Source organism: Saccopteryx leptura, chromosome 7, assembly GCF_036850995.1.
Source record: "Saccopteryx leptura isolate mSacLep1 chromosome 7, mSacLep1_pri_phased_curated, whole genome shotgun sequence".
In the NCBI taxonomy this organism is placed as follows: Eukaryota; Metazoa; Chordata; class Mammalia; order Chiroptera; family Emballonuridae; genus Saccopteryx; species Saccopteryx leptura.
The window spans coordinates 116,400,921-116,471,673 of NC_089509.1; the positions used below are offsets into that span (position 1 = coordinate 116,400,921).

The 70,753-nt window shown below is 54.2% G+C and overlaps 1 protein-coding gene across 1 annotated transcript; it reads right to left on the reverse strand.

Moving 5' to 3' along the window:
• Positions 1-24,000: 24,000 nt before the first annotated feature.
• LOC136379052 (uncharacterized) lies at positions 24,001-31,908 on the reverse strand. The gene is made up of 3 exons (XM_066346519.1): positions 31,887-31,908; positions 28,558-29,127; positions 24,001-24,194 (listed from the first exon to the last, which is right to left on the reverse strand). Exons 1-3 carry the CDS (start codon positions 31,906-31,908, stop codon positions 24,001-24,003), a joined length of 786 nt encoding a protein of 261 aa, XP_066202616.1.
• Positions 31,909-70,753: the final 38,845 nt, after the last annotated feature.

Genomic DNA, 70,753 nt, shown 5'->3' on the forward strand with positions numbered 1-70,753 from the left:
GGAGGTTCCACTTACCCTAGCCTGCATGGACCACAGCTGTCTGTCACTCAGGGCAGGCAGGTCCCACTTACCCTAGCCTGTGTGGACCACAGCTCTCTGTCACTCACAGCAGGGAGGTACCACTTACCCTAGCCTGCGTGGACCACAGCTGTCTGTCACTCACAGCAGGGAGGTACCACTTACCTTAGCCTGTGTGGACCACAGCTGTCTGTCACTCACGGCAGGCAGGTCCCACTTACCCTAGCCTGTGTGGACCACAGCTGTCTGTCACTCACATCAGGGAGGTACCACTTACCCTAGCCTGCGTGGACCACAGCTGTCTGTCACAGCAGGGAGGTCCCACTTACCCTAGCCTGCGTGGACCACAGCTGTCTGTCACTCACAGCAGGGAGGTACCACTTACCCTAGCCTGCGTGGACCACAGCTGTCTGTCACTCACATCAGGGAGGTGCCACTTACCCTAGCCTGCGTGGACCACAGCTGTCTGTCACTCACAGCAGGCAGGTCCCACTTACCCTAGCCTGCGTGGACCACAGCTGTCTGTCACTCACAGCAGGCAGGTCCCACTTACCCTAGCCTGCGTGGACCACAGCTGTCTGTCACTCACAGCAGGGAGGTACCACTTACCCTAGCCTGCGTGGACCACAGCTGTCTGTCACTCAGGGCAGGGAGGTTCCACTTACCCTACCCTGCATGGACCACAGCTGTCTGTCACTCACGGCAGGCAGGTCCCACTTACCCTAGCCTGCGTGGACCACAGCTGTCTGTCACTCACAGCACGGAGGTTCCACTTACCCTAGCCTGCATGGACCATAGCTGTCTGTCACTCACAGCAGGCAGGTCCCACTTACCCTAGCCTGCGTGGACCACAGCTGTCTGTCACTCACGGCAGGGAGGTCCCACTTACCCTAAAGTTCTCCTAACGGGGCTCCTGCCCAGTACTTCCCAGACCAGCACAGCAGCGTCAGCCTCACCGAGGAACTTGTGAGAAATGCAGATCTCAGCCCTGGCCAGGTAGCTCATTGGATAGAGTGTCTACAGTGTTGTCTTGATACGCTAAGGTAGCAGGTTTGATACCCAGTCGGGACATATGCAAGAACCAAGCACATAAATAAGTGGAACAACAAACCAATGTTTCTCTCTTTCTCGCCCCCCCCCCCCAATCAACTAAAAAAAAAGGAGAAAGAAAGACATGCAGATCACAAACTTCACCTAGACCTGCTGAATCAGGATCTGTATTTGAACAAAATCCTACCCTAAGCCCTGGTCAGGTAGCTTAGTTAGTAAGAGCATTGCCCCAATATTACAAGGTTGCAGGTTCAATCCCTGGTCAGGGCACAGACAAGAATCAACCAATGAATGCATAAATAAATGGAACAAGTCAAAGTCTCTCTCTCCCTCTCTCTCTCTCCCCCTTCTTCTCTCTCTGTAAAATCAATCAATAAAAAAAAAAAAACAACTATTTAAAAACTCTAATCCTAAGCTCTGAGATACACTGTCTCAGTACGAGTTGACTGACACACTCTAATTTACAATAGCTTTGCTCTACTTCAAGATGAGTTGATTACATCTAAGACAATCTAGGAATGATTCTTAAAGACAATCAAGGGTAATACATTAGCAAAAAAAAATCTAGGCCCTGGCTGGTTGGCTCAGTGGTAGAGTGTCGGCTTGGCGTGCAGGAGTCCCAGGTTCGATTCCTGGCGAGGGCACACAGGAGACGTGCCCATCTGCTTCTCCACCCCTCCCCTTCTCCTTCCTCTCTGTCTCTCTCTTCCCCTCCTGCAGCCAAGGCTCCACTGGAGCAAAGTTGGCCTGGGTGCTGGGGATGGCTCTGTGGCCTCTGCTTCAGGCGCTAGAATGGCCTTGGTTGCAACAGAGCAACGCCCCAGATGGGCAGAGCATCGCCCCCTGGTGGGCATGCTGGGTGGATTCCGGTCAGGCGCATGCGGGAGTCTGTCTGACTGCCTCCCCGTTTCCAATTTCAGAAAAATACAAAAAAAACAACAACTATAAAATAACCATTTTTATTTCCTCTGCTGGCTCTTCATGACGTGTTCAGAATTTTAGAGTCACCTGACCAGCCTCACCTGGTCGCCTCACCTGGCTCCACACAGAAGGCAATTCATGTGGCCGGGCAGGTGTCTCTTCTTTGGTTCTTTTCTTTTTTTTTTTAAATTTTTTTAATTTTTATTTATTTATTTTTAGATTTTATTTATTAATTTTAGAGAGAGGAGTCAGAGAGAGAAAGAGAGAGAGAGAAGGGAGGGAGGAGCAGAAAGCATCAACTCCCATATGTGCCTTGACCAGGGAAGCCCAGGGTTTTGAACCGGCAACCTCAGTGTTCCAAGTTGATGCTTTTACCCATTGAGCCACCACAGGTCAGGCTTCTTTGGTTCTTTGAAGAGTCCTGAGCTCAATTGCAAAGAAGCTGGGTCATGCAGCAAGGATATACAGTTATTACCAAGCCTAATTAAGGCAATTTCATGTAGTAATTCTGCCTAATTTCTAGACATTTTAAATATATAATTCCCTGCTTCTGGTATAATTAACACATGACCTTGTTTATTCATTCTCCCCAAGTCTCACTTCCTCATCGGAATGATTCATCTTGATCCTTCTTATTAAATCTCTAGAGAGAGAGAGAGAGGCATCAATTTTTGTAAAGGTCTTCTGGGCAATGTTCTTAGAGGCTTCTAGTTCCTTAATCTGACTGACCTCTATCACCCTGCTTAAATATCAGGTTCTCGTGATACTTCCTGTGATTTCAGTTGGTGTCAGAGATTTAATCATGGAAGAAAAAAGGAAGGAAGGAAGGAAGGGAGGGAGGGAGGGAGAAAGGAAGGAAGGAAAGAAGGAAGGAAGGAAGGAAGGAAGGAAGGAAGGAAGGAAGGAAGGAAGGAAGGAAGGAAGGAAGGAAGGAAGGAAGGAAGAGGAAGAAAGGAAAGGAAAGAGAAAGAGAGAACTGGTGGGGTTTTTTTCCCCACAAGAAACTTACCTCTCAAAAAGAAAAGTGCAGTGTCTGAGCGTGAGAAACCCACTTAGCGAAAGAGTTTACATAACTTCTCATTATCGCCTTTCTCCTAGTTAAGGAAGAAGCTGAGAAAACATTACCAGCCGGTGAGAATGATGGATATTGACCCAGGGATGCTAAAATTACCGCAGGGCTGGGTATTCTATCCAATTTGCCCTTTCAAATTGGATAATTTGTGGGCAGAGAATGCAGAATAAAGATAGCCCAAGGTGGGGGGGGAGCCTCCTCTTCCATAGTTACTGGGTTCTCGTAATACCACTGAGGAATCCAGGCCTGCCTCTGCCTGCAACCCTATGCTTCTTTTTAGGGAAAAGAGAGAATTTAATTGCCTAAATAAAATTAAAAAGAAGAAGAAGAAGAGGGTCTGCCTCAGCCGTCTTCCCTGGGGATCCCTCCACCCCAAGTGTGGTAGACTGCAAGTGGCAAAAGCCTTTGTAGATTCGAGGCTTCGCAAAAGGCTAAGTTCTCCCCTCCTCCCACACACACCTCCCTATTGGCTATGAAGCTGAGTATTTGCACCCACTTCACTTGCTTGCTTAAGTTGCTGGAAGCAATTTACATGCCCTTCCTCTCACTCTTTGTTTGTTCAGATGTTGGTTGATTTCACTTATGCATGGTGGGGGATTCCTGTTTATGCCTTGGGAGAGTTCCTGTTTTTCACCTCAGATGTGTAACTTTGTATCAAGGACTTCCTTGATTTGCATATGGCTATATAATAAAGCAAACTGGGGCTATGGGGCACTCGGATATTGCCATCAGCATTGAAGAGGCCTCCCCATCCCATGCTTTTTTTTTCTTAATGAGTCTGTTTTCTTAATTCCTCACCGTTCTGCTGTTGCACGGCACCCAAGCACCTTGATCTCACCTGACCCCAAGCAAGAATACTAATTAGAGCTGACGCGTCACAGATTTCAGACCCAGATAGGATTCAGAGCCCTCTGTCAGGTGAAGTGTTTGTACCTGAAGGGGAAGCTTGGAAACCAGCTGGGCAGATATTTGCAGGCGTGACTTCTGTGCAGCGAGGACCTCCTACCAAGTGCAGAGATTATTTAGACATTCATAGAGCATGACTCGCTTTAGCCACTTCAGCTGGAAACACACTGCTGGTATTTTTTTCCAAATTGATGCAGGGCTGCACATGCCCTCCTCAGCTGGAAATCAAGCCCTTTCCTGTTGAGTCCTTAGGGAGCAAACCCATTCCCGCATAAATTATCCAAATTTTCTCTGAGCTGGGGGAGTCTTTCTATCCCATTTTTAGACCACGCAAAACTAAATTTCCAATCAGACCCATAGTGCTGTCACTTCTGTTCCTGCCACAAGGGGCCGCTGTTGAGGACTGGCCCCGCATCCTCTGGTGCCTGCTGGTTCACTGCTTCAGGTTCCCTGGACAATAAACAGCAGGCAGGACTGGACGGCTGGCCTCTGGAGCAGACTGAGGTTACAGGCTTGGTTCTGCCCCTTGAGTTGTGAGCAGAAGGATGCGCGTGACCTCCAGGCCGTGCACTGAGTCTCTCGCGTGAGACCCCTCCCTCCCAGAGCCCTTTTCCCTTGGACACAGCTCCCAGACGCATCCGGGTGAGTTAGCCCGGGACCCGAGTCATGTCGACGTGTCCTGTGGGTGAGGAGTGGTCCTGGGCTGTGTTCTGCGGCTGAGCCTGTGGCCTGTTTGTCACAGAGGTATCACCGAGCCTGTCCTAACTGATGGCACGCCCAGAGCCCGAGACCGGGGCAGAGGGTTGGGGACTAGGTCCCGCAGAATGGGGGACGGGGGACAAGGGTTAGGGGTCAGGTGACAGCCCTCAGTCTAGGCTACCGGGATGAGGTGGCCATGGACGCACCCAGGAGGGTTGTTGGTTGCTCGTGTGCTGCGTAGAAGGGGCACAGAGAGACCCCGCGTCTCCAGCGGAGTGGCTCAGCCTCCGAGCCGCCGTGCAGGCCGCCCTGGCTCCATAGAGCCGCCCCTTCCTCAAAAGCGGACTCCTCCAGACAGCTGTGCCCCCCAGAGCCCTTCCAGGACCTGTGCGTTCAGAGTCACCCGACAGGTCACGCCTGAGGTTTACAGGGGACTGAAAGCAGACAGCAGTCCCAGGGCTCACCTACATGGTGCCACTCTACCTGTCCTCTTACCTCGTGGCACGCACCCCCCACTGCGGGCGGGACGGACGAGGGGTCACGGGAGGCAGCAGCGCTCGGTCCCCTGCTTCCCCCTGGCCCCGGAGTCTTCCCCTTTTTCCCTGTGACCCTGGTTTCCCATCCTCCAGGTCGCCAGGGTTCTCATTTTCTCCTCCTTTTCCCTCTCTCGGGGTCTGCCAGGCGCTGTGTAGCCTCTCCCAGCCTCACCCCACTCGAGGCAAAAGCCAGGCCCGCCCCGTGTCACCCGGTCCCGCCCCTTGTCACCCGGTCCCGCCCCCTGTCACCCGGTCCCGCTCCGTGTCACCCGGTCCCGCCCCCTGTTACCCGGTCCCGCCCCGTGTCACCCGGTCCCGCCCCCTGTTACCCGGTCCCGCCCCGTGTCACCCGGTCCCGCCCCCTGTCACCCGGTCCCACTCCGTGTCACCCGGTCCCGCCCCCTGTTACCAGGTCCCGCCCCGTGTCACCCGGTCCCGCCCCGTGTCACCCGGTCCCACTCCGTGTCACCCGGTCCCGCCCCGTGTCACCCGGTCCCGCCCCCTGTCACCCGGTCCCGCCCCGTGTCACCCGGTCCCCGGCAGCTGCGCTCTGAGAGGCTCCGGAACTCAGGAGATGTCTGACAGACGACCTGGGCGGCCTTCGGCCTCCCGAAGGAGATAGACTTTGTCCCCTGTGGATGTCACAGCCACAGCGGGCACCGTCTAGAAACTCATCCTCCTTCCTGTGACCGGTTCAGGGGGCTGAGACCCCAGTGTGAACCGCACCCTTTCAACAATTTGTTACAACCCAGCTCGAAGCCTACTGTTAATGCCTCGTCTAAGTGCCTTTCTCTCCCTCTACTCCTCCGCCCCCTGCCCCCCTTCCTGCCCCCTGCCCCCCTGCACCCCACCTGCACCCCCAGCCCCCACCAAGTAGCAGCTTAACTCTGCTTCTCCACGCAGAGAAGGGCCAGGAAGCCGGGCAGTGCCCAGGCCCACTGAAGCAAGTGGGAAGTTTCTCTTCCTAAGAAATGTCGTTCAGCCCTTTGTGTTTGTTATTCAGGAGTTTAAAACTCCTCCTCAGCCATCTCTTTTCATTACAGATACTCTCTTTCGAGTCAGAGACATTACAGCTCATTATCTCGCCTCATGTGCTTGCCTCCCGATTATATACCTAGTGAGACAAAACGTGAGAATCCTTCGTTCGCCGGCAAACGGTGGCTGGTCCGGAACGAACTGCCTTTATTTCCATCAGCAGCGTCATTCTGAGTTGTTGGCAGACACAAACAGGGAGCAAATCCATTCTGGACGACAGAGCTCTAGGTCTTCGCAGAGAGGGGTTGGGGCTGTCTTTTAACCCCTAAAATTCTCATTAGGGAGAAGGCATTTATACAAAGACAAAAGCCCTGTATTTAAAAATACCTTCTGGGCCCTGGCCGGCTGGCTCAGTGGTAGAGCGTCGGCCTGGCGTGCAGAAGTCCCGGGTTCAATTCCCGGCCAAGGCACACAGGAGAAGCAACCATCTGCTTCTCCACCCCTCCCCCTCTCCTTCCTCTCTGTCTCTCTCTTCCCCTCCTGCAGCCAAAGCTCCATTGGAGCAAAGATGGCCCGGGCGCTGGGGATGGCTCTGTGGCCTCTGCCTCAGCGCTAGAGTGGCTCTGGTCACAACATAGCGACCCCCCCCCATGGGCAGAGCATCGCCCCCTGGTGGGCGTGCCGGGTGGATCCCGGTCGGGCGCATGCGGGAGTCTGTCTGACTGTCTCTCCCTGTTTCCAGCTTCAGAAAAATACAAAAAAAAAAAAAAAAATAAATAAATAAATAAAATAAAAATACCTTCCGGCCGTTGATTGGAAATTCAGGTCCTTCTGTTGCAGGAAGGATTTTCTTGTCGGCGGCTTCCCTGTCCCCAGCCTTTTGGCTCTGAAAATTCTAGAATCTGACGGGTGAGGAGACGGTGTCTGCTTTGCGCTGGGGCACTCCACGGAGGAGTGGAGGGCTCAGAAGGTGGGTGGTCCCTCGGCAGGAAGACAAAAGAGAATGCCTGCCTTAGACCCCCACCCACCGGGTGGCCACGCAGAGTTTGGGAAGCCCCACCTTGGACCCACCCACCATCTCACCCACACGGGAAGCCCCACGCCGCCCCTCCCACCTTTCCCAGCTCGGGGACCCCAGGGCCCAGCCCTGACCTCCCGTCTACACAGCCTGACCTCACTTCCCTTTCCCATCGTCCCCCTGGCCTGTCTCAGCGGCCAGCCCCAGGCCATTCCAAACCTCCCTGCTCTCCCTACTCTCCCAGGGACAGTTTGAAATGAAACAGCCTGTCCCTGGGCCATGCCTGCCGACAGAGTCTAAGCTCCCTGTCCCCGACGGGTCCGCAGATTTTTGTTTCTCGTCTTTCTTCATCTCTTTTCTTTCATTCTCTACCCTATGTGTTCTGGATAGCCATCATATGAGGTGCTACGCAGGTGCATTTGTTTCGTAGGGCCCTCAGAATGAAGGCCGCCCCCTCCACCACTCTGTGGCTTAAACAATGGGAGGTGGTTCTCTCCCAGGACTGGAGGCCAGAGGTCCAAAGTCAGGGTGTCGGCGGGGATGTTCTCTCCGGGGCTCCGAGGGGGAGTCTGTCCCGTGCCCTTCTCCTCACTTCTGCAGACCGCGGCACCCCTGGGTGCTGCTTGGTCTGTGGGTCCGTCACTCCAGTCTCTGCCTCTGTGTCCACATGGACGTCTCTTCTTTACCATCCCAGTGTGTGAGCCTGAATGTCCCTCTTCTTACAGGAACACACTTACTGGGTGAGGGCCCTTCCTAGTTCAGTATGACCTCATCTTAACCGGATTCCATTTGCAAAGACTTCATTTCCCATAAAGGTGACAGTCACAGGGACCCGGAGTTAGGGCATGAATGTATCTGGTTTTTGGTGGATGGAGGGGGTTGTGGGCACAATTCCACCCACTATAATTGATGTCTGATATTTAGAAGGACTCAATAGATTTTAGCTTTTTTTTTTTTTAAGAAATTAGCCTTGGCAGATTGGCTCAGTGGTAGAGCATTGGCTCAACATATGGATGTCCTGGGTTTAATTTCCAGTCAGGGCACACAGGAGAAGCAACCATCTGCTTCTCCACACCTCCCTCACTCTCTCTTCCTGTCCCACAGCCATGGCTGGATTGGTTTGAGCGCATCAGCCCTGGGCACTGAGGATGGCTCCGTGGAGCCTCCACTTCAGGCACTAAAAATAGCTTAGTAGCAAGCATGGCCCCAGATGGGCAGAGCACCAGCACCAGACAGGGATTACAGCGTGGGGATGGATCCTGGTCAGGGCTCATGCGGGCACCTGTCTCTCCATCTCCCCTCTTCTCACTTGGAAAAGAAGGAAAAAAAAAATAAAGGAAGAAATCATTATCTAGCTCCTAGATCTTTTGCCTTTTCTTCCCTGAAGGACAGATCATTAAACATGTAATTCTCAGCTTCCCCTCCCTCGTCCACTCACCCGGAGGTCCCACTCCTGATTCCATCCACTCGCCCACAGCTCCCACTCCTGATTCCATCCACTCGCCCACGGGTCCCACTCCTGATTCCATCCACTCGCCCACGGGTCCCACTCCTGATTCCATCCACTCGCCCACGGGTCCCACTCCTGATTCCATCCACTCACCCACGGGTCCCACTCCTGATTCGCAGGAGCATCAGCTTCCCCTACCTCGTCCACTCGCCCACGGGTCCCACTCCTGATTCGCAGGAGCGTCCCCGCCTTTCCAGGGCTAACCCTCCATCTCTGACTCTCCTTTAGGGTCATTTCCTGACTCTGCTGAAAGCTGACGTGCCCAGTGCCTCAGGGACACAGCCCTCTTTGAGGGACTGCCACCGTCTTGTCCTCCTCAGTGAGCCAGCCTCCCACCCTACACGGAGAATGTCTCCCTTGGCTTTTCCAAGGCGTCTGGAACTTCCAGCATCTCTTGCCCACAAGACTCTTACAGGCAAAGATGGCTGTGAGAGTCCAGGGCCGTTTGCCCAGCCCTCAGGAACTGCGGGGAAAGGCCCCTCCTTCTTGGAGAAGCCCTACCTCCGGCCGATTTTCAGGGTTGTGAGTAGCATGCTGCACGTTTGACTATTTCTCTGGGAGCCATCCACTCACATACCCTTGGACGCCAAGTCTTTCCAGGCTTCTGACTGGGCTATCCCATCGTTCACAAGCGATTAGGCCACGATTCATGGGGATCTGTGTTAAGTGGGCAACTAGCTTGTGGGCTGTAAAGGCCACGAGAGTGTCCTATGAGCCAGGGAAAGGTGAGGTTTGCACTGATGGTCAGTGAACGGTGTTAGGTGGACCAGGGAGCAGGAGGCATCCGAGGCACTGCAGAGACCAGGGGCATAGGGGACCGCCAGTGAGGGACTGTCACTTTCGCTTCCCCCAAAGAGGTAAATAAAACGGGTCCTTGCACACGACGACTCAGTGATCTTGACGCTGATCCTAGAAACAGTCCTAGAACGTATTATGGAAGGTGTAGTGAATGAATCCCAAATAAGCCACCAGGGAGAAGTCATGCAAACACACTCCTTTCTTTCTGTGGTGAGGTTAGTGGGGTTTTAATATGGGGGAGGTGCGGTGGCCACGGACTGTCTGACTCTCGTGCTGGTGTGACCCCCGAATCCATCATTCCCAGAGCGCCACAGCGTCCCGCTGAGCACCTCGCGGACGGAAAACCCATTACCCCCCGAGGCAGGTCATTCCATCTTACAGCTGCTCAGATTGCCAGGAAATTCCTTTCGTGTCCCTTGTATTGAGCTGAAATTGGGCACCCCGAGGCTTCCATTTATCTCCAGCAGTTATTTTCAAGTTCATCCTGCAGACGCGTCACCAGCTGCCTTCCAACACGGAACCCAGCCTCCCGCCGGTTGGCTGCATTGGCCGCGTGCTTCTCCATGCCCCCACCCCCCCTACCGGGACTCCCTACCCGTGGAAACTCCAGCGTTTCTTCCCCGTGGGCATGGCTCAGCCACCGGCTCCTTGCCTTCCGTAGACGGTTGGATGTCCTGTTCAGCGCGGTGGAATCTGACATTATCTATGTTGGATTTCCTTACATTCCGCTATGTTCCGAGCTCTAGCTCAGGAGTTCTCTATTAAAATAATAGAGGACCGAATTATATGCAGAGCTTCCTCGAAATAGAGGTGTCTCATCCTAGCTTTAGACTGGCCGAGTCCATACACACGATCTGTGCCCACGGGGGAGATGAGCCACCTTCTCCACGTGGAAGACCACCCAGGAGCCCAGAACACGCACGGCAGCCTGAACAGAAGGCTGTGCCCCGAATACGGAAGGCCCCGGAACACAGGGAAGGGCGGGTCTGAGACAGACAAGTTTTCTTGCTGCGATGACAACCTGCTTGTCATTCTCAAGCTGCTGCGGTCCAGAAAACATGGGTTATTAAAATTGAGAGGCAGGTAAACACACCGAGGAACGATGTTTGAAATACTGGTGAAAGACAGCGGGCTAATATTTGAACACACTCTGAGTTCATAAACGTCAACGAGAAGAAACCGGGGAGATAAACACGCTAATGATGTATTAATAGGCCACTTACGAAGGAGGAGGGAGAAATGATGGATAAATATTGAAACAATGTCATCACCAGGATGCAGGCTCAGACAGCCCAGGGAGTGTGTCTCCAGCCGTTTCCCGTTGTCCACACTCCTTGGGGACAAGGCTCTGTGAAGCAAGCCAGCACTTAGAGAGAGTGGACCGGCCATAATTTCCACTTTGGGGGCAATCCATCCTAAACAAGAAAAACCAACATGCCAAAAGTATTTATGCCCCAAAGATTAATGCCAATATCATTGAATCGTCTTTCTGATGCTGGCAACACGGAAAGAATCTGAATGTCCAATGTGAGCTGAAGGGCCGCAGGAATGATGGTTACCTTCTGCAGGAAGTGATTTGAATTCCCACCTCCCCTGTGAGCAGTCGGGATTTCTTACTTGCTGGCAAGTGAAAAATCTATCTTAGAACCCACTCCAAGGGCACAGGTCAATCCCCCAGAGCTGGACCGTCCGCAGGACACTGGCCCACGCATGCGGGGCTGGGGGGAGAGGGGGCACCAGCAGAACCTCAGAGAACATTCTAGCTTGAGTGACTTACTCAGAAGTCAGAAAGTCGAGAAGGAAGCCACGCCGATGTCAGAGCACCTGTACGTGTGACTGTACAGTCTGCCGTGGTCTTGACTTTCATGACACGGGGGATGCAGGGCTCTCGACGTCACTATGTGGCCAGGTCAGAGAAGACCGTTCTGCAAGGTGAGTTCCCACCAGGGGCTTGGGGACGGCTGAGTGCTCCAATATGTTTCCAAGTTGTACCCAGGCCAGGATGGGGTAGCGGGCCACAGAATGGGTTGAATTAAGGCAGGTTGTCCTGTAAGCTGTTCAAGGTGCCCTGCGCACGGTTCTGCTGGGCTCTCCCCTGATGTCGTGCACTGCGGGGGGCTGACACTTGCCTGTGGAATTCCATCGTGCCAAACAGTCCGATGCAAGGTCAGGTCAGGAAGCGAAGGCTGCACGGGGCCAGCATGGCTGGGTAGCCATTGAACGTGAGGTCAGTTGTCCTGTTGGTGTGTCGTTGTAATTTACCCTTCATTTCTAGCTGAAGCCAATGAATGAGGACCCTGTGACAGGCTAGTGGTTTCCGGCCCCTGAGGGTGGGCAGCTGGGATATTTATCTTCCTAGCTGGGGACACGGATCAGGTGTCACCGAGCCAGGTGTCAGTTACAAAGATCTCCAAATGAATGATGACTACATTTAAAATGTTTTGCAAAAGCACAGTTGAGTTTGACAAAAATGTGACGAATGTTCCTGGAGTCTTTTTTCTTCCCCAACGCTGAGCGTTCTCAGCAGAGAGAGAGGGAGAATGCTGTTGGTTTCAGGCAAACAGAGAGAGAGAGAGAGAGAGAGAGAGAGAGCGAAGGACCGTTCCTAGAACCTGCCACACGCTTCCACGGGGCGTTGGGGGTCTGGGAGGGTGAGACACCATTTCACGTGTTTTCTGAACCTTGAGTATTGAGGTCCAGAGGCAAGGCCAGATTCAGGAGGGGTCATGAGAAGAGCCATTTCTCAAAAGTGTCTAGATCTTTCCTCGTGAGATCCTCCACCAGGAAGGGACAGGAATGGAAAGAAGTTTGAACAACCAGTAGTCTCTTTCTGAGAGGGTCAAACTTCAGTATATAAGTTGTCACTATCTGAAACCTCTTCCAGCCAAAAATCTACCATCTCCCCCTAACCACATAACCACACTCTCCATCCCTGTCCCCGCCCAGGCTGCAGGCAGCGGCATGGGATCCCGTGACCCTCTTACTGCTGGGCGTCAGGAACGCTGGGGGACGCCCCCAACACCCGTGGACAGCTCAGAGCTGTAGCAGTGCAGCCCTCGTCTGGTCTCTGCGTGTCCCGCTGTCCGCTGGGGGTCTCCCCGTCCGTCTCCAGCGTGAGATTCCAGCCCGCTGACCCCATGGTACATCCAATTTAGGTTACAAATAGTTAGGACAGCCGATTGTCTTTTATGAGAGCTTCTGTCCCACTAGAATTTTCCTAAAGACATTTTAAAAGTTATTGCAAGAAAGTAAATAAGTAAACAAACAGATCTTCCCTCTCTCTCAACAGTCATGCCAGAATATTTGCATGACCCCCCCACCCACCTACCCACCTCTGGGCTGTGACTGTTGGGCACCATTTGTCATCAACAGAGATATAGCAACAATATAGCAACATCTTCTCACCATCACAAGTTAGCCTCTCTCACGAGTCTATGGATCCTGAGTGTTTGCTACCCTCGTTCTTATTTTAACCTTCACAGCCCCAAGTGATTTAAAAAAAAAAAAAAGCTTTTTAATCCACTCATCCTCTGACGGACACTTGGGCTGTTTCCAGATCTTTGCTATTGTGAACAATGCTGCCACAAACATGCGGGTGCATTTCTCCTTTTCGAGCCGTTCTATGGTGTCCTTGGGGTATATTCCTAAAAGTGGGATAGCTGGGTCAAAAGGCAGTTCGATTTTCAGTTTTTTGAGGAATCTCCATACTGTTTTCCACAGTGGCTGCACCAGTCTGCATTCCCACCAGCAGTGCAGGAGGGTTCCCTTTTCTCCACATCCTCGCCAGCACTTATTCTGTGTTGTTTTGTTGAAAAGCTTTGGTACATATATATTATGGAATACTACTCAGCCATAAGAAATGATGACATCGGATCATTTACAATAACATGGATGGACCTTGACAACATTATACGGAGTGAAATAAGTAAATCAGAAAAAAAACTAAGATGAATCCATACATAGAAGGGACATAAAAATGAGACTCAGAGACATGAACAAGAATGTGATGGCAACAGGGGCGGGGGGTTGGGGGAGGGGGGGATGGGGTGAAGAAGGAGAGAGGGGTTAGGGGAGGGGAGGGGCACAAAGAAAACCAGACAGAAGGTGACAGAAGACAATTTAACTTTGCGGGAGGGGTATACAGCACAATCAAATGTCAAAATAATCTAGAGATATTTTCTCTCAACATATGTACCCTGATTTATCAATGTCACTGCATTAAATTTAATAAAAAAAAAAAGAAAAAGAAAAAAAAAAAAGATCCTGATGAAAATAAAGTCCTAGGTGGGCATTTTTTGTTTATGTTTTCATCTTACTGTTTTCCCACTTCTCTCCCCATCCCTACCCCGTTTTGAGCAGATATGTAGCCCTGAGGCAAAGAGAGGGGAGGGGACAGGGCAGATAGAATAGAAATAAACAGAGCGCATCAATATGCATAAAGCGTCGTCTCTTTAGAAGCCCCAGCCCTTTGAACACCAGAGAGGGCTTGGAACACAGACACAGTGTCTGCGAGGTCTGGGTAGGAAATTCTTAAAAAAATAAAATAAAATTAGAAACAGAAAACAAAACAGAAAAGCTGGAACCTTTATTCGTAGAAAGGGAGGGCAGTGCCCGTGCGCCAGCTCTCGGCATCGCGACAAGAGCACCTGGATACCACATCCAGCGGACTGTCCCTTCAGGTGTCCTGGAACTCACCTGCTCGAGACCCGGGACAAAGGCACCTGGATACCGCATCCAGAGAACCGTCCCTTTCGATGTCCCGGAACTCACCTGCTCGGGACCCGGGACAAGGGCACCTGGATACCGCATCCAGAGAACCGTCCCTTTCGATGTCCCGGAACTCACCTGCTCGGGACCCGGGACAAGGGCACCTGGATACCGCATCCAGAGACCGTCCCTCCCGGAACTCACCTGCTCGGGACCCGGGACAAGGGCACCTGGATACCGCATCCAGAGACCGTCCCTCCCGGAACTCACCTGCTCGGGACCCGGGACAAGGGCACCTGGATACCGCATCCAGAGAACCGTCCCTTTCGATGTCCCGGAACTCACCTGCTCGGGACCCGGGACAAGGGCACCTGGATACCGCATCCAGAGACCGTCCCTCCCGGAACTCACCTGCTCGGGACCCGGGACAAGGGCACCTGGATACCGCATCCAGAGAACCGTCCCTTTCGATGTCCCGGAACTCACCTGCTCGGGACCCGGGACAAGGGCACCTGGATACCTCACCCAGCGGACTGTCCCTTCAGGTGTCCCGGAACTCACCTGCTCGGGACCCGGGACAAGGGCACCTGGATACCTCACCCAGCGGACTGTCCCTTCAGGTGTCCCGGAACTCACCTGCTCGGGACCCGGGACCAGGGCACCTGGATACCGCATCCAGAGACCATCCCTCCCGGAACTCACCTGCTCGGGACCCGGGACAAGGGCACCTGGATACCGCATCCAGCGACCGTCCCTTCAGGTGTCCTGGAACTCACCTGCTCGGGACCCGGGACAAGGGCACCTGGATACCGCATCCAGAGACCGTCCCTCCCGGAACTCACCTGCTGGGGACCCGGGACAAGGGCACCTGGATACCGCATCCAGCGGACCGTCCCTCCCGGAACTCACCTGCTCGGGACCTGGGACAAGGGCACCTGGATACCGCATCCAGCGACCGTCCCTTCAGATGTCCTGGAACTCACCTGCTCGGGACCCGGGACAAGGGCACCTGGATACCGCATCCAGCGGACTGTCCCTTCAGATGTCCTGGAACTCACCTGCTCGGGACCCGGGACAAGGGCACCTGGATACCGCATCCAGCGGACTGTCCCTTCAGGTGTCCCGGAACTCACCTGCTCGGGACCCGGGACAAGGGCACCTGGATACCTCACCCAGCGGACTGTCCCTTCAGGTGTCCCGGAACTCACCTGCTCGGGACCCGGGACAAGGGCACCTGGATACCGCATCCAGCGGACCGTCCCTCCCGGAACTCACCTGCTCGGGACCCGGGACAAGGGCACCTGGATACCGCATCCAGCAGACTGTCCCTTTAGGTGTCCCGGAACTCACCTGCTCGGGACCCGGTCGTCAGAGGGCTGGAGAGCAGAGCAAACCCAAAGCACACCTGAGCAGCAGGCTCTTCAAGGCCGCCGTGCACTCAGACAAGGGAGCCGCTTCCCCTGTTTGCTGGTACCAAGCACCTGTTTCCTGGAAACCGTGCCCAGAGAGAACCAATGGTGAGCCCTGCGGGGTCCAAGGGGGGCACCAGGCCTCCAGGGCTCCAGGGGGTCCCAGGGAAGGCGGGCCCCTCTGAAACCTCGTCACCCCCAGCAAGTCACGCTTTCAACACTCAGCCATGGCAGAGCCTCAGGCCCAGGCAGCGGTCATGGCCTTGTCTTCAGACTGCTGCCGGCCGACCCCCGGGACCTCGCCCAGAGGGGAGGCTCAGGGCACCTGTGAGACAGGCACCTGCCTGACCCGTGTCTGAGCCCTCCGGGCAAATGGAGCCCTGCTGGAAGGAAGGACAGTCTTCTCAGATGGGCGGTGCTCCCACCTCCTTCGGATGGGACCGGAAGCTGCTATCTTCACTGAGACCACCAGGATCCTTGCGACCTGCCTGTCCCCCAGACAAGGGCCACCACCACCATGCAGCACGCCCTGATTTCCAGAGGGGATACTGTCACAATACTCCTCAGATAGTTTAACTTGCTACACACACACACTCAGCATATGTGCAGACATACCCTGCTCCACACCACACACACATATACACACATGCACGTGCACACACACGCTCACACACTTGTGCTCCTCACTGTTTTCCGGGTCTCTCTGAACTTTCTGTCCCTAAATGCAGCCTCTGCTTCCTCAGGAGCCCCCGTGCTGGGAAGCCGGAGAGAGAATCAGGCTGCCCTTGGGTGTTTGGTGCTCGGTCTCACCTCCCCCCTGGCGTGTGTCTTTCATCGCAAAGGTTCAGGGAATGACAATGACAATGACGTCCTCCTGAAGAGACAGATCGGCCCCGGTGGGAAGCAGAGACCACTGCCCTACTCTCTAAGCCCCGGGCCCCTCTCCAGGTCCGAGGTCCAGAGCTACACGTCCTCCCGACCCCGACCCAGCCCTGCTCCCGCCCGGGGCCTGCCTGTGACGCCTGCCAGGTTTGTCCACAGACGTGACACGGCCCCTGGCAGCGGGACGACCGTCTCCCGTTTCCTGACCTTTCTCTAACAGGGCGGCCGGGAGAAGAACCAGGCTCAGGGATGTGACGTGCTCTCCCTCCCTCGTGGGTGCCGAGGTCCTGCCGGCCTTCCGAGGGGGGCACCCCCACGCCGTTCAATGTCAGGATGGAACGCCTCCTCTAAAAACGGGGTGTACCTCTGACAAAGCCTGTTCCTGGATCTCCAAATGTCCATGCATCTCCACATTTCCACAGGCTCCTCCTTGGGGAGACGGCTACTTGTCTGCGCCTGACCGTGCAGCTGGGGTCGCCTTCTTTTACGGTTCCCAGATCTTCCGCTTAAGGACCCCCCCCCCCCCCAGAGCAGACTCCACTCCGTGTTGCAGCCGCACTCACAGTGCAGTGGCACGTGGCACGTGAGAAACACCAGATTCACCCGCTAGACACGCATGGGCTGAGCAGGTTCTGAGGGTCAGAGTAGACCCCATGCAAAGTTAAATGAAGAAGCAGAAAAGAAACAAGCAGAAGATCTCACTCAGCTCAGTGGATTTTCTTCTTTTTTAATTTTTTATTTTAGTTTTTTTTATTTTAGTGAAAGGAAGGGAGGCAGAGAGACAGACTTCTGCATGCACCCTGACAGGGATCTACCTGTTAAGCCCACTGAGGGGTGATGCTTTGCCCATCTGGGGCCTCTGCTCCGCTGCTCAGCAATTGAGCTCCTCTTAGTGCCTGAGGTGGAGGCCACGGAGCCATCCTCAGCGCCCAGGACCAACTTGCTTAAAGCAATCAAGCAATAGCTGTGGGAGAGGAAGAGAGAAAGAGAGAGAGGGAGAAGGAGGAGGAGTGGAGAAGTAGATGGTCACTTCTCCTGTGTGCCCTGACTGGTTATTGAACCTGGGCCGACACTCTACCACTGACCAGCCGGCCAGGACCTGGATTTCCTTCTAAGTGTATCTCCTCGTGGGATCTTCTATTTGATGATAAAGCAATAGGGACATGATCATTGTTAAAGTAGGCAAAGGTCCAGAATTTAGATAAAAAATATTTCACATAGCCCTAAACGATCTTATTTTCTCAGGAATGCCTCGTGTTGTGGGCTAGTTTCATATGAGACACGGTGTTGATAGTTCCACGCCCCATTCTGCTGCCTAATGTGTCACTCATGTTCCGCGAATCACAGCCCGAGAAAGACACACCGGGAAGCTTTGCACCAAGCCAGGGTCACCCTCTCCTCTCCTCCCTTGGGGCCTGGGCGGCACCGCAGACGGGACATCAGCGAGGTGAACGAGAGCAGCCACACGCTCCCAGGTGGCAGGACGGCCCAGGGGTCGGTGCGGCGGCCGGCGGCACGCGGTTTCCGGGCCCTCTTCCAAGCGCAGAGGTGACGCGCTCCCCTGCTTTGTGTGTGGCTTCTCCGGAAACCTCTCCACGAAGATGAGGTCCCGAGTCAGCCCCGCTCTGTCCCCTTCCCGCAAGGCACCGCTGCCCTGTGGCCCTCAGGGTTTCATTCACTGTGTGGACAGTCACTACATAGTTATCAGCTCCTGTCTCAGTGTGGGGCCCCACCGAAGGACAACCTCCCTCACAGACCTGCGTCCAGGAAGGGTCCTCGGGGGAAAGGGGGCATCGTGGGAGGCCTGAGAGAGGGGGGGCCATAGCTGAGCCGGAGAAGCCGGAGGCTGTGCTGATGTGGGGAGCAGTGGGAACCCCGTGTCACCGTGTAGACATCTCTCCAGTTGTCCCTCACACGGAAAGGAAACCCCGGTGTCTGTCCACAACTCTCATCTGCATGGTGGGGGGTTTCTCCCAGGGGCTTTGGATCCCCAGAATTTCTGGGCCCCCTGAGCTTAGAAACCATGAGTTGAACTGTGGCAGGCACCCCCCTGGGCAGGGACACCGTCCGCAGGCAGGCCGGGACACTGAGGTGTGTGTGTGTGTGTGTGTGTGTGTGTGTGTGTGTGTGTGTGTGTGTATGTGGTGGGGGGCAGTGTGGGGGAGCCATAGCCATCAGCAGCGACTGCTCAGCTACCTGTCATAAGCTCACGTAGGTCCTTGGTTACCATGTTTATGCAGAACTCATATGTTGATCACATTAAGAGTCATAGAAAGAAAGGTCTCTTGGGTGGAACGGGAAAATAAACCTTCCCAAGTTCAAAAACAAAGAAAGAAAAACAGAGCTGTCTTCATTCACCCCCTTCCTCGTAACATTAACTTAATGACTTGCTGCCCCCCGGGATGTTTCGAACGGAAGACGCCCGGCCTCGCTCGAGCCCCCAGACCTCCCTGTCGGGGACAGAAGGATGGACAGAAAGGGGGGGGGAGCAGCGGGGCACCTTGACCGGGGGTTTTCTTCTGTTTTTCCCTGCATGTGCCGTCTCCCTGTCTGGCTCCCGGAGAGAGGGGCAGGCAGGGTCGGAATTAACACGGAAACAGAGGAGATCTAAAGAAAAGGAAGCGGTTTCAGCTTAGGAAATTCAGCACGGGACTAGCTCAGCATGGCGGCCAGGCTCCAGGGCGCAGAAGAGTTAGCACAGCTTCCTGGAGCTGGGCGGGCCACGCCACACACTGCCACCTGGGGAGCCCCTCCCCTCCCTGCCTTGGGGACAGGGGGACGGCATGGGGGGGGGGGGCAGGGCAGACCTGAGTGCAGGGGAAGGTTTTGCTAGATAAGTTCAGGGAGTATCAAGGGTGGAGGGGTCCCAGCCCTGATGCCTTTTGGGGACAACACGGGTGGCTCAACACATTTCAGAAAGCCGAGGGACATGGTCAGAGAGAGTGTGCGAGCTTTGCGTGGTTGAGCCTCTGTGTCACCAGGGACAGGAGCCCAGGACAGCAGGGTCGCCGAAGGGTCCACCATGGGGACCCGAACAGGACTCCACCAGCGTCAGTGGACGAGGACAAGGCAGAGACTCAGAGATACCGGTGGCTCTTCAAGAGCCAAGTGGAGGCCACCTGGATGAAACAGGGCCGTGAGGAGCTGTCGGAACCCAGAACAGGAGCCCCTCAGCTCCAGAAGTCAACAGGACACCCAGGGATGGGACAAAGCCGTCGGGACACCAGACCCACCACACCTCAGGCCGGAGCTGAGGACCTCCCCTTCACCACCAGGGGGCGCCACGAGGGCTTAGCGTGCAGCCAGTGGGGGAGGGACTCCAGGAATCAGAAAAAACAACAACAACAACAAAAAAAAACCCAGAATTTATCCCCGAAGACAGAACACCTACTAAAATGATTCTTTAAGAACTTGAATCAAACTCAGTGTCAAGCTATATAGGACATTTAGTTCAGTTTCGTCTAATATTTTTTTCCCACCTGAACGCTCTGAGTTGAGTGTTGTCAGAAAAGGGACGTTTCTATGACCGAATATGAACAAGAAATTCTCTCTGGTCTAGAGCACAGACTAGAGCGAGGCTGAAGCAGCACACGGTAGAGAGACAGCAGTCACTCCTGCCAGCCAGGCCAAGGGGTTGTTGGCTGGTCATTTTTGTGGTTTGGACAATGTGCTGTCCTCACCTCGGTCCAGATAGGAGTGTAGAGTGGCGTGTTCTTGCTCCATCTTGGCCACAGAGCGGCTCTGTCTCCTTTGGAGAACCCCAGAGCCTGGCTGGGGGGGGGGGGCGCTGGGCCAGCTCCCCGACCTCAGCGGCTGCCTCCCTCCTTGCAAGGAGAACCTGGAGTAGAAGTAAGTTCAGGAATGAAAAACGAGGTTGGTGTGGCCAAGCATGTCAACATAATGGATGAGACGGCTCTCCCAAGCCAGCCTGGGTCCCTGTGGAAATGGAACCTCTCAGGAAGAAGGATTTGTGAACCGGGTACAAACGGAATCCTCAGCCATCCAACGGCTCATGATGATTTATAAAAAGAGACCGGACTTAACAGCACACTGCCCCGCAAACTCCGGTAGGTCAGAGAAAGTGCGTTCGGGACGTCTAAGTGTTAGCGATTCCAAACCCTCAGGAAATTCATTTCTCCGGGCCATGATGGTCATAGGATATTCCAACTTTAAATACTAACATTTATTTCAAAGACAGTGATTAATATGTTAAATCCATCAAATTTTTAAAGAGTATGTGCCAAACCATGCCATGTAGAGAACTGAAAAGTCATACATCTCATTTAAAAAATTGTTTCAAGCAAATATGAAAAATGGACATATCATTAATATTTAAATAGCTCATCTACATCAATAAAAAGGCACTGACACGTTAATAAAATGGGCAAATGTGTGATCCAATACACATACAAGTGACTAATAAGCATTTGGACAAATAGTTGAACTAGCTTTGCTAATAACCAAAAGAAGTTAGATTAAACAATACCAATGCACAATTGTAAACAATCGTATAAATGCTAAAGTACCATTCTATGTCGTGAACCATGGACAATCTTTAAAAATTAAAAATGCCAAAAAATCATGAACACTTGTTCAATTGGACAGTCTCTCATAACTGGAGTTCAGGTTACGAATTGTTCCAACAGTCCTTGGAAATAATTGGGCATCAGACAGGCCCACGCCTTTGAACTGATAATCCTAGTTCTAGAAATCTAACCTGAGTTTCAAAACATAATGATTCCTGCACACACAATGCTTATAATCGAAGAAAAAATTGGGAACAACTCAAAGAGTTATGGTGAAACAGGTTATGGCTGTCTATAAGAAATAATGTTATGAATCATATTTTGCAAAAAGTAAATTTTCCCAACGCCTTGGGAAAAAATCTTTCTCTTTTATATTTATTTGCATAAAGAAAAAGGAAATAAAAAAAAGAAAATACACTATTGCATTGTTATGGTTGACCTTTAAGATATTAAAGGTTTTGAGAGAATAGTTATTACTTTTTATCATGAGACAGATAAGAGTGAATTTTTTATTTCTTACCGACTATGGTGACCACATTGCTGGTTTAAAGAACAGGAAGGTTTTGTTTTTGAGGATTAGTTTTTCTCAGCAGTGGAGCCCAAGGACTGAACCCTTCCCACCCTAAGCAACTAGATCCCACTTCCAGATTGGAACCTATCCTCAGAACAGTTTAAAAATAATCACACATGATTCACTGGGTAAAGCAGCCTGTATTATTATTTTTTTCTTACTCTGACATATGTGGAAGTCCTCCTTTTTCTAGGGAAAAATAATTTGGTCTTTATTATTCCAATACAGATCGGGAGTCTGACGTGAATGCAAATGTCAGTGCATTTTAATAACAGAAGATTCCTTTTGGTATCGGCAAAGAAATTACTTATTCATGGCACTTGGCCACCAGGAGAGGCTCCCGTCCTGTGTTACGTGTGGGCCTGGCATAGCAGCATTAATGCTCCTGACGCCCCAGCTCGCAGCTCGGGAAGCCAGTCCCCCCTATAATTACAGTGTGTCTTGTCTTGTTCCTTTATAATGGTTTGGAAAATGGTCACTCAACCAGATGATTACGGTCATGTCACAACGTTTTGTGATATTTTAGAAACAATCATGTAAATTTGGTGACACGGTGAATCACGAAATCGGGTGTTTAAAAGTCAGAGGCGTGTGTCCTGGAGGCCACAGGTGGCTGCTGGGAAATCCTTGCAGGGCAGAGACAGCCCCACTTCCTCCTGAGCTGGCTCCCTACAGAACCTCTCTGTTGTGCCACCGGGCAGCCCCACGCCCCTGTGCCTCCACCAACCCCCCACCCCGTGCCCCTACTCCCACCACACATGCTGGCCCACCCCCCGCTCGGTCACTTAGAGTCTCTGTCCAAGGAGTTTGAAATTTAAGCCTCAGAGACTCTCTGGCACACCGTGTTGAGCACTGCAGGTGCGAACGCATCTTGATCCTCAGCCTCTTCCACACAAGGCGATCGTGTGAGCCTGCAACTCCCCTTGAAAGAACTCAAACACACACCCAAACAGGCATCTGTTCATAACGGCATTATCCACGATAGCTAAAAAGTGGAAACAACCCAAATTTCCGTCACCAGGATGAAGGGCTATCCAAAATGTAGTCGATCCCTGCGATGGGATATTATTCAGCCAGAAAAAGGGATGGAGTTCTGACATCTGCTACAATGTGGCTAAACCTCGAAGCATTACGCCAAAGTGAAAGAAGTCAGACACAAAAGGCTATATATAAATCATGATTCCATGTATATATGAAATGTCCAGACGAGGCAAATCCACAGAGACTGGAGACGGGTTGGTGACTGTCAGGGGCTGGGGGAGGGGGCATAAGAGCAACTGCTGAAAAGGTATCTTTGTCTGTTTGGGCTGCTATAACAAAAATGACATAACCAGGTGGCTTATAGACACCAGAAATTTATCCCTCAGAGTTCTGAAGGCTGGCAAGTCCAAGATCGAGGTGCTGATAGATTTGGTACGTCTGGCGAGAGCCCGTTTACTCATGGAAGGCTGTAATTCTATTATAAGGGCACTAATCCTCTTCGTGAGGGCTCCACCCTCATGACCCAATCTCCTCCCAAAGGCCCCACCTCCGAATACCATCACAATGGGCATTAGGTTTCCACATACAGATTTTGGAGAGGACACAGCTATTTAGTCTCTAGCAATAAAGATGGGGTTTTCTTTTGAGGCCATGAAAATGTTTGGGAATTAAAAAGAGGTGGTGATCGTACAACATTGCGAATACACGAAATGCCAGTGAACTGTATCCTTTAAAGTGGTTGATACTTTCGATTCCCGGCCAGGGCACACAGGAGAAGCGCCCATTTGCTTCTCCACCCCTCCGCCGCGCCTTCCTCTCTGTCTCTCTCTTCCCCTCCCGCAGCCAAGGCTCCATTGGAGCAAAGATGGCCCGGGCGCTGGGGATGGCTCTGTGGCCTCTGCCCCAGGCGCTAGAGTGGCTCTGGTCGCAACATGGCGACGCCCAGGGTGGGCAGAGCATCGCCCCTGGTGGGCGTGCCGTGAATCCCGGTCGGGCGCATGCGGGAGTCTGTCTGACTGTCTCTCCCTGTTTCCAGCTTCAGAAAAAGGAAAAAATAAATAAATAAATAAAGTGGTCGAAACTATGTCATGCGAATTTCACTTCACTAACAAGTAGCTTGTGGAGAGTTTGGGTCCGGAACAGGGCCCCCTGGCATTGCAAAGACACGTGTCAGATACCACTGCGGGAACATGAATCAGGAGCCAGCAGAGAACGTTGTCTTGGGAGAGGACAGTGGAACCGGCACACAGAGACGGGGCGAGGCTGCAAGGGACCAGAGCCTGGAGGGGCTGGTGACATCTCAGTCCTTACAATCAGGTTCTCAGAGAGCCCCCTGGGTCCTCATGAATGTGTCTTACGGCCTAACAGTTTCAGTCTAAGACAGCCTATTTCCAGCAAAATCACGGATAGGTCTGCCCTGGTCACCAGACCAGGCCTGGATCAAACATGGGAATCACGGACTTGGTCGTCACGGGCCCCTCTTGCTGGCGCTGGGGACTAACAAGCTGCTCGCTCAGCAAGGAGGCGGCAGACACACTAGCCCTTCTGTTGCTGGAAGCCTCTCTGTGGGTTTCTGTTATTGACTGTGAAGGGGCCCTGTTTGCGCACGGGGGTACTGCGTCAAGACCGACGGCCTCCGTGAGTACGGGAACAGGGGGGGTCTCACTAACGGATGAATCTGCAGGGCCTCCATTCAGATGTCCACCTTCCCCAGCTCAGAGAAGCCTCCGAGGAAGCTCCCGTACGGAGCCACCAGCTGACCAAACAACCCTCCAGCCCCCTCTGCTCCCTCTGCCTGTGAACCTGCACGTGCAGGGAAGACCCGCCTGCTCACAGGACGGCGGCACCTTCCTGAATGTTTTTCTCACCAACCCGAAGCTCTGGAAGGGGTTGAATCCATCAGTGAGCACCGCCTTCCTGAGTGTGTCAGGCTTGCTGTGTTGACATCTGCCATGGCGACTGCTCCTTAAGCGTGTCTGCAGCCTTCGCGTGCGCCCAGCGCGTTCACGGCCAGAGTGCCCGTCGTACTGCCCGGTAAAGATGTTGGGCTGTGTCTGTCGCCCCCCACCCCCACCCCGGGCGTGTGCACGGGGACTTGAGAGCCACGTCATGACTGCTTTGAGACCCCAGGTTCCCTGAGCCCCCGACACAGGTCACCCCCCACCCCCATCCCCCATCCTGTGAGCCTTCTCTGAGCACCTGGAGCCCGACCCCCCCTCACCCTTCCCCCCGCCCCCCCTCCCCCGCACTGAGCACCTGGAGCCCCACCCCCCTCACCCTTCCCCCCGCCCCCCTCCCCCGCACTGAGCACCTGGAGCCCCACCCCCCTCATCCTTCTCCCCGCCCCCCCCCCCCCCGCACCCCTCTGAGCACCTGGGAGCCCTCCCCCTCCCCCCTCTCCCCTCCCCCCTCCCCCCTCCCCCCTCCCTCATTCCCCCCTTCCCCCACCCCCCTCCCCCCGCACTGAGCACCTGGAGCCCCACCCCCCTCATCCTTCTCCCCGCCCCCCCCCCCCCCCCGCACCCCTCTGAGCACCTGGAGCCCAACCCCCCCCCTGCACCCCTCTGAGCACCTGGGAGCCCTCCCCCTCCCCCTCCCCCCTCCCCCCTCCCTCCTTCCCCCCTTCCACTCCCCTCCCCCCGCACTGAGCACCTGGGAGCCCGACCCCCCCTTCCCCACACACCTTCTCTGAGCACCTGGGAACCCGACCTCCCCTCCCCCGCACACCTTCTCTGAGCACCCGGGAGCCCTCCCCCTCCCTCCTTCCCCCCTTCCCCCTCCCTCCTTCCCCCCTTCCCCCTCCCTCCTTCCCCCCTCCCACCCCCCTCCCCCCGCACTGAGCACCCGGGAGCCCTCCCCCTCCCCCGCACACCTTCTCTGAGCACCTGGAGCCCGACTCCCTGCCGGGTCGCTCTCCTTCCTTTCTGCGACCCCAGCAAGCTGACCCCTCCGCGTTGTTTATCACAGACCCTGCTCCCCCTGTGCCAGCAGGCGGTCACAGAAGCGAGTAGGAGGCTATCCGCATTTCATGCACGGGTCCTCTCGGTAGACTTTCCAGCCTGCTGACGTCTGTTCTTCGCGGGTCAAAACGGAAATGGTCATGAACAGACTGGAGACCTTCCCGTCGCCTCAGGCTTTTCAGCCGGCCTGCGGTTGTTGTCTAAGACAGTGGTCCCCAACCTTTTTTTGGGCCACGGACCGGTTTAATGTCAGAAAATATTTTCACGGGCCGGCCTTTAGGGTGGGACGGATAAATGTATCACGTGACCGAGACAAGCGTCAAGAGTGAGTCTTAGACGGATGTAACAGAGGGAATCTGGTCATTTTTTAAAAATAAAACATCGTTCAGACTTAACTATAAATAAAACGGAAATAATGTAAGTTATTTATTCTTTCTCTGCGGACCGGTACCGGTCCGCGGCCCGGGGGTTGGGGACCCCTGGTCTAAGACACCGTTCCCCCTCAGATCCGTGAACCCATCCAGGAAATGTGTCAGCTCTCACTTTCAGAGGGATACTTTTATTGAAAAGTGTCGGACCAGCAGTGATTGCCACTTGGGCTGGCAGTGGGAATGCTGTCCTCTCCTCCCACGGTTCCTACTCAGGTGTCAGGGCAGTGCTGCAGAACCGCCAAGCAGAGCTCTCCAGAATTGTGGAGGCATCATGCCGTGTTGAAATTTGGTTTAAAAGGGTGACCCTGACATTACATATGTTTTGATAGGTCGATGGGACCATACCACCCGCCTTCTGTCACCCCGTGATGGCTCCCCCTCCTGTAGGGCCTGAACGTTTGTGTCCCCCCCAGAATTCGCGTGTTGAAGTCTAAGCCACATTCGATGGTGACTGGGTGTTCTCTTTGGAAGGTGCTGTTTTGCGGAGGTGGTCAGGTTGAGATGAGGTCCTGAGGAAGGGGAGCCCCTGCGACAAGCTCAGTGTCCTTATACGAAAGAGCCTGGTCCCTCTCGCGCCGCTCTCTGCCCAGTGAGAGTACATACAACAAGAGCACAGCCACCTGCAGACCAGGACGAGCCCTGGCCAAGGGCCGGGCTTGCTGGCACCCTCGTCTCAGGATTCAAACCTCTGGAGCTCTGGGAAATAAATTTCTGTTTACTGAAGTCACTCAGTCTGTGGTATTCTGTTAGAACGAAGACCCCTTCCAACACGAGTCAAATGCACCCCACCCCTGACACGCAAGGCCCCAGGTAGCCAGCCCCTGCCTGTCCCCGATGCCCGCTCACTCCTTGGGGCTCCCTCACCCAGCCCTGTTCCTACACGCCCCGCATCAGTGAGAGTGATGTCTGGTTTCCCCTGACACGCACCCCTTCCTTTCCCTGTTAGATCCCACGCGGCTAAAACGTCACAGCGTGAGTGATGGGTTCCCTGGCTCCCCCTACGCCATCCCTGGGGACCCAGGGCCTCTGGCTCAGTGCGTATCGCCATGTGTAATTATTGATGCGTGCCCATGTGTGTGAGGTCTCCCATGGCACCTGCAGGTCCAACAGAACCCGTGTCAGCTGATGCCCGCCCGCTGAAAGAACGCACCGAGTGGGCATTTTGAAATGGTAACGTTAGGAACTTTCCAAAGGACCCCACTCCGGACTCTCAGGTCACAGACTCAGAGCTCAGCGGCGCTGGAAGCCACCTCAGGGCATGCGGGTCCTGCCCAGGCAGCTGCCCGTGTGCCTGGCCCAGCCTCGCACCTGTCCCTCGGGGCCAGCGGTCACCTGGCAATGGGTAAAGTGAGGTCTCGTCAGCAGAAACCCTCCCTAAACATCAGAACACAGTGTGGGCCTCTCTGCCTGCAGAGATGTCACCCTTCAGGGGAATCCCATGAGAAACGGTGGCCTGCTCTGACAGCAGGGAGGCCCTCCGCGGAGCTGGGCCTGAGCCGCCCCCGCCCCTGCCCCCGCCTCCCGCCGGGAGGAGCAGCAGCCGCCCTGTGGACCCAGGAGGCTCTGTCATTAAAGTGGGGGGTGAGGCCTGCGTGAGTTTTGCTGCCCGTTTACAGGGAAGACAGATGCTGAGGGTCGTACCACGCCAAGGACAGGACTCGGGGCAGACTCGGGGCCGCCTCCCACAATGGGCGGTCGAGGTGCGGGCCGTCTCACGCACACACGGGGCTCGTTCCGGCCTGGGCCCTGCAGGGAGCATTTCATCTGTGTTACCTGCATGTTCCCTGAACTTCCTCTAGGAGAGCGGCCGGCCGTGGCTGTGATGACCGGGTCCAGATGTCTTCTGTTCTCAGGGTCTCACATCTCTGTCCGACAGTAGGTGCTTCAGACACGTTTTGAGAAGGGATTTTTACTCTAGTTAGTAAATAGTTTTCTGTTGGTTGGTTGGTTGGTTTATGCCCATTAAAATCTCATTTGCTTCAAAATGTCAAGCGGCAGTTGTTAAAATAGAAGTTAAAGATACCAAACGCAAAATGGACTATGTTACCCAGTTGGGGACACATTGGCCTCCTGAAACCTTACTCTACCATGAAGCAAGGGTGTCTTCCTGTTTCAGGCGTGCCCACAGGGAGTGTGCCCACAGGGAGCGTGCCCACAGGGGGCGTGCCCATATGGGGTGTGCCCACACACAGGGAGCATGCCCACAGGGAGCGTGCCCATATGGGGTGTGCCCACACACAGGGAGCGTGCCCACAGGGAGCGTGCCCATATGGGGTGTGCCCACACACAGGGAGCGTGCCCACAAGGAGCGTGCCCATATGGGGTGTGCCCATACACAGGGAGCGTGCCCACAGGAGGTATGCCCACACGAGATGTACCCACAGGGGGTGTGCCCACAGGGAGTGTGCCCACAGGAGGTATGCCCACACGAGATGTACCCACAGGGGGTGTGCTCACAGGGGACATGCCCACAGGGTGTGCCTACAGGGGGCGTGCTCACAGGAGGAGTACCCACAGGGAGTGTGCCCACAGGGGGTGTGCTCACAGGGGGCGTGCCCACAGGCAATGTGCCCACAGGGGGGCATACCCACAGGGGATGTGCCCACAGGGGGCGTGCCCACAGGAGGAGTGCCCACAGGGGGCGTGCTCACAGGAAGAATGTCCACAGGGGGTGTGCCCACAGGGGGCATGTTCACAGGGGGCGTGACCACAGGGGGCGTGCTCACAGGGGGAGTGGTCACAGGGAGTGTGCCCACAGGGGGCGTGCTCACAGGAGGAGTGCCCACAGGGGGCGTGCCCACAGGAGGAGTGCCCACAGGGGGCGTGCCCACAGGGGACGTGCCCACAGGGGGCATGTTCACAGGGGGCGTGCTCACAGGGGGTGTGGTCACAGGGGGTGTGGACACAGGGGGTGTGGTCATAGAGAGTGTGCCCACAGGGGGTGTGCCCACAGGGGGTGTGGTCACAGGAGGAGTGCCCACAGGGGGCGTGCTCACAGGAGGAGTGCCCACAGGGGGCGTGCTCACAGAGGGCGTGGTCACAGGGGGTGTGCCCACAGGAGGAGTGCCCACAGGGGGTGTGCCCACAGGAGATGTGCCCACAGGGGGCGTGCTCACAGGAGGAGTGCCCACAGGGGGCTTGCCCACAAGGCATGAGACTGGAGAGAGGCGTCGCCCACAGGCCCCCGGCTGCACCAATCTGTCTTATGTACTCAGAATTAAATCTGAAGTATATATTTAAAAATGAACTCTCCTCCAACAAGTTAAACATAGAATTACCACATGGTTCAGTGTGTCCACTTCTAGGCACACACCCAGGAAAAATGAAAGCCTGCGTCCACGCAGAAACCTGCACACGAATGTTCACCGGGACTTTGCACACAACAGGCAAAGGGTGGAAAGAACCCCAGTGCCCGTCAGTGGACGAGTGCACAGACGAGGTGTGGTCTGTCCATTCCTGGCAGTATGACGCGCTGGCATGCGTCACAGCGTGGGGAGTCGTGGGGACCCAATGCTGAGGGAGAGAGAGGAGACCGTCACAAGAGACCATGTCCTATCGTGTGATCCGCTGATAAGAAATGTCCGGAGGAGGTGAGTGCGTAGAGACAGGAGGCAGACGGGTGGTTGCCAGGGCCGGGGGAGAAGGATGAGTGGGGAGTGATTGAGACGGGAGTGGGGTTCAGGGGCGCGAGAATGTTCTGGAGCTACTTGCGGTGATGGTGGTGCGACATCACCAGTGTACAAAACGGCACTGAATCGTGCACTGTAAATTGGTTAAAATGATGAAGTTTATGTCAAGAGATTTTTACTACACACGGGCGGAGCGTGGGATGCGCGGGCACGCGGAGTGAGGAGCCTTCTCTGTGGCGTCCGGCGGCGGCAGTGGCGTCCGATGGACACGGAGTTGAAGGACATTCTGCACTGACTTTCAGGTCAGCCTTGATTCCTCCCCATTTTCCAAGTCTGGTTCTCTCCCGCCTTGTTCTGATTCTTTCAATCCTTTCCTGCTTTCTAGTAAATTCCTTTTCTGTGCAATGTACTTGGAGATTATTTTTGGTATATGCAACCAAATACCCTGAATGACACCCCTGGGCACAACACCATAATCTGGTATTTTTTAAATAGTTATCAAGACTCTAATTAGTCTGGAATCTATCTAACAATCTGTCCATAAGTCTGCCTATTTACCCACCAGCTCGCTCCTTCCTTCCTTCCTTCCTTCCTTCCTTCCTTCCTTCCTTCCTTCCTTCCTCCCTCCCTCCCTCCCTCCCTCCCTCCCTCCCTTCCTCCCTCCTTCCCTCCCATCCTTCCTTCCTTCCTTCATTCTCTTCCTTGCTTCATCTGTCTGTCCATCCATCCACCCACCCATTCACCCACCCATCCATCCTTCCATTGATCCTTCCATCTGTCCCTCCCCTCATCCATCTTCACTCTCCTCTCTAAAGGAGCGATACTGATCCTGACCAGCTTGGATCCCACACCTTCCTGCAAACCCCTCAGTCATAGCATCACGTTACAGTGATCACTTGTTTGATCATCTGTGTTTCCTGATAGTCTGGGGATGTCATACAGGAAGAGTCTTTGCTGAAACCTAGCACCCAGCAGAGTGTCTAACATGAGTGGATGTTTACTCAACACTTGTTGAACGAATCAATGAATGGATAACTGAATGAGGGTGGCTGGGCCATCACTAGTGGGCACCAAGGTGACCTCCCTCTGCACGGGGTGGACTCACTGCCTGCCTCTGTGCTGTCCACCTCTTCCTCCCACACTTCCTCTGGGACACCCAGCCGTCTGTCTCACAGCCTTCCTCCAGACAGGCATCATTACATTTCAGTTACTAAGTTACAATCTCATTCCCAGATTTACCTTCCGGTCAAGATCTCCTTGGTTGGAATTTTGGAGGTTATCGAAAATACTCAACACACATTTAACAAAATGGTCCTTATTCTTCTCTATTGAGTCCCCCACCCCCCAAAAGGAAAGAGAGAAAAATGAAAGATAAAAAAATACAATTCCGTTTTCTTATTTAGAAATACATGGTTTCCATTTAATGCGTTAGTCCTCCAGGTGTGGTGACCAGGGGAGCAGCCGCCGCACCACCTGGAAAGTGATTGGAAATGCATGTTCTCAGGCCCCGCCCCGGACCTAATGAGTCCGGAAGTCAGAGAGTGTGACCCGCGGTCTGTGTGTTAAGAAGCCCTCGGGTTTGTTCTGACGCACACGTTTGAGAACGGCTCCTTTTAGGCGACGATTCCTATATCCAGATGCCTATTAGAATCACTAGGAATTCTACAACGTACAGACCGCCAGGCCCCGGGAGGGGCTGGTGTGGCCGGGACCCGGCTCTCCGCTTCACAGGGATGAACCTCAGCCCGTGACTCGCGTCTTTGTGGAGAAACTGCCAACGCACCACAGTCTAAAGGACAGTCACTGAGTCAGTAGACGACCTAAAAACTGTCCCCCCACCCAGTATGCAGATGAGGGAACCCCCACTCCCCTCCATGCTGCAGACTGATACATTTCCTCCCGAATCTCACCCTAACCCTTTATCTTGAGGAGAGACGACATTCTCAGATTGGCTGTCACTCAGCCTTCACGTCAGGCAACCCTTTTCCAGGGGCGTCCTCCTGGTACCCTAGTGGACGGCTCTGCACCCTGGGACCTCTCATGTGGAGGGAGCTCCCGGCCCCTCCTCACCTCACCTGCCTGGTCAGCTCAGACTGGGAGCTCTCAGCAGCCTCACCGTTGTCCCCTGACCTCACCGTTGTCCCCTGACCTCACTTTTGTCCCCTGACCTCACCGTTGTCCCCTGACCTCGCCGTTGTCCCCTGACCTCGCCGCTGTCCCCTGACCTCGCTGTTGTCCCCTGACCTCCCTGTTGTCCCCTGACCTCACTGTTGTCCCCTGACCTCACCGTTGTCCCCTGACCTCGCCATTGTCCCCTGACCTCCCTGTTGTCCCCTGACCTCACTGTTGTCCCCTGACCTCACCGCTGTCCCCTGACCTCACCATTGTCCCCTGACCTCACCGTTGTCCCCTGACCTCACCGCTGTCCCCTGACCTCACCGTTGTCCCCTGACCTCGCCGTTGTCCCCTGACCTCGCCGCTGTCCCCTGACCTCGCCATTGTCCCCTGACCTCCCTGTTGTCCCCTGACCTCACCGTTGTCCCCCGGACCTTTTGTCATCTCGTCACCTTGTTGTCACTTTTCCCAGCTCCCTCCCGGGAGCGACGTCCCATTTGTCTCCTTCTCTCCAGAGTCCGAGCAAACACACCGACCTCGGGCAGGCAGAGGGGCCCCAGCCACGGGGAAGGGGACCACATGACCCGTCACACCCTCGCCCTTAGAGGTGACCGGGGCTTCCCGCGACACCGCTCGCCCAGACCGGCACTTTTAAGCAGCTCCCTCACCGTGGCGGCATCTTTAGACGTTTATGAAAAGGGGGCTTCTCCGGGCCTGTTCTTTGCGTGTGCACATCCTGTACCAAATCCCTGCCCGGCCCCGCTGACCGCAGTCCTCTCTCTGCGACCCCCGTGCCTCCATCTCGCCCCCGGACTGCCACCATGCCCGCCTCTTCCAGCCACATCTTCTGATGGCACTGTCCTCACCTCGTGGGCCTCACAGGAAGCGTCCCCTGGACACATCTGCCAAGTTGTATGTCCCTTAGGTTAGGAGACCCTGCCTCAGTTCCCCACATGCCCAGCCCACGGTCGCTGCTCCTATGCAAAATGTCATTCTTTTATTTTTATTTTTATTTTTTATTTTTCTGAAGTTGGAAACGAGGAGGCAGTCAGACTCCCGCATGCGCCCGACCGGGATCCACCCGGCATGCCCACCAGGGAGCGATGCTCTGCCCATCTGGGGCATCGCTCTGCTGCAACCAGGGCCATTCTAGCACCTGAGGCAGAGGCCACAGAGCCATCCTCAGTGCCCAGGCCAACTTTGCTCCAATGGAGCCTTGGCTGCGGGAGGGGAAGAGAGAGACAGAGAGGAAGGAGAAGGGGGCGGGGTAGAGAAGGAGATGAGCGCCTCTCCTGTGTGCCTGGCCAGGAATTGAACCCGGGACTCCTGCACACCAGGCTGATGCTCTACCACTGAGCCAATCGGCCAGGGCCTGAAATTCTTCATGGCTCTCAGGACGAAGGCAGTAATAAAACATTATGACCATTAACTGTTGCTGCCGAGCAGTTCTTAGAAGAACCGCGTCTTTCTCCCACAAATCAATTCCATGTTTGCGGCCACAGAAGGAACATGGCGTCACTCCCGCGTCCCCGTAGGAAACCCTCGCGTGCCTCGCGTGCTGTGTAGCGTGGCCGCTAAAGCAGAGAGACGCGCCAGTCTGTTAGGCCCTAGAACCAAATACAGAGGGACGGTTGGAAGTCGTTATTGTCCATCAGTGGATCCCAGGGCGGGTTAGAAAAATGGCAGAACCATGCAGGTGGCCCCTAGGTCCCGGTGTCCAGTGTCATCCCTCACTGCCCATAGGAGGAAATGTACCCAGGTGAGCCTGGAGCATTTTGTAGGGTTAGAAAGCAAGGATGGGCCCTGGCCAGTTGGCTCAGTGGTAGAGCGTCGGCCTGGCATGCAGGAGTCTCGGGTTTGATTCCCGGCCAGGGCACACTGGAGAGGCGCCCATCTGCTTCTCCACCCCTTCCCCTCTCCTTCCTCTCTGTCTCTCTCTTCCCCTCCCGCAGCCAAGGCTCCATTGGAGCAAAAGTTGGCCCGGGCACTGAGGATGGCTCCATGGCCTCTGCCTCAGCCGCTAGAATGGCTCTGGTCGCAACAGAGCAACGCCCCAGATGGGCGGAGCGTCGCCCCCTGGTGGGCATGCCGGGTGGATCCCGGTTAGGCGCATGCAGGAGTCTGTCTGACTGCCTCCCCATTTCCAACTTCAGAAAAATATAAATAAATAAATAAATAAAGCAAGGATGTGCTCCAAAACCATCCACTTGTGTCCAAGGGCACAGGAGCCAACAGAAAGAGCCCCGACACCTGAAGCTGGAACCGTTCAGGCAACTCGCTAGATAAGCAGTTCTGGATTTTAAACCAAGGAAGCGGCCCTGACAGCACCTGGTGTGAACCGAGCTTGTGCTAATCACCTCTCAGGAACAACGGAAACGATGACTCCCTGAGAGCTCACTGCGCCCCGCACCTCGCTGAGTGTGCCTCGTGGCGGGGGACGCTGTACCCGCCGCGCGCCGGCCCGTCTGGCACCTGTCAGGTGCTCTGCACGAGGCCTGAGTCATTCTCACCACCACTGCGCCTGCTGTTTCTTTAAACAGACCTCTCCAAGCACCTGCCCCCTCCACGGGGCTGGGCACGCCTTCCTCACTCCAGGGTGAGTCGGCAGGGACCGTGGAAACCTCCTGAAAAGTTCTGCCCTTTGGAAGAAGGCCTTTCTCCTTTCTGCTGAAAACGGGAGCCCCAGGCGGGGAGGGGGGCGAGGGGGGGGAGGAAGCACACACTGGCCAGAAAGCACGTTGCACTTGGCTTCTCACTGATCTGGCTAAACATTCGAAAGTCAAGACATTTCACCTGGAAATGGGGACTGGTTGACAAGTCGGATGGGCAGTGCTCTCCAACCCAAAAGCTCCGCTCGCTTCCTGCCTGCCTGGTCCGGAAGTCATTCAGGGTCCTGACCCCCGAACCCAGCTCCCTGACCTCGGAGGGCAGGGCTCCTCCACCAAGCAGAGGCAACTTTTCAAAAACACCTGCGCAGCGTCCTCCATGTGACTCACCGAGACACAGCTCTGGTTTAAAGCTCCATGGCAACAGGACATCGGAAGAGAGTCGTCCTAGAAACAAGTTTCAGGACATAAGGACTGGAGGCAGATATTAAATTCACACCGGGAGGGAGAAAAAAAGTCAAGTTCATTATTGAAAAAAAAAATCAAATCAGTAAAGCTAAAGATGAACTCGAATAATCTTCTAAGATCACAGAGGAAATGAACAGAGATATGAAAGATGAACACCGCGAGATAACAGAGGCGGAGGAGTAATAAAGGACACCCAGCCCAAGAAGACAGTCCCCTCCCGACCAAGAACACCTGGAAACGAGTAGGCTGCGCTTATAAGAAGGTATTCGAAAAAACTTTCCCTACCTGGAAACGGACTTGTTCGCTGGGACGTCAACGAGGAGATGGGTCCAAGATAATGCTGGCATTTTTCTTTTCTTTTTTTTTAATTTCAAAAACCATTAAAGAACCCCAGTGTGCTTACCTGCAAAGAATTGAATATCAGGTGGCTGCCCTAAAATTTCTCCCCTGCTTCATTGAATGTCAAGGGTGAGGGAGACGCAGGGGCAGAGCTGAAGCAAAGAATCTGGCCCAGGGACCACAGACCTCAGGCAGACACAGCCCATGGCTAGTTGTCAGCTTCCCTGGGGCTGGGGGGGGGGCAGCGCTGGGGTAGCTTATCAACACACCGCTGCCTTTGGCCACGGATCCAGGAAACATGTCCTAATGCCCCGCACCCAGGATACGGTTCCCAGAACAAGACTCAGGAGCTTTGCCTGACCAGGCGGTGGCGCAGTGGATAGAGCGTTGGACTGGGATGCGGAGGACCCAGCTTCAAAATCCTGAGGTCGCCGGCTTGAGCGCACCTCATCTGGTTTGAGCAAGGCTCACCAGCTTGAACCCACGGTCGCTGGCTTGAGCAAGGGGTCACTCACTCTGCTGTAGCCCCCTGGTCAAGGCACATATGAGAAAGCAATCAATGAACAACTAAGGTGTCGCAACAGAGAATTAATGCTTCTCATCTTTCTCCCTTCCTGTCTGTCTGTCCCTGTCTGTCTGTCTCTCTGTCTCTGTCACACACACACACACACACACACACACACACACACACACACTCACACAAGAGTCAGGAGCCTTAAGAGAGGCCAAGCTGCCCCATGGACACTGACCTCCACTTTTTTTTTTTAGATTTCATTTATTCATTTTTATTAGAGAGAGAGAGAGAGAGAGAGGGGAAGAGATAGAGAGAACAGGGTGAGGAGCAGGAAGCATCAACTCCCATATGTGCCTTGACCAGGAAAGCCCGGGGTTTCGAACCAGCGACCTCAGCGTTCCAGGTTGACGCTTTATCACCTGCGCCACCACAGATCAGGCTGGCCTCCACTTTTGAGTCACGTTAGGATGCAATGACACCCATCCACCAGCTCAGCACCATCCTTGGTATTTGAAACAGACACCACCAAACCTATGTCACTAACACCATGGGAGGGAGGTTGCGGATGGCTCACAATGAATCAGACATGGGGGAGGGGGAGAAATGTTTCTTCTGAGGACACCCCCCCAGGCCATGATGGAACGCCAACCCCTGCAAATAGTGGGGGAGCAAACTCGACCGAGATCTATCTACATCTTCACCCATGCAGCCCCCACAAACCCAGTGTGCTCTGCCTGCCACCGCCTCTTTCCAGGGGTCGGACACACTGCCTCTGAACCCCAGCGCCATCCCGGGGCCCCGTATTCTTGGGCCTTGGTTCTACAGGAGCCAGACGAGCCGCGGAGTCCGCAGAGCACCTGCTGCACGCCCCACCTGTGCCCCCAGCATATGGACATCCCACCTGCTACCTGACCTTCCAGACCCCGGGAACCCATCACCCACTTGGCATATGGCTGGAGGAGGCTGAGGCCCTTCGGACTTGTCCATGAAGCCAAACTTGACCGTCAGACCCTGAAATGGGGGCCACCACCCAAAATCTCCCCCAGCGGAGCGAGCGGGACTTCCGGAGCCCGCCCGTGGGTGACTCCCGCGTCCTCAGTATTCCCCGGTGTCACCGCGGTGCCAGCCCGTGTTCATCCTGTCGGCAGGTCACTTCCTCTCAGCTGTGTTCTGTGCTGCTGTTGCTCTGTATCGGAATGTGTGACTCCACAGCAGGTGTCCCCAAACTACGGCCCACAGGCCACATGCGGCCCCCTGAGGCCATTTATCTGGCCCCCGCCGCACTTCTGGAAGGGGCACCTCTTTCATTGGTGGTCAGTGAGAGAAGCATAGTTCCCATTGAAATACTGGTCAGTTTGTTGATTTAAATTTACTTGTTCTTTATTTTAAATATTGTATTTGTTCCCGTTTTGGTTTTTTACTTTAAAATAAGATATGTGCAGTGTGCATAGGAATTTGTTCATAGTTTTTTTTATAGTCTGGCCCTCCAACGGTCTGATAGACAGTGAACTGGCCCCCTGTGTAAAAAGTTTGGGGACCCCTGCTCCACAGCATTCTCCTGGAGGCAGAGAAAGCAGTTTGGCGCTTGATACCACGGCGCCATGGCCCGTCGACTTACCCACCGCTGTGAAGTCTGTCCCTTCTTCTCACCGACCACTGTAGTTACGACGTGAGCCTCACCAGGTCTTCACCGACGTTTTCAGCAGCAGCGACTCCCAGGGACCCAGAGGCCCCTCCAGAGATGAGCCAGACTGAGCGACGGTATTCACAGTTTGATGTCCCCTGGGTGTGGGGACTCCTGCTTGTCTATATGAAAAGAACCGGACAAGAATCAGTGTCTGGCTCCTGACCTATTTGTTAGAAACAGTGCTCCTAGCCAAATCAGGTCCACGCTGACAGTTAACACTCCAGGCCAACACCGCGTGTCATTTAACAAGTAACCTTGGGTTCCCTAGTGAAGCCGGGATGATGACAGGCCCCATCGGAAGCACCGTTCTGTCCCCAGAGCCAGGGCAGGAAATGCTAATGACAGAACGGTCCACGCGGCAACCGTTTCACAGGTGCGACGGAGAAAACGGCCTTGCTCTCCGCCCGTTCTCCGTCTCAGTTAAAGGCAAGCGATTAAAAAAAAAAAAAAAGGCACCTTGGTGCCTGTCTGGGTATCAGGTGGATTTTTTAAAATATAATTTTTAAAATATTTTATTTATTGATTTTAGAGAGGGAGGGGAGAGCGAGCGAGAGAGAGAGAGAGAGAGAGAGAGAGAGAGAGAGAGAGAAGGGGGAGAAGCAGGAAGCATCAACTCGTAGTAGTTGCTTCCTATCTGTGCCTTGACCAGGCAAGCCCGGGGTTCCGGACCAGCGACCTCAGCATTTCCAGGTCGACGCCTTATCCACTGCGCCGCCACAGGTCAGGTCAGGCCAGGAGGCCCTCCTTAAGCTTCTCTTCCTAGTTCCCGTGGTGCTGGAACTGGTCACGGAGTGGACACAGGCAGTGAAAGAGGACTCTTAACCGAGGAAATACCCTGAATCTCTCTCCCTGCCTGCTTCTTCCTCCGGCTGCCAAGTGCCAGGGTCGCCAGCCTGCTGAGGCGATTGCAGAGCCAGGAGCACACCATTCCCGAGGTGACCTGACACCTGCAGGGCTATGGGAGCCATAGATAGACGTGGAGTGAGACTGGGCGACAGAAGGTGAAGTGATTGAGTAAAAAATGAAACAAAACATATATTATATATATATATATACACACACACACACACACACACACACACACACATATATACATATATATACATACATACAGTGTGTCCATAAAGTCATGGTGCACTTTTGACCCGTCACAGGAAAGCAACAAAAGACGATAGAAATGTGCAATCTGCACCAAATAAAAGGAAAACTCTCCCAGTTTCTGTAGGATGATGTGGCAGCATGTGCGCATGCGCAGATGATGACGTTACACCGTGCATACAGCGGAGCAGCCCACGGCCATGCCAGTCGAGATGTGGACGGTACAGAGGAAAGTTCAGTGTGTTCTGTGGCTCGCTAAATTCGAATCCGTGACCAAAGTGCAACGTGAATATAGGCATGTTTATAACGAAGCACCACCCCGTAGGAATAACATGACTCGGTGGGATAAGCAGTTGAAGGAAACCGGCAGTTTGGTGGAGAAACCCCGTTCTGGTAGGCCATCAGTCAGTGACGAGTCTGTAGAGGCTATACGGGATAGCTACCTAAGGAGCCCTAAAAACTCTGTGCGTGAGCCCACATCGAACTGCACTGAATAGGTATGAAACTGGGAGAGTTTTCCTTTCATTTGGTGCAGATTTCACATTTCTATCATCTTTTGTTGTTTTCCTGTGACCGGTCAATAGTACACCATGATTTTATGGACACACTGTATATAAGTAGATGGAGGTGGGCAGAGGGGCGATGGACACACGAGGCCGTGGGCAGATGACGCCTGATTGAAACCTGTACCACAAACAATTCAATTTAAAAAACTATAAAAATAATCACGACACCAGTCAGCTCTGGGGCGGGGTGGGGGCAGTGGGTGCAGCGAGGTTGTCACTCCCAGTCCTGACACTGCTCTGACTGCAATGCCTGGAGCCAGAGGGCTCTGGAATGTCCCACTCCCCTTGCTGTGACCTCTGGGCGTGGGTCCCGGCCACCGTTTGTCTTTCTGCACAGTTCACATTTTCATGTGCATGAGCGACATCTTCACCGGCATCTGACACCTGCTTCCTCCTCTCAGGCCACGGGCTCTAGATGAAGCTGCCCCTGTCCCCAGCCCTGGACCTGGAACGTGGCGCTAGAGGGAGCCAGCAGCTCTCTTCACCCCCGGGGGGGTCAGCGAGCGGGCTAACCCGTCTCCCGAGAACAGACCTAGAGAGGTAGACCTCCACCGAGCTAGGACTTGGTCGCTCTCCTCTCCCCGTGCCTGAAACGATGGTGCGATTCCTGTGTTGTTGGTTTGGAGATCCTTATTTCTTTGTTGGCCCATAAAGAGGCGTCACCTTGTACACCACGGGCTTGGGACGTTGCCACAGCGAGCCTGTGCCAGGCCCATTGCCTGCCGGCAAACTGAAACTCAGTCTCGGCGCCTCCTTTGCCGCCCGCCCCCCACTGCGCCCCGAAACACGGCACTCTGGGACCTTGGTCCTGTTGCTGAGAAGCCTCTCGTACTCACCTACGTCCTAAGGAGACCGGGACGTGCCACATCCTCTCCTGCGGCGCCTGTGCTGTTGTTGCCTGAGGCAGCTTCACTAAGTGTTGGGTTTTGTGATATTTTCCTGTTGTGGTTGTGAAGGAGGAGTTGTATGACTGAAGGTAGTCTATTATGCCACTTTTGCAAAATCACGAAGACACTGTATGATCGATTGTCTTGTATCCCGGAGTGCGTATGAGGATCAGTTTAATGGATTCCACGTAGATTTTTTTTTCACTGTCAGGAAAATGTTTCTTTTAAAAGACCACGTTGGCTTTAATGAGGAACGTACAACTTGTCATCGTTTTCTGATTTCCTTGGCTGTCATGAGACCAAATTTAGCTTTTAATCGGATGAATGGATTGTGCGTGTCCAGAATATTCATTTCTCTTCTTCCAAAAGATTTCTGATGTAAACGAAATTTAAAGAAGTTTGTAAAACCAAACTGTGTGTTGCACGACATCAAACACTGGTCCTTTTGATATTTACGGTGTAAATTACTTTAGAATGGTAAGAATTTTAAAGTAAAATTATGTGAATGTTAGGATAAAATTACATACCACACGGACATAGTTCATGTCGGGACACACAGGACTAACGTCTCGGTAAGTGTTCTCCGGAAGCCTGTGATAGACTGTGGTGAAACAGGCCCAGTGTGGCCTACGGCACCTAAAGTGTGAATAAGGTGTGGAAAACGGTCTGTAAGGATTCATGACAATGAAGGGGGGAAATGGCAGAGGTCACTCTTGTAAGGCCAGTGGCCGTGGCCGGTGGCCTGCGGTTCTCACTGGATTCGGGCAGACGGTAGAGAAACAGTGGAGCCAGAAAATGGTGGGCCATCCTGGTTGCTAGAGTCTCCCAACGGTGGACGAGCAAACAGGCAGGGAAGACCGCTTCCAGGGCTCTCAAGCCCCGACTCCGTCTCCAGTTCCACAACCCGGACTTGCCCTGCGGACTCGCAGGCCCTCACCAGCCTCAGCCTTCCCCAGCCAAACAGGCCAGGCGGAATCCCCCTCCTCCGCCAACCGGCCAAGGGCAGCAAACAATTGTCCCTCCCCGTGGAGGCAGGCAGGTCGCAATTTGCAATCTGCCGCCCTGAGGGCAAACACTGGCAGCCTTCCACAGACCACACACACACACACTCTCTCTCTCTCTCTCTCTCTCTCTCTCTCTCTCTCTCTCTCTCTCTCACACACACACACACACACACACACACACACACACACACACGGCACTGCCCCAGGCCAATGCAAAATATATACAAACGAGCAATCCTCAACACACTTGTTTACCCAACGATTCTCATTACCGTTCTTTAAACCTTGGTAGCTTTCAAACTTGTGAGTGTGTTTTAGTCTTGTCGCAAGAAAAGAAAGAATGGAGGAGAAAAAGTAAAAAATAAATAAAAGAATACGCATCACTAAATAATCATCACTGAAAGTATTGCTGTCTCGAGGTGCTCAAAGCACGAGACTGATGTTGAACAACCACTGAACGCCAAATAATCTTGTTGCAGTAATATAAGGTTATAGTAATTCAATATATAGAAATATAGAAAAATATGGAAGATATATAAAAGTAATTGAGATGTAATATTAAAAGCAATTAAGGAAATTAAGTAAAGTTATGTTGTCTGGATAGGAATTAATATAGTGTGTACAGATATGATAAACAGACTCCGGCCTTTCACACAGGGCCCAGTTAGTGTGTGTGTGAAGTTATACATAGATAAGACGTGGCTTGATGTCATAACTCTGTGGGTTGACATAGACAGGAGGCTTCCCTAGGAACATCTTAAAAGTGGCTTCATGTAACATTTTAGTAACTTAACACAAAAAGGGCTCCCTGCTAGAAACTCCCAAAAAGGTAGTTTGAGGTGATAATCTTGTAGATTGACAGCTGTTAGAAGGTGTTGGCCAAAAAGGGTACTAAACCTGAGGGGTCCCCTGCTGCGGTAGTCGCCCAGACTCCAACGTAAAGGTGGACTGTCTCCACGCCGCTCTGACCAAAGACAGCCGAGAGGAGCACGCCGACGGGGCCCCCACACCAAAGGATTTGTGAGTAATAAACTGCCTGTGTGACTCTTGCAGCTAACTTGTGTGTTGGTCGTGTCTTTCCTCCGGTGGCAGTTAGAGTCAGCACTGACATGTAGCATCCTCATAGCCGCCTCAAGAGTAGTCTCGAAGAGGCTGCCAGCCCTGCTGACAAGCAGGAGTGTCCCACTGCGCGGGGAAGTTGAATCAGGGACGCCTGATCGACGTAGAGCTCGGGCTCTTCTGGGGCAGCTCCCCTCTTTGTCCAGTGTCCGGGTCACTGGATATGGCTGCAGGAGGCTGTCATGAATGAGCTTATAAAATTCTAGGTCCAATTCTCCCCGACCGACAATGCCAGACTGGTCCTCTGGGGCCCGACCGAAACAGATCCAAGGTTAAATCAGATTCCCAAGGCCTCTCACAAGCAACGTCTCTGCAGAAGGTGAGCTCGGATGTTAATTCTATTACCCACCTCCCATTAAAGAAAACCCTCTAAAGAAAGGGGCTCCGGTGGAGCTGGTCCAAGGCGAGCACGATTCTTAAAAGCAGGTCAGAGGATACTTACAGGCACTCACCGTAATAAATCTTCCGTTGAATTGCTGCGTTTAGTTCCTAAGAACTCTGAAGCTCCCCCCATCTTTTTCTTTCTTTTTTTTTTTTTTTAGACAGATTCCTTTCTGAGAACAAGTGCTTCTGTGCGGTTGGGTGGGCGTGTTTCAACAGGCGAGGAGCAGGCACACAAACCCCAAAACAACGTCCCACTCTGGGAACAGGCAGCGGCGACCGTCCAAAGGCACCGTTCAACCTTGTGTTAGGAGAGGAGGCGTTCTGGGCTTTGAATCCTTGTTTGTGTTCATGTATAATTCAGGGCTGTCCGGACGCCAGGTTCTCTAGCGTTGCAGAGGATGAGAGAGATGGGAATGTAGGAGGTGGAAGTCAATCTAAATATTGTAGAGTGAATTGCATAATGGCGGGGGCGGTTGGGGGTGGGGTGGGGAGGGGGAAGGGCGCTCAACACAATAAAAATTTCATGACTGGCACGGTGCAAGCTTTCTTTATGAAATTCAAAGGACGCTCGCAGGGGTGTGGTGGACGGGAAACCGGAGCGCACCTGTCACCCTTAACGTGGGTGATGATGTCAAGGTTATCCGACAGGCAGCACCTTCTAGCTGACTTACAACAGGTGTTTGTTTTCCTATTACTTAAAAACTTAGGAGACCCTGACGCTGAGCTTAGTGAGTTTCTATGATGCAGCTGCCCTTGGGCAATCGATGTACTTTATCGTTTTCACAAAACAACAGCTCATGAATAAACAATGGAGCTAATGCAGAACCACCCCAGGCTACAGAGTAATTCAGAGCCGGCCCTTCCCCTCCCCCCTTCCAGAAGCATATTTCAGAAAAAGCGAATCCCTTCATGATCATCTGGTCCACCGGGAGTTTGAAATGTTGTCTTTTGTTGTCCTTAGAAGCGAGTCAACTATAAAATCCTGAGACGAGTGAAACCAGGCAGGGGCCCTTACGACTTTGATTAAATTCAGCTTTAAATTCTAGTTCTACAATCCATCTCTCTCTCATATATATATATATATATAGGCTATACACACACACATATAGTCTTGCCTCCAATAACCAGTGACAGCGGAAAACAGTAGCCCAGACCTGTCCAGAGGTCACACAGTCTGGACCTCAGCGGGCTGAAGATCACATCCCGACCTGAGTTCAGTTTCAGCTCCGGAGCCCTAGGGTGGAATGACCCTCTGGCCACTTTCCCACGCCACCAGACAGAGGGACACGGGAACAGACCTCAGAGCTGTCCTCAGGACCTGAAGAGATGACTCATCACCCTCACCTCACCTCCGAGCACTCAGCTCCCGGCACAGCCCCTGAACCCCTACGGAATTTGGAACATTGGCTTCAGGATACAGTGGCCAACACTTCTCCAATTGTACTTCTTGGTGTCTTGTGTTTGGCTGGACAGCACCAGGTGCACAGACTCTTTCTGTCGTGTGAAAGGAAACAAGGGAAATAGCTACTGGATGGTTAAGTAGCAACCAAGATAAAGTAATAATAAATCCAGACTTTCAGGGTCTCTTTCATTCTCTTCACTGGTTTCAAGTCACGGGACCTGGAACCAGCAGGCTCCCCGTGTCTGCGGGGTTACACAAGTCCCCTCCCTGGAAAGTCTGAATGGGCTTCCCGCTCTGGGGGTCCACAAAGGCCCCCGGACCCCTCCTTACCCCTCCGCAGAGAAGTCCATGTGTTCAGAGCCTTTCTGAACTTTTGGTCAGAACTCCATGAGAAGCGGGCAGGGAGCCCAGCCATGGGGCTACACACGAGACCTGCTTTTGTCAATGGGCGGTCACTTCTCCCCTGTCCTCCCACAGACAAGCAGAGGCTGGGCAGGTCTCTCTAAAGACCTCCTCAGCCTTCTGAATTTGCAACTAGCGATGCCTGGGAGAGTTGCAGAAGTTGTTTATTGTTATTCTTTTTACTGTTACTGTTACCTACAATGAAAATTGTTCATTTCACAATGGGAGATAAAGTTTCTGCTACACGTTATTCCCACGTCCCAGCTCGATCTCCGTCAGAGGGGTTGGGAGCAGACGGCGGCGCGCAGGAGCAGATGGCAGCACTCTCTGGCGTTCCAGGAGCGCATTGTGCAACGCGGCCGTTATGATAAACGAAATAGTGTCAACTCACACTTACATAGATTATATTAAGGGCAAAGGTAACAAATGTTTAAACTTCTCCCTGCCTGGATATTTAACCGCAGGCTAATTAGCTCCGCTCTGAGGTTGGCTTCGCCGTTTGTCTCTCTTAGGTGGAAATACGCTGCCGGACAGCCTGCTACAGAGCGCGCACCTCTTCCCCAGCCCTGCATTCCGTGACGTCAGGCCAGCAGGTTTAAATCGACCTAATTGGGAATATTTACACCACAACAATCAGCAAATGCTACAAATCAGGGAATTCTTTTATCTCTCTGAAGATCCAGTTGTTAGACACCTACACGCACCTCTCTGTAACCAGAGCGTTAAGAGTTATAAGTTAATGGACAGGTGTTTTTTGTGCTGAGACCAGTTTTCCAGGGAACACACGTGGACCCTCCCACCGGAACAAGTTTCACCCTGAGGATGTCCTAGTTTCCGGCGGTTGAGTGACGGGCATGCAGAGGACAGACAGCTTTGAGTCCCATCTCATCCGTCACAATCAAATGTCCAAGGCCGACAGAACGGTCAGAGGGCCAGGAATTAAACCGTCACCACCATCAGGTCTTGAGAGAGGGTGCGGTCTGCTTTTGTACAGTTGGTTCTTCAAAGCCCAGGTTGGCAAACCTTTTTCAGCTTCTGAAACTTAGAAGTACGTTCTTTTGTTTGTTTATATTTTTTGCAGCTGTCCAAGGTATCCAGCAGAGGTCCATGACAAAGTAGAGAGAGGGAAGAGCCCACCGCCCCTGGCTTCACAGGTCCCTTCTTGTCCCCCTTCCCCGCAGGACCAGAAGGGGAACTCCTTGGCTCAGGGGTGCAGAGCGGGGAAATCTTCGTCGCACAGAGTGACAGAGGCTCAGTGGTGTGAAGGTGCACATGGCAGCCTGGCTTCCACCCAACAGGTGTGTTCCCCGATACTGTTGACCGAGGTGCTGCTCGCCCCTGATGACCTGAGCTCCTCCCCACAACGAGGATCTGTTTGGAACAGAAAGAAGGGTGTTGGTTTCATGACTCTGAGGCCCACCCAGGCGGGCAGCCTGGTCCCACGCTGGCAGCAGGGAAGAGGCTCACTGAGGTCCCCTCTGACCCTAGACATGGCTTCTTCCCGGGCAAGGGGGAGTGTCACAAGAGCCCAGGAGGGAAGACGGGGATGCTTAAACGTCTTAGAAGTGTCTTGGTCACCGTGTGGGCTGCAGCTCATCAGAACTATCCCAGCCTAGACAAGCATCCCAGTGAGATGGGTAAGATCGCAGAAGAGCCTTCCCCTGGGGGCTTCTCGAAAATGATACGGCAGGTCTGCAGCGGGGGTGAGTTTGCCCGCAGACCTGTCTGCAGAGGGGCGGTCACCACATACACGTGTGGACTGCTTCCAAACACCGGCATGTCCATCCTGACAGTCCTCATAAAAGCCTCCTATCCCAATGAATTCCAGCACGTGGACTCGGCCCGGGTTGGTCGCATCACAGACGTGTGTATTCCCTTAGGCTCTCCTTGGACTCCTTGTAACCGATGTCCTGCGGCTGCTTGAAACTCTGCTCCAGCCTCTTCGTAAATGTGTCACTGTCCGCGGAGGCTGGGTCCCCTCTCCCACCAACAACCCGGTCACCCACTGCTGCTGGTGCCAGCTCTTAATGGGACCGAGAACGGAATAGGTCAGGGTGAGGAGAGGTTCCGGGTTGTGGAGAATCAACCATGCTGCACCCAACTTCCCCGTTGTGAATTTAGAAGGGAGCCCCCCTGGGTTTATACATCAGTCTCCTGTGAGTTGAGACAGCATGTGTCGCTCTGCCCTGTCATCTCACTCTAGATAAAAATCACCTTTTCTAGGGTAACAGGATTCAGGGCCTCTTTGGGGGGGGGGGGCAAACTCTGCATTTATTTCATTTTCTCTTTACAGGCACAGAGTACTGAAAATTTAGACTTTGGGGTGGGGAGTGGAAAAGTCCCCTTAAGCCTCTAGTCCCAAGCTATCTGTTACAATGGTAACAACAACAAAAACAGCCTGAATTGAGCTGCTGAATTAGGCACCGGCCTGACCTCTAGCAGCATGGGCTTGGCTAGCCAGCAGGCTTGTGCACCTTGGGGACAGGTCCCCGAGATGAGCCCCCAGGTAGCCTGGCAAGTGTTCGAAATGGAACCCCGAACCCCAAGCTTCCTTCACAAACGTACCCAGTTCCAACGTAAACAGAAACTGCACCAGGGTCAGGACAGGCGAACAAGGTGAGTGAAGACAGAGAGAACCTGTTTGCCTTGTCCTAGACTTCCAGGGCCGCTCATTTACCTCCGTCAGGTTAATGACGTCCCTGTACAAGTATTTCCCCAGGAGGCCAGCCCTGCTGACCCACAGACCTTCTTCCACCGGGGAGGAGGGGTGTCGCCTCCTCTCTCCTTCCCGTCGGGGTTCTGCCTCTGGGTGGGAAGCCGCCCATGCGGGTACCTGCCCCACACAGGTGAACCCGGAACCGCGGCCCCTGCCCGCCCTCCCCTCAGAGATGAAACCCAAGCCCGTGACAAGCTGACAGGAAAGCAGCACAGCGTCGGGTCTGGATGACACCTTCGTCGTCGCCGTCCAATCGGGGTCGTAGCTAATGAGAACCCTGTGCCTCCTGGACAGTATCCCAGAGCAGAGGTCCCCAACCTTTTCTGGGCCACGGACCGGTTTAATGTCAGAAAATATTTTCACGGACTGGCCTTTAGGGTGGGACGGATAAATGTGTCACATGACCGAGACAAGCATCAAGAGTGAGTCTTAGACGGATGTAACAGAGGGAATCTGGTCATTTTTTAAAAATAAAACATCGTTCAGACTTAAATATAAATAAAACGGAAATAATGTAAGTTATTTATTCTTTCTCTGTGGACCGGTACCAAATGGCCCACGGGCTGGTACCGGTCCGCGGCCCGGGGGGTTGGGGACCACTGTCCTAGAGGACGTCCTTTCTCCCGGAAGCTCTGTCTCTGGACCGCTGAGAACCGCAATGTCTTCGATAAACCTGAGGAAATACGATGTTGGGAATGACTTGAAATCCTCTCAAAATAACAACCCGATTTAACACATCTGGTTTTTTATTCATTCTAAACAACAACTCTGGATGGTACAGAAATGCCCCATTTTGTAACCTGGTCATTTACAGAACAGAAAGAGATGGGACAGGGGTGGGGGGTGGAAGGGTGCCTACAGATATAGAATTCTGGGGGTGGAAGTCGAAAAGGCAGTGAACGCAGCAGAACCGGCTCTGTGGGTCGGCAGCCTGCACAGCCCGCGGGGCCTGGGTGCCGGGTCCACGTTGGAGAGAAAGGCACAAGGCATTGTGGGAGAGAGAGAGCAAATCCTTCCTGGTTTCCAACAAGGGACCCGGACTGTCATCAGGCAGCCCTGCCCGGGAGTAGGCAGGCGTCACGGTGAGAGTGTGCGGGGAGTCTCTGACCAGGAGCTGGGCGGTCAGAGCTGGTGAAGAGGGGGCACTGCGCACCAGCGGGGCAGGACGGCCCTCACCGCCTGGCACATGCGCCCAGGGTCTGCGTGTGGGGTCAGAGGTGGGCAGTCCGGGCCGGAACAGCCCCCCGAGGGCTCAGTGCCGAGCGGGGCAGCGGGGCCCCGGGAACCTCGATGAAACGTTTACATTGGTCATCGGGGCGCTGTGTCTCCTGGAGTTCGTCCTGCAACATTTTCTGAACGTTTAATCCTCAAAACAGAATTTCCGGTTGTCAGAACCAAGTCCCGAAAAGAAGGGAATTTATCTGGGCCTGGAACACAGGCGGAGTGGCACCAGGTCCCGAAGGCGGAGGGAGCTCAGGAGGGGCCCCGCCTGTCGTCCAGGGCGCGGGAGCAGAAGGTGAGGGAGCTCAGGAGGGGCCCCGCCTGTCGTCCAGGGCACGGGAGCAGAAGGTGAGGGGGCTCAGGAGGGGCCCCGCCTGTCGTCCAGGGCACGGGAGCAGGAGATGAGGGAGCCCAGGAGGGGCCCCGCCTGTCGTCCAGGGCGCGGGAGCAGAAGGTGAGGGAGCTCAGGAGGGGCCCCGCCTGTCGTCCAGGGCGCGGGAGCAGAAGGTGAGGGAGCTCAGGAGGGGCCCCGCCTGTCGTCCAGGGCGCGGGAGCAGAAGGTGAGGGAGCTCAGGAGGGGCCCCGCCTGTCGTCCAGGGAGCGGGAGCAGAAGGTGAGGGAGCTCAGGAGGGGCCCCGCCTGTCTCCCAGGGCGCGGGAGCAGAAGGTGAGGGAGCTCAGGAGGGGCCCCGCCTGCCGTCCAGGGCGCGGGAGCAGAAGGTGAGGGAGCTCAGGAGGGGCCCCGCCTGTCGTCCAGGGCGCGGGAGCAGAAGGTGAGGGAGCTCAGGAGGGGCCCCGCCTGTCTCCCAGGGCGCGGGAGCAGAAGGTGAGGGAGCTCAGGAGGGGCCCCGCCTGCCGTCCAGGGCGCGGGAGCAGAAGGTGAGGGAGCTCAGGAGGGGCCCCGCCTGTCGTCCAGGGCGCGGGAGCAGAAGATGAGAATGACTAAGCTAGGACTGGAAAACTACGCCTCCTCTTTGTATTATTCAATTGCTACACCGTTGTTCTTTTATTTATTTACTTATCTGTGTTACTTTTCATTATTAGTTTTCACATTAAGCATTTTCAGCTTGACTGCTTTTGTTCTCAAGGGGCCTCTGTTGTGAACTGAATTGTGTCCCTTTAAATTCACAGGTTAAAGCCCTACTCTCCAGGGTGACTGTATGTGGAAATAGGACCTTTGAGGGAGCTGCTTAAGGTTAGAATGAGGTCATGGGGGTGGGGCCCGAATCTGATAGGATTGGTGTCCCTGTAAGAAGAGGAAGAGACACCAGAGATAGTTCTCTCTCCCTGTCTCGCCCCTCCCGGAGCAGAGAGCCCGCGGGGACGCAGCAGGAAGCAGCCATCCACAAGTCAGCAAGAGAGGCTGCAGATCACACTGAACCTGTTGTCCCCATGGTCCAGGATGTGTAGCCTTCAGAGTTTGTGGAAAATTAATTTCTGTTGTTTAAGGCAGCAATTTTCAACCATTCTCATCCCGCGGCACACATAAACTAATAACTAAAATTCTGCAGCACACCAAAAACTATGTTTTTGGCTGATTTGACAAAAAAAAAGTATAATTTTGATTCATTCACACTGGACGGCTATTGTTGTATTGGTGGTTGTCATTTTTTTATTTGACAACCTCAGGGAGAAGCAGTTGGCGCCCCTGACTAACCAGTCAGGCATTGCATGTGTTAAAAGGTCTTGGGGCCCGTAGGCTGGAAATTGCTGGCCTGAGACAGTCGTCTGTTAGTTTGTTATGGTGGCCCAAGCCGACTAATATGGCCTCTTAACGTGTATCGGGATGGATTTTGTTTGGGGATCATCTTCAGAATTCTTTACAGGGGTGTCGAGCACTTTTACACTCGTTCCGCATTGACACTGCTCTTTGCTGGGTGTCCCCTACAGTGGCCTTGCCTTCTGCCCGGCCCGGGTGACCTCGGCCTCGTTTAGTCCATCGCTGCTGCTGTGTGCAACGCCTTTTATATGAATCGGGCCATGAAGACAATGGGGATGTGTTTAAGTTGTTTGGAAGAGAAGTGATAGTAGACCTTATGGGAATATTAGATTTTTCTGAGAAAGTGTAAAATAAATGAAGGAAGGGAGGAAGGGACGGAGGGAGGGAGGGAGGGAGGAAGGGAGGGAGGGAAGGAAAGGAGGAAGGAAGGAAGGAAGGAAGGAAGGAAGGAAGGAAGGAAGGAAGGAAGGAAGGAAGGAAGGAAAGGAAAGGAAAGAAGGAAGGAAGGAAAGTTAGGGGCCATGGGCCGGTCCTCGGGGACTGTGTTTATTAGACAGGGGCAGAGCTGCCACAGAGGCACTGGGGAGCCCGGAGGACAGGAAAACATAACTGCAGAGGGGAGAGGGGCCTTCCAGAGGGCGCATCGGATGACTGTCTCCAAGGCTTCAGGGGACCAAGGAAGATTTGATCAAGAAAGGATCATTGGGTTCAGTAACGAAGATCTCACCGGGGAGCTTGGGGAGTCTCTTGCAGCTAAGTGGCAGAGGCCAAGGCCGAAGCTGAGCGCTGGAAACTCATTGTAAATAAACTAGACATCGAGCAGGAGAGGAGAGAAGAAGGCTTACAGCTTCAGGGGACAGCGGGTCCACAGGAGAGACCAGGATGTGAGTATTAACAATGGAGACCAGACCGCTGAGGCAAAGTGGAGAAGGCATCTTCGACGGAGCGCCGTCTCCAAAGACAGACGTGACCGCCGAAGAGGAAGCCTGGTTCTCCCACCACACCCACCTGAGAATGGACACGGAGCCCGGCGTCCGTCCGTAACAGGCCAGACTGCAGGACGCTGCCCCTGCTGGTGTCAGGACGCAGAGCAGGGGCAGCCAGGTGGTCTCGGGGAAACCAGTGACCAGCACGGGAGGGAAGGGGGTCGTCTGCGAGCCAGTGGCTGCCCTCTCCACAGCCACGATTCACTGAGTGTACTGGAGGGGTCCAAGGATGAACGCACCCGGCATTTGCAGGGGGGAGGGGAGCATTCTTCATGGTTCTGCCTCATTGGTGCCTCAGTCATTCTGTGAGGTTTTTAATTTACGCAGCTCTAAAGGGCAGGATCCGAAGCTCAGTGGCCATGCCCACGGAGGCAGAGCAAGCAGGTGACGGTGATGGTGACGGGACCAGCTCCCCAGCCCCCGCTTCACAGCCCGTTTCTCGACATGACGCTCCCCTTTTCAGCATTCATCCACAGCCAAGCCACACGAAGGTGACCACAAGGGTGTCAACGTGACACACCAAGGAAGTGACACTGTGGTGAGGATTTGTCACTCTTCAGTACTCCATCTCCCCTTTATTCCGGGAGACAGGGTTCCTGCCTGAACCCTGCCTTCTTTTCTGCAAGGAGAGAACCATGTGCGACAACTTATACAGGATCCTAATGTCCGGTTGTCCCTTCCCTCTCCTGGAAGCTTCCAGGCAGACGTCACCCGACGTCCAAGGTTCGGAGCAGTGGCAGGCGGGAGAACGGGGCTGTTGGGGTGACTGAAAATGCCATCACCCACAACTCCAGCCAAGCCTTGTGGGATGCTCAGATTTCTGCTGGCAGCTTTTAAAACATCCACCAGAATTGCCCCATGCTAAGAAACGTTGCAAAAGGTAAGATTACCTCAAGTCCAAGTGGCTTTACATTCAATTAGAAACCACATACACGTGGCCTAGAATCCCACAAAATTCGGCTTGACGGAAAATTGACTTAGGTATCTTAAGAAACGAAAAAAGAAACACAAAAGCCAAACAAGTAATCATCTTGGAGGAGAGCTGCTGACGTCTGACATCTGAATGAGAAAACAGGAATTAGCGTGTGTGATTTGACTCCCGGTACAAGGGCTCCAGGGCCAGTCTCTTCACAGGTTTGCTCTGAACATGTGCTCAGTGAGTCTGAAAATGTGCTCTTCGGGCCCAGCGAGTGTCAGAAGTGGTCAGTGTCTCACACAAATGGAGCCTCTGGCTCTAAGTGGTCTCAGTGCACTGAGATGCTTCGTGGACCACGTTTCGTCGGCGTTGTGCATTGTCAGCTCCAGAAATACTTAGAATGGAAGCAAGCTCAGTTCACATGGGTCTCAACTGTCTCCTTTAGAGGGTAAACATCTCTCAACTCCAGACAGGTGCAGAATGAAATATAAAGAGGTCTGAGAGAGTCAAAATCAAATCTGTCCATAAACGGTAACAACAGACCCGTGTAACGCGTGAGAGGACATGGTCTGCCGAGTGCGATCACCCTCTTGTTTCTCTTGTTCGTGATGCGCGTGATGAGGCAGGTGCCCACCCTTCGTTTTCATCCGAAGCCTTAACCAACTTACCCCCAGATTCTGAACGCTTCACAGAACAGTGGCGTGGCCCTCGATCCCAGACCCCAGCTGGGTGTTCTACAGTTCAGCTCAGTGTGGACAATCAACCCCCAATTGCATCAGACCCTAGAGATGAAAGGGTCACCTCCGCCAGGCTGTTCCCTCACCCCCAGCTTCAGAAGCCAGTCTCAAGTCCAGGCTGTCGTCCGTGCTGTAGCCCAACCGGCTATAGATAGAGGGTTGTGGTGACCTCCTCCTCCGTTTGGAATGATGGCCACTAGAGCGGTGTCCGGAACTCAGAGTAACGTTTTGCTTACTGGGTCACTGGCTTGCTATAGAAGGACAAGGGATGGGGAGAGAGTGAGAAGCTCCACGCTCTCACCAACCGTGCCCTTCTTCCCACATCTGCCCGTGCTCACCAGCCTGGAAGCTGTCCACACCCATGCTTCTGGGATTTCGTGATAGTCCCATACCATAGAGAGGATTGATCAAGTCACTGGCCGTTGGCGATGGAGCCGACCTCCAGGACCCCTCTCCCCTCCCCAGAGAGGTCCGCGGGGGACACTGAGGGTTCCAACCCTCTGACCCCATGTTTGATTCACCTGGAAGCCAGCCGCCATCCTGGGCTGCTTCCAGAAGTCACCTCATTGACAACGAAAGACGTCTTGACTGCTCGCATCGCTTCGGAAGTTCCAAGGGTTTTTGGAGCTCTGTGCCAAAAGGGGGGCAAACTCCAACTAATTTCTCATTACAAATCACAGGGTCACAGTGTTAGAAGTTCCGTTCAAGCCCCAAAGCGTCCACGGAACCTCCAATTAATAGGAGCATCTAGCCCTAGCAAAGGGGAGGCGGTGGGAAGGAAATGTTGACGTCGACCTTCTCAGAAGTGGAACAAACTTCATTCTTTTTTTTTTTTTTTCATTTTTCTGAAGCTGGAAACAGGGAGAGACAGTCAGACAGACTCCCGCATGCGCCCGACCGGGATCCACCCGGCACGCCCACCATGGGGCGACGCTCTGCCCACCAGGGGGCGATGCTCTGCCCATCCTGGGCGTCGCCATGTTGCGACCAGAGCCACTCTAGCGCCTGAGGCAGAGGCCACAGAGCCATCCCCAGCGCCTGGGCCATCTTTGCTCCAATGGAGCCTTGGCTGCAGGAGGGGAAGAGAGAGACAGAGAGGAAGGCGTGGCGGAGGGGTGGAGAAGCAAATGGGTGCTTCTCCTGTGTGCCCTGGCCGGAATCGAACCCGGGTCCTCCGCACGCTAGGCCGATGCTCTACCGCTGAGCCAACCGGCCAGGGCAAACTTCATTCTTGTCCTTCACTGTTCGGTGTTCCATCCCCCCATTTAGCATTATTCAACACGAATAATGCTAATCAGAGTGAATTTTATGACGGTCTTGAAATAAGCATTTCCAATTCCATTCCAAATTCTCCTAATGGACCTCAAGCCGTTTTTACATCACGTTTAAACACAATTTGTCACCGCACTAGCTATCAAGTCAGGGACACTGGCTGCGATAATTCTTGTCCTGAAAGAAGGAAAGAAAGTGGTCTCAGAATGGACGTCAGCTGCCCTTCCATCACGGTCCTCACTGCCAGCCAGTGGCCCTGGTGCGCCTTGATCTCCCAGTTTTAAATATCTTTTCCCATAGCCTCTTACAGACCGTGGCTTCTGTGGCACAGAATAAAGGAGGCCCGTGGCATGTATGAGATATGCCACCCATAAAAATGGCAAAGTCTTTGAAGCCAATTTTGAGCTGGGTTCAATTTATGCGCTAGTTTCCAGGGGATCGGTCCATTTCCAGTGGGTTTATATTTTCAGGAACAAGGGAAGAGGTAAGACCTGTGCTCAGAGGAACATGATAAGTCATACCCATGTGTTCTTCCTGGCAGTGGCATTTGAAGATGTGTCTTTTTAAAGAGGGTGATCCAACATGTCCCCATTCTCTTAGTAAAGGAGGTCCTGCTGTGGGCAACCCATGCCGTATGGCTCATGAGACTGATTCCACTCTTCTTGGTCATAAAAGTAAGATGGCTCCAGCCTGACCAATCAGAGTAGCTCACTTTCTCAGCCACAGTGGTCAAGAAAGGGGATGTGACTCCAGCTGGGCTGGTCAGTCTTTCCTAAGTCCTGATACTGGAACCTGAGAGAAAGAGCGAGCGTCTGGAGCTACCGATGCCCACGCCACCTGCGAACAGAGCCCACCTGCGGATGGGTGCACACAGAGGGACAGGCTGAGAGAGGGACGGTGGCATCTTGTGAATACCAGGGCTGGGTGAGTTGCGAGGGGAATTCCTTACACCCCTTCTCATTCTGAGATGTGTAATAAAAGAGTGGTTTATTCATGCTGAACGTGCTAGAAACAGCCAGCCACAGTCTCCACGTTCTTCCAGCTCTTCCTGGATGTGAATGAATCCATTTCAAGGTTACTCTGGGCAACTCTCAAGAATAGACCTATCCTCTGAGGCCAAGGCTTACCCATCCGTGCAGCCAAAACATCAATTCCCTGAAAGCCTTTCACCTTGTGTGTCTAAAAGACCAGATCGAGCCGATGGCTCTTCCTACACTACACCTTGCCACGGGCTCAGACCTTCAATCTGGGAAGCACCAACTCACCCTCCAAGGAGAAGGAGCTTCCGGACCCTGCAGGGAGCCCCATTCGGGTCACATCCAAATTCTATCCGGATTGACCTCTTGAGTCCCTTCCTTCCAGGATCTGTTTATTTCACAAGGCAAGTTCTTTCAGGAAAAGTGGGACAAAGGGAATTTTATAGAGATCAGTTTTCGGGATAGACAGAGAAAGGTGCTACCATTTCATGTGCTAGAGGTGGACCAGTCACTCTCAGGAATTCCCCGGTTGTACTAAAAGCATCAGCAAGGGTTCGTGAGCTCAGTCCCTGCCCTCGGAGAAAAGACTGGCTGTGTTGGGCAGAACATCCCCAAGTTTATCTCCTGTGAATGGAGTCGATTGTACACATAAAGATAATGCTGGACAGTTGGTGGGGGCAGCCTCGTGAGGAGAGAGGGCGCGGAAGTGGCCCCGGCGGGACAGGGGCTGGCGTCTGCCGTGGGGTGCACAGTAAACGGCGGGGCGGGCAGTCAGGCAGCGGTGAGCTGGGTCCCCTCAAACAGCTCCCGAAAGCCCAGCTTTCCGGGTCCACCTGCTTCTGCAGATGAAGACGTCTGAGTTTACTTCACGCCCATCCAGATGTTGGTGCTGCGTGAGCCCCCGTGTTCCCTTGGAGAGCGAGAAATCCCGAGTGTCACGGACGGGCAGGCACAGAGGAGTCTCCCCCCCGAGGCTCTGTCCTGACAGGAGCCCACGCCTCCCCGTCACCATTCACTGCCCCTCAGACAGGGCTGCTTTGGGGGGTTGGCTCGGGAGCAGACACGGACACAGCTGGGAGGTGTTGGGTGTTATTTCTTCACCACTCTTCTTTAAGTTTCAACCGAGCCGGACACCAGGAACCAGCCGGGGTCCCAGCAGATCGCCTGGCACCCGCCGAGCAGGGTCTGAGCAGCACCTCCACTTCTGGGGGGAGGTTAGAGACTGCTCTGCAGACTTCAGGGCCGGCTGTGGGGCGGTCTGGCTCATGTGGGGGACAGCGCGGGAGAGAAAGCCGCTTTCTCGTACGGGGATCCACAGCAGGGTCGAGTGGTGACTCCGGGGGTCCCTGTGCTCTGACAGCCAGGAGCTGCCCCTCAGGTGGGAGAGCTGAGACTGAGGGAGCCCCAGGTCTGTGGGAATGAGACAGGCAGTTCCAGGTTGGGACCCTCGCTGCTGAACCCCAACAGGAAGCAGAGTGCCTCCTGCGAGGTCCCCCGGGTCCCCAACCGGAGCCTCCTGCGAGGTCCCCCGGGTCCCCAACCAGAGCCTCCTGCGAGGTCCCCCGGGTCCCCAACCGGAGCCTCTCGGAATATGAACAGAGGGGCCCCAGCCCCCTCTCCCCAGGCCAGGGACAGGGCGTTCACCAGGTTCTGGGGGGTCTGAGATTCACCCCAAGGTCATTCACTCACTTGCAGGCGGCCTGCTAGAGGGCTGAGCCCAGTAACAGCCTTGCTGGGCACCATGACCAAGGCCACTAAAATCCTATTCGCAGATTCTTACGGAAAGTTTTTCAAAACTCAGAAATAAGGCCAAAGAGATGATTTCATTACCTTGTAGGATTAGGCTAAATGCTTCTTTAATGACTGTGTCTGAAGGTCAGCTGACTCTCCGGGAATATACTGGTTTGATGAACAATGGATTAGGGCTGGGTTAACCAGAAGAAAACTGATGAGGGACAATGGCTGATCCATTAGAAAAGATTGCCCTGAGGTTGTAGTTTAATCGCCCTATAGGAATATTTACCAGCCTTTCTCCCGACCACCAGGCATGGGTTCAGTACTGCTTTCTTCACTGGCTCTGCCTCCATGCCCCGTGCACGCCCTGCACCAGGTTGTTATTTTGTTGCATTTCCATCCGTGGGTTAAGAACAACTCTCTCGTGTGATTGCTATTCATTTGTATTGGCGTGACGACTTCAACCACTTCAGAATTATCCTTATTCAGGGACTTGTAAAAGTTTGTGAAAATATCAATTTATAACTCTATTCATAACACTACAGGTAATCTCTCTTCCCTCGAGGTGTGCTTACCGATGAGGTGTTATTTTCCATCTGTCTGTCCGTTCATAACCGTTGTCCATGAAAGGAGACGCATCTGAACTCAGACCGTTGGACCTGGCTGGGCTGCTGGTGGTTCTGTTCCAAGTTCTGCTCCTCACGAAACCCCATGACTTTGGAAAGTCATCTTCACTAAACGATGTGTTTCCTGACTTGGGAAAGGGGAGGATTATGGGACTGCGGAGAAGTGTTTAAAAACGTGTGCATAGAAAGCACTTGGGTGGTACCTGACCCGTGTCCTCAGTCCATATAAGTTATTCTGATCGTCTACAAGTCCAGACATAAACATGAGGTGAGAATGGGAAGGAACCTGGACAGAAAGTGAGCGAGGGCCATGCTGGGACTTACGGCGTCAGCCTCTCGGCAAGGGCTTGGAGATCATCACTCCTGTGTTTATGACAAGGACAGAGTGGACACTCTGAAAGGGAATGATTGTCCTTGGACCCAGAAGAGAAGTGAGGTTGTAGGGCACCTACAACCGCCACCCGAAACCTAGAGCGATGGGAGACCTCGGGGGAGCCAGTGCTGAGACAACATACCCGGAGCAGAAGCTGTCAACAGACGGGACACGCGAACGGGAGTCTGGATGGACTGCTGGGGTCTGGGGCTGGACGTCGTGAGGGTGAGGCGCTCCCGGAGACCCCGGGGCAGCCAATGCTGAGACAACATACCCGGAGCAGAAGCTGTCAGCGGACGGGACACGCGAACGGGAGTCTGGATGGACTGCTGGGGTCTGGGGCTGGACGTCGTGAGGGTGAGGCGCTCCTGGAGACCCCGGGGCAGCCAATGCTGAGACAACATACCCGGAGCAGAAGCTGTCAACGGACGGGACACTCGAACGGGAGTCTGGATGGACTGCTGGGGTCTGGGGCTGGACGTCGTGAGGGTGAGGCGCTCCCGGAGACCCCGGGGCAGCCAATGCTGAGACAACATACCCGGAGCAGAAGCTGTCAACAGACGGGACACGCGAACGGGAGTCTGGATGGACTGCTGGGGTCTGGGCCTGGACGTCGTGAGGGTGAGGCACTCCCGGAGACCCCGGGGCAGCCAATGCTGAGACAACATACCCGGAGCAGACGCTACCAACGGGCGGACACTCGAACGGGAGTCTGGATGGACTGCTGGGGTCTGGGCCTGGACGTCGTGAGGGTGAGACGCTGTCTCCTCTGCGGTCCCGCCTGCAGGCGCCCCGCCGGGTCCGTGGCTACAGCGAGGAGAGGGAAGGGTGATCATGGAGAGACACGCCCGGACCCTTCACCGTGAAGGCAGACCCCCAAAGACCTTGCAGAATGTCTGAAACAGTCTCCCAGGTGGGGAGGGGGGGATAGATTCCTTCCACTGAAGCCCCGTTAGCTCTCTTGGGTCCCATCGGGGACAGGGGAGAAAACATAGGTGATTGGGTCAGGGCTTCGAGGATATGGACTGAGAGAACACCAGCCATGGTTGAGGACAAGGGGAAAGCCAGACCACAGGAGTGACACCCGGGAAGGTCACTTGTAGGTCCACTAAGAGACTAAGATTAAATCTTAAAGTTATAGCGTGGTCCTCCTCCCCGCAAGGACGGGCCTCCATTAAAATGACACTGGATTACAGAGGAAAGAGCTACGAGACACGTGACTCTGAGGAAGCCCGAGGTTAAGGGAGGGGACAGAGGATGGAGGAGGTGACAGCACGGCAGATATTATCTAACTGTGTCAATAACCCTTTTCAAAGTGAACGGCGTGAGTACCGCCATTCACAGACGGATGGTCAGAACGGGTCTCTGAGAAACCCCCTTTAAATATAAAACCCCCCGTTAAACGTGAGGGATGGAGAAAGAGAGGCGACGTCCACGGTCACCGCGGAGAGCTGGAGCAGCCTCGTTCGTTCCAGATACAGCTGACGTCGAACCCGGAACACCCACCGCCCGCGACGACGAAGGACATCCCGCGCGGGAAAGGGGTGAGTTCTCCAAGAAGACGGGAGGCGAAGCGGTCCCTGCGCCTCCCAGCGCAGCGTCGGAACGCGGAGGGACCTTCCCTGGTTGACGTGGTGATGAGTCCTTTTACGATCTTCTGCGGAGGGACCTTCCCTGGTTGACGTGGTGATGAGTCCTTTTACGATCTTCTGCAGGGATTCTAAAGCGCGAGCGACTTCCCGTGCGGCTGGCCTGTCCCTTCCCGGGATGGAAAAAGGAGGGAGGCCGGGAGAGCCGTGGCCGCATAGCCCAGGAGGGCAGACGTCCACTCACAGGGATTCTCCACGCCGGTCTCTGCTCTTGCAGGTTCACCTTGTCGAGGAGAAAAAAAGAGAGCGGAGCTCAGCGGGAACAGATGGCCTCGCAGAGGGAGCTGACCGCCGCAGAAGTATTCCCATCCCGGCTCTCCCTGTCAGTTTGAGACCAAGGGACCCACGGACAGGTCTCGGGGAAGCATTCAGGCTCACGGGCCACGGAAGGCCCGGAAATGTGCCGATCTGTGCTCGTCTGACCTTCGGGAGGATTTCAAGGACTGACAAAAGGATGGTGTTCAGTCTTCAGACTCGTAGCCGGTGGCTTGACCAGTAGAGTCCCTTGTAGCCGTCCCCTGAGAGTCAGCTGGTGCTAATTACATGGCAAAGGCTGTTTCCGGGGTCCTCGCAATTCCTGAGCCGTGTTTTTTTTGTTTGTTTTTTGGGGGTTTTTTTTGTTTGTTTGTTTTGGTTTTGTTTGTGACAGAGACAGAGAGAGACACAGAGAGAGAGAGACAGATAGGGACAGACAGACAGGAAAGGAGATGAGAAGCATCAATTTTTTGTTGTGGCACCTTAGTTGTTCATTGATTGCTTTCTCATATGTGCCTTGACCGTGGGCTACAGCAGACCAAGTAACCCCTTGCTCGAGCCAGCAACCTTGGGTCCACGCTGATGAGCTTTTGCTTAAACCAGATGATCCTGCGCTCAAGCCAGCAACCTCGGGGTTTCGAACTTGGGTCCTCCGCATCCCAGTCCGACGCTCTAACCACTGCGCCACTGCCTGGTCAGGCCTGAGCAGTCTTAATTCTAGCTCAGGGTGTGTGGGGGGAACCCTGCAAAGCCTTGTCGGCAGAAAAATGCTACACAATGTTCTGGCTCACGGCATTAAAACACGGGTTGTTGTTTATTATTTGGGGACATCTGTCTCGTCGACTAAAATTTTGGTTAATAGGAAAAATCAAAGAATGAACTTCTGAGGTGCAGGTCTGTTTCTGGCCAGCCGAGCACTGGTGGGAAGGATGAGGCTGCCCGGGAAACGGCTCCTGCCTCCCCCCCCCCCCCCCAGCCTGGCTCCCCACCGAGCTTCTGCTGTGGTCCTGGGAGAACGAAGCTCTTGCAAGGACTTGTTCCTGCGGTTGCCACGCTCACTGCACATTTTCCATCAAACATCTCAGTCAATGAGAACGAGGGAGAGGTAAATGAGTATAGACTAATCCCAGGATTTACCACGAATTTAAAAAATCCTTGCCGTCAATGGAGGCAGTTATGATTCCTCTTTATCCTATCAGCAGATTGTAAATCTTTCCAAGTCAGTAATGGCATTTGCCCTGCCCTTGCCGATGGAACCTCTTCATCAAAACGTGTCCGGCAGCCTTGGGCCCGGAGCTGAGGTCACCCCTCCCCCTCTGACCGTGTTGAAGCTGCTGTGGCTGCCGGAAGCCCAGCCCCCAGGCACGCGTGGGGGGCTTTGAGGACCAGAAGCCGGAAGCACCTGCCCCTCCCTCCGCTCACGCAGGTGCGCACACCTTCCACAGCCTCTTCTTGTGCATACCTGCCCGCCGTGAAATCACTATCTCCTCTGGCTCAGATGCCTGGTCCTCAAAGAGTTCAAAACCCCTCCTTCACTCAGCCAACACCTGCGGGCAGCCTCGGTGGGCCGGGCAGGGTTGGGGGCCTGAGGGTGTCTGGCTGGGACTGTCCAGGTCTCCGCCTTGTGGCTCCTCCATTCTGGCCAGGGGAAGCGGGTACTAATCGATTAAACACGAGAGTTAGAGACCACCGGCGCAGTGGTGAGCATGACAAGGGAGTCTGAATTCTAGCTCAGGAACCCGGGAGTGGGACAGGGGACAGTGTCTCGGGGAAGATGCTCATAGGAGAGGGACGGTGCCATGGATGAGAACGAGGCAGCCGGAGATGAAGGCCTGGGAGAAAGAAGGGGACCCGTGGAGGCCGCGGAGCTCACACACACAGGGGCTCAGCTCGCATGAGGATGCGGCCTGGAGCCAGGAACACGGGAACAAGTTCTGAGAGGCCGTGGACAGGGCTCTGCATGTAGCTTGCATGTCTGTGCTCCTCAACGTACAGCCAGGAAGGCAGTGTGGAGCCCCAGATGCACCTAGGGATATGAGAGCTGTCAGGAGAGGGCCGACTGATTCTCAGCAAACAGGCTTCCCAGGGTGACATTACTCTGGTGGCCGTGCGGTGAGGTGCTGACCTCTCTCCTCTCTGCCTGTGGCACTTGTCACCCCATCACGGGCACAGCCCAGGGCATGGGGGAGGAAGCCGCTTCAACCAAAGTGGGATGAGAGGGGGATTATTTCTTCAACCCCTCCAGCACCGCCTTCCCCAACTTTCATCCGCACCACAGCAGAGAGGGACAGCGAGGCTTCCTCCAGAGGGCTGCGGTCACCTCCACCCTCAGTTCCTCGGGTGAAGGGCGGAGGACCCCCGGGAAGGCGGCGGTACCCAAGGGGGAGGAGCCAGGCACCTTTCCCCTGGCCTCCTGTTTGCCAGACCACCTCAGCGCCACCAGAGGGGAGCCACGACGAGGGAATGGAGTTCAGGGCATTTGGCCTCAAAGTTCGGTGGCATTTATTATAAACGCAGACACTGCAGCCAGGCCCACGCCTGAAGACTCCTGGAGGGGGAGGACTCCCATCCGTCAGGGCGAGAGTGGGCTGTAGTGAACGTGCCTGTCACGAGGAGATCCAGGGTCTGGGGACCTCTGGGTCTCAGGGAACACCAGAGGGGACCCAGAGGCTTGAGAAAGGGGTAGAAGTCACAGGCTCTGCAGGCAGTTATTCAGCCTAAGCCATGGTGGGAGCCGTAGGGGAAAAGAGCTCAGAGCCCCAGGCCACCGTCGTGGTCCTCGGAGGAGGGGGGAGGGGGCAGGTGCTTCTCCATGAAGCCAGCACAAGGCAGAGAGCAAAGAGCAAAGCCACCCCAGGTCACCTCACATGCCACTTAGGCCAAGAGCAGCGGGTTAGGGGTTCACCGGCCTTTCTCCCTCACCGGGCGGGGGGCCAGGTGAGCAGCGTTAGGCCAGGCTGCCCGGGAGACTGGGGCTCAGGGGAGAGTTGGGGAAGAGCTTGCCCGATGAACCGTGACTGCCAGTGCTGGTTTTGCATGGAAGGTGAGTTGCTCCTGTGACTCTCTCCATCCGGTGGGTCTCGAAGAGAAACGTCACAGCGATGACAGGAAATGACGGTCATTTACGGTGTCTGCCACAGCGAGCGGCCCTCCCCGTCGGTGAGTTACACTCCTCCTCAGACAGCATTTCCTCGGTGCCCCCGGGGGGTGGGGCCTGTCTTCTCCCTGGCAGGTTCGCTCTTAGACCGGCTGACCCCACAGGTCTGGGCACATCTGTGCACAGCTCTGATCTTGTTCCTGATGTGCGGGTCCTTCTTCTAGTCTGCGTTTGGAGAATGGTCCGTTTTGATAGTAGAGACACACATTTCAACAATTTAATCATTCTGTGAAAAAGCAGCACCCCCCCTCCAGGTCCTGTTGACCATGTTGATGACCAGGCATGGGGGGGACTTCTCTCAGAGCTTGGGGCAGTCTCCCCAGGCACACCCAGAGTCCCTGGGACGGGGCACGGCCGAGCGTGGCTGCCTCTGCCCTTGTCTTTTCCAGTGTTCAGATTCATTCTGTTCGTTTCCCCTGGTCTGCTCGTTAAGCTTCTGGTTTTAACATGTTATTTTGTTTATGTTGAGCTGTTGGAAGCATTTTTTTTTTTTTTTTTTTTGGCCTCTCAATTAGCTCATGGCTGCCTTTTTTTTTTTTTTTTTTTTTTTTTTTGTATTTTTCTGAAGCTGGAAACGGGGAGAGACAGTCAGACAGACTCCCTCATGCGCCCGACCGGGATCCACCCGGCACACCCACCAGAGGCGACGCTCTGCCCACCAGGGGGCGATGCTCTGCCCCTCCGGGGCGTCGCTCTGCCGCGACCAGAGCCACTCTAGCGCCTGGGGCAGAGGCCAAGGAGCCATCCCCAGCGCCCGGGCCATCTTTGCTCCAATGGAGCCTTGGCTGCGGGAGGGGAAGTGAGAGACAGAGAGGAAGGAGGGGGGGTGGAGAAGCAAATGGGCGCTTCTCCTATGTGCCCTGGCTGGGAATCGAACCCGGGTCCCCCGCACGCCAGGCAGACGCTCTACTACTGAGCCAACCAGCCAGGGCCTAGCTCATGGCTTTTTAATTTTACCTTTACCGTGCTGTGTTGACAGTGTGGCTGTAGCGCCCTCATCTTTGAAATGAGTCCGTTTGATCCTGGACCTCTGGTTTCGCGCCTCTGTCCACGTCCTCTTCCTGCGATGGCCCTGGGTTTCCCGTTAGACCCCCAGGGGTTCCGCTGTCCAGGTACCATTCACGTCGTCCTGTTACTGTTTGATTACTAGACGGAGATCTTGTTCTTGATTCTGGGAATTCTAGTCATGGGGGGCTGGCGGCAGGGGGACAGATGTGGGAAACTGTCACCAGGCTCGGAACCATGACATGCCTATGTGTTTGTTTTTTCTTCTGAAGACTAAGCAAAAATGGGTAGAAAAGCTACTAGTCACCCCCCCGGATCTCAGAAATGAGCCCCATGATAGCGACTGAGAGGCATTCATTGATGTGATGAACAAGAAAAAAATAGGAGACCCTAGAACAGGGGTCCCCAAACTTTTTACACAGGGGGCCAGTTCACTGTCCCTCAGACCGTTGGAGGGCCGGAGTATAAAAAAAACTATGAACAAAATCTCTGTGCACACTGCACACATCTTATTTTAAAGTAAAAAAACAAAATGGGAACAAATACAATATTGAAAATAAAGAATAAGTAAATTTAAATCAACAAACTGACCAGTATTTCAATGGAAACTATGGGCCTGCTTTTGGCTAATGAGATGGTCAATGTCCAGTTCCATATTTGTCACCACTAGCCGTAACAAGTGATATGACGGCTTCCGGAGCTGTGACGCTGTGTCCTGCATCACCAGAAGTAATACTGTACGTGAGCTACTGCCATACTTTGTGGCATCCGCATCTTGTGCTCCTCTCACTGACCACCAGTGAAAGAGGTGCCCCTTCCGGAAGTGCGGCAGGGGCTGGATAAATGGCCTCAGGGGGCCGCATACGGCCTGCGGGCCGAAATTTGCGGACGCCTGCTCTAGAGAGTTTATTTTCAGAATTCCAGTCTTTTGAAAATGCTTGGTCTTAAGATTCAGGAGGAAAATATAGGCGTGTCAGGATCTGATGTCATCATGTGTCATGGGGTTGTCATGAAGAAGACACCAATAACTACATTGTCTTCCTTTCGGTCTATTCATTTTAGGATTTCGGTCATTCGTTATCTGAACAGAAATGGGCAGAAGCAGGAGATTGTAGAAGCTTCTTTCATAAGTGGACAGCTAGCTGCTCGCTTACAAAATCATGAGCACCGGCACTCTCCAACCCAGATTTCGAATGGTACGCTGTCCTCTCCTGCTGTTGAAGACACCACAGGCCAACAGAACCACTCCTGATCCGGCCGTCCAACCCAGACTGACCTCTCTGGTTCAACTCAAGATTCAGGAGGCCTGGGCCAAAGAGGGAGGCTCCTGACTCACCAGGACTCAGGCCATGTGATTGCTATCGCTCGGACAATGATCCCCAGACCGGGTGCAAGGGCGCCGTTCTGCAATGCTGCATCTCAATGCCGAAGAGAGGGGGCGAGCCCTCAGCAGTCCTGCAAGCGAGCCACGATGCTGAAAAGTCAGCACTTTCTAATCTGTCTACGTCCCTATTTATAATTGTCAAACGTTTCACTGTCCGTGGACAGAGGGTGATGGCGATCAGAGGATGGCTGGGGAAATTGGACATCAGCGTCAGGGTGGAGGAAATTGAAGGGCAACGCACCCGGGCAGACAGAAAATGGAAAAAATAAATGGGTCTGATTCTCGCTTTGGCAGTTCGAGGGGAAATTTTTTTTTTTTTGAAGTAATGAAGGGAACTAAAATTAGATAGGACGAGAAATTGGCTCCTGAATCGAAAAGCGTCAATCTGTGTCCTCGGTAATGTGAGATTCCAGATAGCGGATGGAGAATTCACATTGCCTCCGAGTCGTCTCAGTAGAGTCTTCACATGTTTACTCCGTACGGACTTTTATAGGCAGCACCCATTCGCAGAGAGAGCCTCGGGCTATAACAGAAATGAAGAGGGGCGCCGCTAAGTGGAGACGGCGTGTCCGGCACTGCCCTGCACACCAGGTGCTGGTGGTGTCTCCTCAGGCCCTCCACAGCTCTGTGGTTACCCCCCAGGACCCGCAGGCTAACAAGTCAAGCTCCTTTGTTCCAGATGGCTCGGCTAGGGATGGGCAAACCTGGAATTTGTAATAAAGAAGGAAACCAAATTCAGGGAACACAGAATCTCCTCTACACACCAAAATTTGTTAAGAAATGCACTTCAAAATAAGAGCAAACAGCAGGAGTATGTTGCATTTTAAACGAGTACTAGGTCGATTTTATTTTTATTTGCCCCCTTCTCTGCTTCTGTAAACGAAGTCTGCAAAAATCGGGACTACGTCCCACAGATACTGGTGCCCCAACCAGTGCCAGGGAGAGTGCCAAGGTTGAGCTCAGTGAGGGAGACCCAGGGATGTGTGAGTGTGAGTGTGTGTGTGAGTGTGTGTGTGATTGTGAGTGTGAGTGTGTGTGAGTGTGTGTGTGAGTGTGTGTGCCTGTGAGTGTGTGTGTGTGAGTGTGAGTGTGTGTCTGTGTGTGAGTGTGTCTGTGTGAGTGTGAGTGTGTGTGAGTGTGTGTGAGTGTGTGTGCCTGTGTGAGTGTGTGTGTGAGTGTGTGTCTGTGTGAGTGTGAGTGTGTGTGTGAGTATGTAAGTGTGAGTGTGAGTGTGTGTCTGCGTGTGTGTCTGTGTGTGTGTGTCTGTGTGTGAGTGTGAGTGTGTGTGAGTGTGTGTGTCTGTGAGTGTGTGTGTGTGAGTGTGTGTGAGTGTGTGTGTGTGAGTGTGTGTGAGTGTGTGTCTGTGTGAGTGTGTGTGAGTGTGTGTATCTGTGTGAGTGTGTGTGAGTGTGTGTGTCTGAGTGTGTGTGTGAGTGTGAGTGTGTGAGTGTGTATGTGTCTGCGTGTGAGTGTGTGTGTCTGTGTGAGTGTGTGAGTGTGAGTGTGTGTGTCTGTGTGTGAGTGTGTGTGTGTGTGTGAGCTGTGCTGTGGGGACGGGAGCTGTGCCATCCCAGCTCTGAGGAGTGACAACCGGAGGCAGGATTAGGAAGGAAGCCAGAGGGTCTCAGCCAATCAATAACTTTTCAATTCGGCTAGGACGGCACAATCACTCTCCGAATATTAGATGGGTTTTGTTCTGAGCGTGTATTACACAAACGGGTGTGTGTTTTAACCTGTACTTGTTTTGTTTTTCTTTTATTATTGGCACCGTGTATTTATATGGGGTTTCAAACCCTGCCCTGCCAAGCAGCTTCGGGCCTGCTCTGGGGAAAGGAGCCCCCACCAGACAGGCCCCAGCACCCACGCCTGCCTTGGGCACTGAGCCCCTAACCTTGAGTTTCCATATAAGATGCCCTTTCAATGGAGCTGCCCCGCGGAGCTGCGCACAGCGCTGGTTGACATGACCGAGGCCATGTTCGTGATCAATACAAGGCTGGCTTCAGCTCCCTGCAGCCTGGCCTTCCTGGTCACAGGGCCTTTTTCTCTCAGTCGTCGTCTGGGGACCTAAGAGACAGCGGGCTCTGAGAGTCCCGTGAAAATTTAGCCGAGGCTGGTGCTCCTGATGGTCTCCCTGAAGGTTGAGGGCAAATCGGAGTCCCCGTTCCCAGGCCTGTCCTCCCGGAGCGCTGACAGCCACGGCCACGTCACGCAGACGCAGTGCGCCCCCTGTGGGAAGGCTGCTTGCCTGCACCCACCCTGGGCTCGCTCACGGACAAAGACGCTTCTGCGGAAGGTTAGCGACATCGCTAGTGACATCGCTTTTATCAGAACTTGGGGTTGGTTGAAGATTTCAGAAACCAGGCAGCTTTCTGCGTCACCCCCCTCCCCCGCCCCCAGCAAAGTTCTGAAATAAAAGGACTGTGACAATGAGTGAGGCCCCCTTCCCTGGGCCTTCGAGTTCCCAAACACCAGATAGTGGAGTCGGGGACAAGGCCTGGAGACCCGCCACCGATTCCAGTATATTACAGGTGACAGACCCCAAATCCTACGAGGGACCCAGGCAGCCCTGCTAGTCCCTCCTGGGTCTTGGGTGTAGGGGGACAGTGTAGAGGTGGTTGGACAGAGAGGCCCCACAGCGAGGGACAGATCTCTGACAGAGGAGGGGTCACCTCAATCTTAAACTCCAGTGCTGGGCACATCGTCCCAGCTCCGGGTTGCAGACCACGCCCGGCCTTTGACGAATCTTTCACCTGTGGCCCTGTCCAGGAGACTGTTGTGAGTGATGGAGGCCACCTGTCTGGGAGCGTGGAGGCCGCCCCAGGTGAGTTCTGCTCACCTGCTTTCCAGTTCTGCATGTGGCTGAGCTATTCAAGGCAGACCGCTGCCCAAGGGGCCGGGGAGATCACCGAGGGTTTGACTTGAAACTGAAAACCATGGCGCTGTCCCCACCACTAGGCTTGTCCCGTTGATGCACGCTGGTGCCATCTCTGACGTGGGAGTATCAACCTGGCCACCGGTGCAGAGGGCACCCAGCGAGCTCCTTAGGACCACCGTGTGTGTACAGAAGCAAGGCCGAGCACCAGACACGGACCCAGGAGCCAAGGAGAAGCTTTGGTTCTGGTTATTGGAGGCTACACACACGGGTCCTACAGGATATGACCCGCAGAATTCTTGAAGGTTCTGGGTTACCACTAACAGAAATTAAGTTCATACTAGTGAGAGCAAAAGGGGAGCTTACGAGAAAGAAATTGAGTTGTCTCATATAATGAAATGCCCTTTGGGGAGCCGGGGACAGGCTTCAGGAGCAGCTAGCTACACCCCGGCCACTGCCGGCCCACGGGACCCCACTCCCCATCTCCTGCCTCCACAGTGTTCAGGCATCGCCTCCCGTTCCCTTCAGCACAGACGTGCTTTCTCCACGTGCCGGAGATCATGGCTGCCATCAGAGACTCGTATCCGTGCCTTGTGGCTTCCACCTCCCTGTCAAACCATTCCTGGAGGACCCCCCGTTGGTCAGACTTGGGTCAGACTCATTGCTGGACTGAGCAGTGGAGGCGAAAGCCACCACAGGAGAAAGGGTGTCTTGTGGGTGGGCCACACGGGAGGGCACCCAGCCCCTGGGCTCACCCTGCGGGTGCTAAAGCAGGGATCGGCCAAGAGCCGCCCCCGAGCCAAAGCTGGCTGACCGCCCGGTTGGTAAACAAAAGTTTTATTGGGAGAAAGCCACACCTTGTTCCTTTCAGGGAAGAGTTGAGGAGACAGTCTGGCCCTTGTGCTAAAGGTTCAGACGTCCTGGGAGGGAGCCCAGCGGTATTTCCCCAGGGCTGGAAGAAACTCGCAGGTCTAGATGCTAAAGGTCACGCGGAAGCTATGGATTCTTCTCTTGGCGAGGTGAATTCGTGTGAGTCCCCGGGCTGGGTTCCCTGACCACCTCTCATCATGTAGCTGAGGTTAAGAGTTCATGCGTCCCTGACCTTCCGGTGGCCTGGGATGAATACTCAGGGCCAACTCCGTCTCAGCCTCAGGACGATATGGGTTCTCCGGCCTGATCTTTGGGCCAGAGTTGGTTCACCGTGTGGTTCAACCATCTCCGCTGCAGGGACCGCGCCGGAGCTTCCGTTGAGGGTACGCTGAGCCTCTGGGATTGTCCTCTGAGCATGTGTCTGCCTGTGAGGCCTCACCGGGAAGGGAGACAGGCGGAGGGGAGATTAGGGTGTTCCTGGGTCTGCTGGCTCAACATTATTTTATAACTTCACTTCCTTCCTGGCAAACACCAACTCTGAGCCCTCCGCTGGGAGGAGAAGGCTCCAAGCTCAGAGCACAGGCAACCCCTGACCCCGATGTGCTGTCCACATCCCTCTAAGCCCGAGGACAAGGGAGCCAGCCCAGGAGGGTCCTGTTCGGAAGCTGTGAGGGTGCCTCATCGGCCGGCTCAAAGGCCCCGTCACAGGCAGAGACCCAGACTGCGGGTCTCACGGGGGCGAGGTCAGCAGGCACTTGGAGCTCGCTCTCTGAGGCTGTTAAGACCCTGTCTGAGAAGTGTAGTAGAGAGAGGCCGCCCACGTCAGCGAGCTGATCTCATCCAGGTGACTAGACCGTTTCCTGTTCCCTCGTCGCCAATCTTAACGACAGGCACAAGGACAAAAAACAAAACAAGGCAGATAAACACTGCTAGGAAGCAAATCCAAGACCCCGTGCGGCACAGGGACAGCACTCGTCCCCGGCACACACCGGGAATGGCGCCCGGAGCCCGTCAGCCCGCGGCCCCCCCAGGGGATTGGACAACCTCGAGGGACATCTCAGTTGTTAGAACTCAGCAGGGCTCACGCCCACGCCTCAGGGAGAGTCCACATGCTCATGAGCACCCGTGTCCTGCTGCGGGTGAGGCTCCCACGTCTGGACACCTCAGGAGGAGGGGGCTGCCCCCGGCTTTCCAAGACCTTCCTGCATGGACCATGTATCATTTCATCATGCGGTCGGGTTGCAGGCAAACACTTTAGCTGTTCACCATCTTTCCTCCACAATAAAGAGTGCCAAGACTAAAGTTTCTCTCATTAATCAAAGTGGGTAAAACAGAACAGAGCAGTCTGCCTGCGGTGAGCAATAGCTTCAGGACCACGAAACAAAGGCGGGCTCCCTCTGGCTTCCCAGGCGGGGTGACCCCTCCATCCATCCTCCGCCAGTCTCCTCCGCGGGTCCTCACAGCAGGCGTCCGCGACGAGGCCTGTGCCTTTCTCCTCTGGCAGAGTTTTGATTTGTGTCCTCTTGGGTAAACACTAGGGAAATGCCTGGGCAAGCTGCCTTCCAGCCCTCCCCCCACCAAAGAAAATAAGACGCCATAACAGCAAGGTTCAGCCTCCTTCAGGCCGACGGGCACTAAAGATGGAGCTTTGTAAGTTTGTCTACTTGTTGCAGTTGTCATCACTGTAGTGGGACTTGGGTTTGCTCTTCCCTGAGGATGAAACCTGGGTAAAAGCTGGGGGTGGGGTGGAAGGCGCCGGTGTCTCCCGTCCCGAGTTCATGGTCTTCCACAGCTGGGCACTGAGGGGTTCCTCCCGGGCCACAGACGGAGACGCCTGTGTCAGAAAGGAAAGGCAGGGACTGCTTAACCAGCCGACAAAGCGGGTTCTCCTCCTGCTGCTCGGGACGTCACCCTGCCCTCGCACGCAGAAGCACGCTGCTCTGCACACAGGCCACCCACGTGTTCCTACAGCTGGCTGCCCGTGGGAAACACCGGGGGTGGGATGGTGGGGGGTGGGGACGGAGTGTGCTGTCAGTACAGATTCCCAGGCTCTGTCCCCCCAGACCCCGGTCCGTTCGGTCAGCCTGGCACCCA

What these genes read in the sequence shown, in the direction of transcription:
- LOC136379052 (XM_066346519.1), bottom strand. Translation starts at nt 31,908, where the DNA reads ATGGCGAGGTCAGGGGACAACG. An exon ending in GGCGAGGTCAGGGGACAACG is followed by an intron (nt 29,128 to 31,886) that starts GTGAGGTCAGGG and finishes GCCTCTCTCCAG; the next exon opens with TCTCATGCCTTGTGGGCAAG. An exon ending in TGTGGGCACATCCCCTGTGG is followed by an intron (nt 24,195 to 28,557) that starts GTATGCCCCCCT and finishes GTCTTGACGCAG; the next exon opens with TACCCCCGTGCGCAAACAGG.